General features: G+C 33.3%; 5 protein-coding genes and 2 non-coding genes across 9 annotated transcripts in view; 3 read left to right on the forward strand and 4 right to left on the reverse strand.

Annotated features, from left to right (window-relative positions):
- LOC123898877 (signal peptide peptidase-like) overlaps window positions 1-1322 on the reverse strand; it is a 5944-nt gene extending 4622 nt beyond the window's left edge. Inside the window, exons 1-4 of one of the 3 annotated variants that reach the window (XM_045949898.1) lie at window positions 1197-1322; window positions 823-935; window positions 438-553; window positions 1-114 (exon numbers count right to left, since the gene is read on the reverse strand). The exon at window positions 1-114 is cut by the window's left edge and continues 38 nt beyond it. In XM_045949898.1, the coding sequence (XP_045805854.1) occupies window positions 1-114; window positions 438-553; window positions 823-862 (270 nt within the window). In that variant the 5' untranslated portion in view covers window positions 863-935; window positions 1197-1322. Of the gene's footprint in view, window positions 115-437; window positions 554-822; window positions 936-1030 lie in introns of all 3 variants that reach the window. The other 2 variants (XM_045949899.1, XM_045949900.1) reach the window with 2 other exon arrangements.
- A 4479-nt stretch (window positions 1323-5801) lies between these two features.
- Window positions 5802-7843, reverse strand: LOC123898113 (T-complex protein 1 subunit delta). Its single transcript, XM_045948994.1, has one exon. It carries the CDS (start codon window positions 7653-7655, stop codon window positions 6054-6056), a length of 1602 nt encoding a protein of 533 aa, XP_045804950.1. The 5' UTR covers window positions 7656-7843; the 3' UTR covers window positions 5802-6053.
- A 1557-nt stretch (window positions 7844-9400) lies between these two features.
- LOC123895389 (beta-adaptin-like protein A) lies at window positions 9401-18762 on the reverse strand. Its single transcript, XM_045945665.1, has 12 exons — window positions 18686-18762; window positions 18402-18587; window positions 17431-17947; window positions 16473-16597; window positions 15817-16015; window positions 14075-14303; window positions 13747-13913; window positions 13376-13585; window positions 12250-12360; window positions 11959-12135; window positions 10401-10853; window positions 9401-10125 (listed from the first exon to the last, which is right to left on the reverse strand). Exons 2-12 carry the CDS (start codon window positions 18455-18457, stop codon window positions 9835-9837), a joined length of 2535 nt encoding a protein of 844 aa, XP_045801621.1. The 5' UTR covers window positions 18458-18587; window positions 18686-18762; the 3' UTR covers window positions 9401-9834.
- A 3230-nt stretch (window positions 18763-21992) lies between these two features.
- On the forward strand, window positions 21993-24941 carry LOC123899171 (GTP-binding protein At2g22870). Its single transcript, XM_045950241.1, has 4 exons — window positions 21993-22540; window positions 22627-22696; window positions 23242-23404; window positions 24433-24941. The coding sequence occupies exons 1-4, from the start codon at window positions 22099-22101 to the stop codon at window positions 24661-24663; spliced, it is 906 nt and encodes a 301-aa protein (XP_045806197.1). The 5' UTR covers window positions 21993-22098; the 3' UTR covers window positions 24664-24941.
- A 1131-nt stretch (window positions 24942-26072) lies between these two features.
- Window positions 26073-26145, forward strand: TRNAF-GAA. Its single transcript has one exon. It is a non-coding gene; the product is annotated as a tRNA-Phe (tRNA).
- A 2090-nt stretch (window positions 26146-28235) lies between these two features.
- Window positions 28236-28308, forward strand: TRNAF-GAA. The gene has a single exon. It is a non-coding gene; the product is annotated as a tRNA-Phe (tRNA).
- A 23867-nt stretch (window positions 28309-52175) lies between these two features.
- Window positions 52176-57104, reverse strand: LOC123899121 (indole-3-pyruvate monooxygenase YUCCA6-like). The gene is made up of 4 exons (XM_045950189.1): window positions 55900-57104; window positions 54560-54808; window positions 53699-53821; window positions 52176-53230 (listed from the first exon to the last, which is right to left on the reverse strand). The coding sequence occupies exons 1-4, from the start codon at window positions 56641-56643 to the stop codon at window positions 53054-53056; spliced, it is 1293 nt and encodes a 430-aa protein (XP_045806145.1). The 5' UTR covers window positions 56644-57104; the 3' UTR covers window positions 52176-53053.
- Window positions 57105-72089: the final 14985 nt, after the last annotated feature.

Raw genomic sequence — 72089 nt, forward strand, 5'->3', positions numbered from 1 at the left:
CAACACAGTGTTCACCAAGTCCTTAGATAGAAACTTAAAGAGTAAGAAAAGTGATAATAGCATAGCACTCCCAACAAAAGGAAAACGCATAGCATGTTCATTAGACATTGTCTCCTGCATAATTCAATGCAACATAATTGACATAAATCAGATCTTAAGATAAAAAAAGTGCAATATACATAACTAAGGCCCCGTTTGGATTTGGCTTATTTTTTAGCTTATGAAAATAGCTTATGCAAATAAATAAATTTTTCTGTTGATTCATAAGTTTTTACTATCAAAAATTGTATTGTTATAACTTGTTTTCTCATAATATACTTTGAAAAGCTTATAATAATAATACATAAAAGCTTATTTATTTGCATAAGTTGTTTCGCATAAGTTCAAAAATAAGTCAATCCAAACGGGCCCTAAATAATAATCAGGCTATAACTTACTGTTGGTGGGGTTGGTTTTACAGATCGATAACAGCCCACAAACACAGTGATGCAAGCAGTCAAAACAACATTTAAATTTGGATCAACTTTCACAACGAGCGGTGCTAAGGTTAAACCTGCCGCAACATACAAAATGCCGTTAATACAAAATTCTACAAACCAGATAAAATCTATGAAAGCTTCTACAAAATTTCAGAACCAAATTTCAAAAACACTATCCATTTCCTGTTTAAGCGTATAGTTTAAGCACATCATTACTATTACATTGTAGATTAGTAAACTCTAAAATGCATAAATAAACGAACTTTAATCATAAATTAAGAGTATCAACTGAAGCAAAAAAGCTTAATAAACAAAATAAAATTCAGCAAAAAGAGAATCAAACCTAGTAAAGCCAAATTCGCAATTCGCTCCGTGTTCTTCATTTTCCTAAATTTTTCGAAATGCGGTACAAAAATTATAGATCTAATAAGTTAATCACTGTGATAATGGCCCCCGCTGCAATGAAAATCACAGAAATTAGAAATCGCACAATCGATCGATCAATCCAAAACACAATTCACCGAAAAAGTAACAATGGAGATTGAAGAAACCTCCAATCGTAAGAGAAAAATTGGAGCAGATCGGAGAAAGAAAGAAATGAAGAGAAATTGATTTGGGGAAAAATGATTTTATTAGGGTTTAAAGTTTTACCGAGAGAGTCAACGGTCAAAGAGAACTGTAAACGGAAACTGTTTAAAAAAGTGCGTCATAACTTACCAATGAGATGAGAAGAGAGAACCGTTTATGCCAACGTGGCAGGTTTTGAATTGGTAAGTGACGAAATAGATCGGTTATTTACCATGATGATGATAAATATGAACCGACCCACGTAGATTTAGGTCGGTTAACCAATCAAAAACTTGCCATTCGTCACGTAGGATTAAGGTTTATGGCACTCATCTTCCACTTGCTTGAGTGACGTGGAATGGAGAAGTGAGCAACAGGATAATACAACATTTTCCCTTTGTTTATTTTCTTTGCCAAATTTAGCAAACAAAATTTGATTTTTATTTAATTTGGTTGACATCAAATGATTTCACACCCTCTCGATCACAGTTGCGGTGGATCGAACCGTGTTCTCTCCACCTATTAGTATCTATCTAATACTAGCGGGCCAGGCAGGCGCGTTTCGCGCCTGCCTGTGTCTAACTTATGTACCCAAAAAAAAAGATACGCTTATGTTATGGTGAGTTTGTTAATAAAAGATTTTTGTTGCTACTAAAGAAAAGCAAGGGTAATGTTGGTATTATGAAAATTCTACCCCAAAACTCATGTATTCTTTTTATATATTATAGTATAGAATAGATATAGATGAAAAAACCATAAAAAAAAAGAAGAGAGGAAGTTAAGGGCAATTATGGAATAATTAAAAAATCATAAAGGAAGTTAAGGGCAAAATGGACCCAAAAAAATTCAGCCCAAACTCCCTTATTCCCTTTATATATTGTTATAGATTCCGCGCCTGCCTGTGTCTAACTTATGTACCAAAAAAAAAGATACGCTTATGTTATGGTGAGTTTGTTAATAAAAGATTTTTGTTGCTACTAAAGAAAAGCAAGGGTAATGTTGGTATTATGAAAATTCTACCCCAAAACTCATGTATTCTTTTTATATTATAGTATAGAATAGATATAGATGAAAAAACCATAAAAAAAAAGAAGAGAGGAAGTTAAGGGCAATTATGGAATAATTAAAAAATCATAAAGGAAGTTAAGGGCAAAATGGACCCAAAAAAATTCAGCCCAAACTCCCTTATTCCCTTTATATATTGTTATAGATTACTTATAGTAAAGGACATTATTACTTTTGTGATAATTTTTTCTACTCAGAAGCATAACAGTGGTATTTTAATTTTTTAATGGGTGATAACGTCTGAAGCATATTTATTTTATATTATAGTATCTCTCCTATTTGATATTGCAGATACACAAGACACACATCCTTTCTTTTCTCAAATACGCTTTCAACAATGTCATCTTCATCCAAAAAAAGCATTTCTTTTCATTTTCCTTTTGTGTTCTTCGCTGCAATGTCTTCAAATGAAGTGAAAATAACGATACTTTATGATGATCAGTTAAGGGTTTCTATATAAGAGACATTTATCTTATACAGAAACAATATTATATTTAATGTTAACACTGATGTCAACCTTTCTTGGAGTTCTTCCATTGCAACTTATGAAATGTCTCTTATCGAATTTGAGATGTTCTCAGCTTTCTGAGACATTCAAGTATTTGGTTGGTGAGTTATATACATAGAATGTGTTGAGTTTTAGTTTTTTTTGGGTTTTATTTAAATATCAAATACATGGTGTGTTGGTGAAATCTTTTGACCATTTTTTGTAAAAAAAATTCATACATCATTAGAGTGATTACTTACATTTGACACAACAAGAAATATTTTGATGACGGCGCGACCTCAACTACTGTTTCTTTCAAGCTCACATATCGCAAGTTGGTAATTATTTGATGATGTCAATGTTAAAATAAGGTTTTGTTGATTTGTCCCTGTTTCTAACATGCGAATACAATCCTTAGTTCTATTTTGTATTTTAGCAATTTCTAAGTGATTTATTGAACGTGGAAACTCATATGATTGTGAGCTTTGTGGAGAGTATGTTGATCTTTTTCGTGTTTTGATGGAAAACCAACCGTTGGGAATGCCCGTTGTTGTACTCCGGTTTGCTAGAATTACAATCCAACAAGGTTTGTGTTTTTCAAAATTAGTTTGAATGTGTATTTAAATATTTGATTAATGTTGTATATTTGCATATGTTATTGACTGATTCATGTGATATACTAATAGGTTCTATTGTTGTTCAAATGATATGGTTTATATTTGTTTTTGTTTAACTAGATAAAGAGTTTGGAGAATCAACTTAATCACGTTAATTTTTTTTGTTTTGTAAAAGCTAAAAATATATTAAAACGATTATGTAACACAAGACGCGCTAATATAACATATAACGGAAACATTATAAGATAAAAATTATTCAACTATAAAAATTTTGTTCAATGATTCTCTTATATAGAAATTATGTTCAGTGGATTAGTTTCCACGTATCCGCTTCACTCACAATAAGAACAACTAAATTATTGGGTATTTATTTCTAAAAAAAAAATTAGGTAAGCAGTTTTGAATGTAAGTGAAATCAATACCAAAACTATTGTCATATGAAGGAAAAGAACTCAATCGAAGAATGAAGGAAAAGAAAATGAAAGGTCGTTGCATAACTTAAAGAAGGGGTGGTTAAAGTCAATGTCATAAGAGAAATTTTAGAGATAGAAGCAAAGCTAAAGGTTATCGATGAAAACGAGGTCAAAGAAGAGATTGAGGCCGAGAATGCAAAAAAGATGGAGGAGTTCCTCCATGTGCACCATAGTGTTCACCAAATCTTCATTGTGCTGTCAAATCCGTTCACCACTATCATTATAGGATCTTGTCGTTGGATCACTAACGACTGGTTGTGAAGGGGGTTGTCGAAGTCATTTGGTGGAGACAAACCTACTGTTGCCACATTCTGTTTATGGACCAAAAATACCACCCAAAATATAGTATATAACCCGGACAGAAATTATCACGTTTCACGCCTTGCACTATGTACCTCTACATCCGAGGATTATAATAAATAGGAAGGTTGTAGGAAAGTGAGGGGTCATTCCAGTATTCGGAAAAAAATGATTGGTAGGAAAACTCTCAAATTCTTGTAAGGAAGAGACTCAAAACTCTCAATTTTCTTAAAAATTCATTGTGTAATCCTATTCTATAAGGCAAGTAATATTACTATTAAATTTCTCTATTACGTACTAGTTTCTATCATAATCGTGCCATTTTTATAAATACTAGACAGATATAAGGGGCAGAACATGCTGATTTTGTCATGGTAAAATGTACTCAAGCCGCGAAAGTGTAGACTAGTAGTAAAGAGTCGGGACGTTGAAAGAGTTAAGAAGGAAGTCCAGGGTTTAATATCCTTGGCTACCAACATTTCTCCCTCCCCTCTAAATATGTACCAAAAACTAACATTTGCCTATTAAAAAAATAGACTACTGCCAAATCAATGGATCCTCCAAAACAAAGAAGCCGAGATTCACACATCATAGAGAATTAAAATATCAAATATCACTTAATGAATATTGCATGATTCAATGAACAATACTAATACAATAAGTCATGTGATGCTTCCATTAATAACCTGAGACTATACATACTGGTGTTGTGGATGGCAGTGAGCCAAAAAACCACAATAAACATGGTGGATGATGTAGTAGCGCAAATGGCAGAAGCATGGCGGACAAATTATAAAACTTACCATAGAAAATGGCAAAAATAAAGAAAACACCAAACTATTATCAATATTATGCCACAAACCGTAGACTTTAAAAAAACAGATATTCACCATCATCAACAAAAAATGATATAAAGTTGATGGAAAACAAGTTTAAAAAAAAAGGATAATATACAAAATAGATGGAAAAAATAAAGTCTGGAGCAGATATACAAAATGGAGAAAGAATAACAACCAAAAAGAATAAAAACATATAAACAAACAAAAATAGACAAAGAAACAAAAGAATTAGATAAGAATAGGGAAACAATAATTCAGAAAACAAAAAAACTAATAAATAAAAAAGAAACAGAAGAAAAAAGACAAAACAAAACAGAAGACAAACAAAAAATGTAAAAACCGAATAGGAGAGTGGCCAGGAGATAAAATAGATGAAGGGTTGTCGCTCCAGGCCAAATGCAGATGGGTATTGCCGTGCCAGGCCATGCACAGATGGGTATTGCCGCGCCAGGCCATGCGCAGATGGGTATTGTACTATTGCTGCACCAGGCCACACGCAGAAAGGGGTGATCATCGCACCAGACCACATGCAGAAGGGAGTGGTTCTCACAGAAGGGGTTGCAAGCAGCAAGAGGGAGAGAAAAGGCTAAAGTAGCCGTTTTTAGGGTTTTAACCCATTTGGTCTCGGGTTTGGTCGCAATACCTTATTCTCATTTTCAAATTTTATTTTCTCCACTGCACCGCCATCGCCATGACTGTCACACTTGTGGCGCCTGCCATGGCTCCATCATAAGAAATCTGACACGCCACCACCGTTGTAATTCTGCCACTGATATCCGCCATGGCGGATATTTGATATCACTGGACTATACTTAATCCACACAATTCCTAAAAGATATTAAATGTTTTACCTTATTTTAATATAAGCACCTATGTAACTCCAAGTCACAATCAGTAATAATTAATACAAGCATGGGATGGCTATAGATACTCCAAGTCACAAGTAATAGTTAACACAAACAAAACAACTAAGGTGCTCAGAAAAATGATCAACTATAGAGAAACTCCCAATACAGATTAACAAGTGTTTCAGAATCAGATGAATGCAGCAAATATCACAAAACCACAAGGACATCCAAATTTTGTAAATAAAAATAGTAGCCAAAATCAAAATCAATTAACCAAAACCAGTAAAATGAACATAAACTACCAACTTAAAATTAAAAAGGACCTAATATGATGATTCAGTAGTTTTTCTCCAAAATTCAGTCACTGTCTAATAAACTCTACCTCACAGTTACAATATCATCAATCTTCAAAATCATGCGCACACACTCTGTTGCCAAAGTGATAGCACTTGTGCTTACTAGCAGTGGCTGCACCACATTCTCCTCGAGGATGTTTGTAATTTGACCTTTCCTGACATTGATTCCAGTATTGATCTCACCTTTGGCATGACGATTCCTCAGCTCAGTAACAATTGCAATTGGGTTCAAACCTGCATTCTCAGCAAGAGTATAAGGAACAACTTCAAGTGCCTCAGCAAATGCACGGATACAGTAACCTTCCATCCCATGCAACACCTTAGCCCAAGCACCCAATTGCCTCGAAAGTTCTATCTCAGGAGCACCACCACCTGCAATCAAAAACCTCTTGGCAACCAAACACCTAACAACACACAAAGCATCATGCAAACTTCGCTCAGCTTCATCAAGCACAAGCAAATTAGATCCACGAACGAGCACAGTTGTGGTCTTTCCCATATCCTTGATACCAGAAATCTTTACAATCTTCCCATCCCCAAGAGAAACCTCTTCCACAAGATCAGCAAAACCCAATTTCTCAGCACGGAAATGCTCTATATTAGCAATAGGCAAACAATTAAGAGTCTTGGTAATAAACTCAATCTCATCTCTCTCCACATCTTTAATCACCAAAATCTTAGCTTTAGCAAGATAATGCAAAGACAAATCAGTAACAGCATCTCTCAAAATACTCTTCTGAATCAACAACACATTACAACCTGTTGCCTTAATCTTCTTAATCATTCCTAGAATATAACTCCTCTCTTCCTTCAAAATCCTATCCATTTGAGAGTAATCACTTACCACAATACTCTGTTCGATATCCGTCTTAGGAGGCGAAATCTGAAACTGAATCACAGCAATCTTAGCATTCTCCATCCGAGTAGGTCCACCAGCAGCATGACTAACCTTCTTATCAAAAACCAAACCCTTAACAAGCTCAGTATCATCGACAGTTCCACCGAGCTTCTTAACGATCTTAACATCACGGAGATCAACCATTTCCGGTTTCGCGGGATCAATAACAGAGAGAACAGAGTCCACAGCCATAGGAGCGAGGAGAGATGAGTATTGACTAACAACCTTGCTATTCAATGACGTGCTAGCGGATTTGACAAGAGAATCACGATCGGTGAGTTCAACAGGAACAGCCATGGCAGTGAGAACATCAACGGCTTTAACAGAAGCTTTATGGAGTGAATCGGAGATAACAGTAGGGTGAATACCGTGAGAGAGAAGAAGGAGACATTTCTCGAGAAGTGCACCGGCGATAACAACAACGGTGGTTGTTCCATCACCAGCGGCGGAGTCTTGAGATTTGGAAAGTTCAACGAGCATTTTTGCGGCGGGTTGAAGAACCTGCATCTTGTGAAGGATTGTTGCGCCATCGTTGGTGATGATAACTTCGTTATTGGAAGTTGAAATCATTTTGTCCATTCCCTTAGGGCCGAGACTGGTGCGAACGGCGTTGGCGACTGAACGTGCGGCGATGATGTTGGCTTGACGGACATCTTCTTTGCGTTTGTTGTCTGTGTATGATTCCGTCTTAGAAGATCGGTGTTGTGGAGCTGCGATCGCTGCCATTGATGATTTGTGAGAGAATGAGAAACCCTAATCTGAGAGAAATGTGAAAACTGAAAACCCTAGATTTTGGAAATGAGTGTGTTAGTGTGAGTGAGAAGGAAGAAGGACTTGTTTGTAAATTGAAAAATTGCGTTTTGTTATTTGGCGGTGTTTAATTTTTTGTTTTCGGCATTTCCATTATTTTATGCGTAAGTGTAGAAGGGCTTTGGGCTTTATTGGCCATTTTGTACTAATATTTTTTATTTATTTATTTTTTGTTCTTTTTTTTGGGTGCATTTGTATTTTTTATAGAACTTCTTTTAAGAATTTGAATTAAATCAGACAAATTTTACAAAATATAATGGATTTTTAAACCGATAAACCAAAGATATCTTCTATCTACATAGAATAATCCCCATGAGGTAACTGAGATTCATTTAAAGGATTGACTTATCTCATTTTATTTAGTGCCGGTATTTAGTGTCCTTTAATCTCCTCTATAGAAAAAACCCTCATTTTATTTAATAATTTTTCTAAGTAAGGATAAAATAAATAAAACTAAAATTTTAATTTTCAAACCCATAAAAAATGGTTAAAATTTATATGAAAAAATAATTTAAAACGAATTAAAATAGGAGTCTAATCATTTTGAAATAAGTCTTGTGTGTAAAGTACTATAAACATAAGCCCCATAAATTTTACTAAATATTTCAAATTTTACTAAATATTTCAAATTGAGTAATCAGTCAATTTAGTCCCTAAACTATCACTCTCTCACCAACTTAATCCCTAAACTATTAAAAATAACTAAAAGGTCCCTAATCTATTTTTCATCTGTCAATTTAGTCCCTAAACTATCAATCTCTCACCAACATAGTCCCTAAACTATTAAAAACAACTAAAAGGTCCCTAATCTATTTTTCATCCGTCAATTTAGTCCCTAAACTATTAAAAACAACTAAAAGGTCCCTAATCTATTTTTCATCCGTCAATTTAGTCATCGGTTAACTTGTCTATAAAACCCTAAAATATTATCACCCTTTCTTCTTCCACGTGCTTCGACGAAAACAACCACCCTGCTCGCCGCCAACCACTCCACTCTCCGGCAACAACCGTTTTGCTCGCAACGCAAACATAACCTCTAGTCGCCAAACTCAATTCATTCTTTCAGAATAATCATTTAGAACGAAAGAGATCTTTAGTATGAAAAAAGTGGCAATTGTCGGTTTCTTTTTTTCTTTAACACAGAATATTTTTTTTTATTCAACTTTTTGACTGAAAGATTAAAAAAAAATGATATGATTCAACCGCTTTTGGTTTTATAGCTTGTTGTTTTGTTTGGTTTAATAATACTGCTTATCCTAGTGAGTTTTATGGTCCCACTGGACCGGAAGCTTCTCAAGCTCAAGCATTTACTTTTCATCCATGCTAGTGTGTTAAGAAGTGCCTTGGAGATATTATAACAGGTTTGTTAGGAATCATAAAATGATGTTTAGGGGGGACTAAATTGAAGGATGTGAATATAGTTTAGGGACTTTTTAGTTGTTTTTAATAGTTTAGGGACTAAGTTGGTGAGAGAGTGATAGTTTAGGGACTAAATTGACGGATGAAAATAGATTAGGGACCTTTTAGTTGTTTTTAATAGTTTAAGGACTAAATTGGTGAGAGAATGATAGTTTAGGGACTAAATTGACTGATTACTCATTTCAAATTCAAGCACTAAATTATCATCACAATTCACAACTACTAATGTTGCCAAACAGCGCTTAACAGAGGACAACATTGCAGGCAGGCACCTAGCATCATTGTAGATAGAAAAGGGCCCAATTTTACAATTCAGCATCAACGACGCACCAAATTTAATCACCATTCAATCAATGCCATACACAATAGGCGCTTGAATAAACGTCACAACATCTACAGAAAGAAAGCCTCTACACAGAACCCATACTCGTGTGTTTTCTACAACTGAATATCTCCCTAGTGAATCACCATGTTGGATTGGATACAAAAAAAAAACTACAAAAACTTAGTAATGAAATCCCCCTGCATTTTCTGTTATACACTGATCTGATCTGTATTGGGGGAGGGGGATGAGCGTGGAGCTCATATCGATCTCCATTTCTTTATATATATTCAAGCTAGGATTCCAAAATTTCATTAGTCTACTCCACAGCTCAAAAGTATGCACCATTAATTTTCAGGGCAAACCAAATTTGGACAAGGCTGATTGGAATAAAGTTGAGAATGCCTGTGATGAGCTTTGGTCATCAGCTTTTATTTTGATCTGTGACTTGGCTGATGAAGTGTTGATTATGCACTCTACAAGATATATTGATGCTTCTTCCGCTTTTTGAGCAAAGAAAAAGAACTTGAAATTAGGAGACTGACCACCAGATGCAATGCACTGTATCGAATGACTTTGCATGTGCCGTAGGAGTGCATTGGGAGTTACCAACGATGCAATTCCAAGAGGACTTAAAGAATATTCCTGCATCATATTTTTAAATGTTACATTTTTTGGTGGTGGAGCAGTAGTCAAAGAAAAAGAGAAAAGATACAGTAAAATTTAAAATATTTCTAGGCTTCAATTTTGTTTGATACATTGCTTTTGTTAAGTAAAATTACATTTGTACCCTTATCCATTAATCTGATGTTGAATTATTTAATGAGCTTGACAGTGACTACTCTCATGACTTGAGATTCAAAATAATTAGGTCAATTATGTTGTATTAACAAAACTGAGATTATAATTTCAAAGCAAACCTCTGATAAGGATATTGGTAGTTGACGCCATTTCTGCTGAAATGTGCCAGGATCCAGTACAGCTTTTGGGTTGAGGGTCAATGGCGGGGGTGACGGTGTGGTTGCAGTCCCAACTGAAAAATCTAAACCAAGCAGATCATCGATTGCTAAGCCAGGTGCTGGAGCTTGGCCAGTGGCGCCGGTACTTGAAAATGCCAAATCTGCAAGCGGTTGTGAAGTCGCAGAAGGGGCAGACCCGTTATATGAAGGAGCATTATAGGCAGAACCATTGCTACCAGGATCTCTAACATCATCTTTTTCTGTGGTACTTAGAAGCAGATCCTTGTCATTTTCCTCCACTCTCTGAGCAGGAACAACAGAATCTCCAGTTTCTGCATTAATAGATAGATTTCCAAGTTCATCTGAAAACTCCAATGTCCCTCGGTGTTCCTTATCGGTGAACATGTAAGAAGGCTGGATGAATTTGATATCGTTAGTTTGACAGAATTCAGTATACTAAGAGAGGTGGAGGAAGATAGACAAGATTCACTGTAATATAAACATATTTCAAATATAGATAATAAAAGACAAGGTGCTAGCATGTCAGTGTAAGGTGCAACCCTCAAGCCAAGGCATTGAAGCACAAGTTTAGATGAACGAGGTTTCATATTATTGAAATATTAAAAATAATGATCACATGAGCCATTTTTCATATTTTCCCTCATTTTAACGTTATAAAATTATGCACGTTGAGAATAGGGGGGAAAAAACATCTAAAAGTTGAGCAATTTGTTTTTCATTACTAAAAAAACAAAAAAACAAAACTAATACAAAATATGTCAGTCTTTCACCTTTATCAATCTCCTACCAAAAAACCAAAAATAATGTAATCAAATTTAGGATCTTTAACCTCCTCATTGATCATCATCCTTGAATATTGTAGAAGATGTGTGTATGTAAAAAGACGTGCATATGTGAGATTTATTAGAGAGTAAACCTCCAAATTCGCCATGACTTTGTAGGGCACTTTCCAATAGGTCCCAAAAAATTTGAATATTTCAAAAAGGTCTCTAACTCGGTCAAATTTTACTCATATTAGTCCTTCTAAAAGTTAGGGACCAAATTTGATAATAAAGTTAGGGACTTAATTGATAGTGAGTAGTTAAATATAAGGTTCGTCCACCTTGATAGTAAATGGTTAAAATATAGGGACCAAGTTGATGGTTTAATAGAGCTGGGGACCTATTTGAGATTGCCCTACAAAGTCAAGACTAAAATGATGGTTTACTCATTTTTTAGATGGCTAACTAAATATTGTTATATAACTTTTCAAAGTTTTCTTTGTTAGAACAGGTATCCATTATATGAGTCTATGTTGTGTCTAATAAATGTCCAAGGTGTGTCGAATAAGAAAAATAGGGACACTTGTCTAAGTAGTCCAACATTAATAAAAAACAGGTAAACGCCTAACCCCAGGAGTGGCTGTGCTCCATATTTAAAACTTAAAATGGCAAATACTATCACAATAAATTGTTTCAATATAAACCAACCACTTGGGGGAAGTCAGTAGATTAGTTACCTTTTGGTATACAACAGACAAACTGTTAAATTCATCAAATATGCGATCTTTAACTTCGCTGCTCTGAGTATCAGCAAATACTGAAACTGCTTGTTTTGGAGGGTTCACCACACTCTCTGCCACTGATACATTATATTGTAGAAGCCTGTAATAAAATAAGGCCCTATCATGAACATCCTGCAATCAACAAAAGCTCATGTAACATAATGCTGCGACCCAAAAAATATATAATTGAATATTTGCATTGTTTCAACAATTCAAATAGTAAATACTAATAGTAACAGCTCAAACCTGGTGAAAGTCAGCAAGACCAGCGGCCAGTGCAGCTCCTAATGCTTTCTGAGTCTCAGGGGGTCTCTTAAAGAAACACTTCATTACTGCAGTAAGAAGATGTAAGCGGACCTGCGCATCAAGAGACATAAATTAATCAAATTTCAATCAAGTATAAGATAAAAACATGAAATATCTTCTTTTATTTATCAAATAACAAGTAAATTGGTGATTGACATGCAACCACAAGGGGGTATCAATTATGTATGCATATTTTATATTCAATACAACCAGAGAATTATAGGACAATCAAATTATATTCTCATCCTGATCCAAACCCAACATGATCCCATGGCAGATGTGACTGTGAGGTTCGCACGGTCTGACTTAGGGGGGTGCTGAGACTAGTCAATCCCACCTCTATTCTCCATGAATATATGATGAATTTAAAATGATACATAATGTTTGTACTGTTCATGTTTTTGCTGGGGCGGGAAGCAATTATTGAAGCAAGGGGGTCCTCAAGTGTGAAAAGAACAAGAGGATAATGCTTATGCCTACGCCATCCCAATTGTTATGCCCCATGAGACTTAACACCTACTGTCTAGCTATGACCCATGGGACTTGACATCTAATGTCTAGCCACAATCGTGTCCTACACTGTACAGGGGGACTGCTTCTGGCACTAGAGCTGACTAATGTGGGACCTCCTGATATCAACAGACGGGATCAACCTTAGGTTTTAAGTGCTTTCCTCTTCAAATTTCAAAATCACACAAGAATAAGATAATCGGATAAGAAATAAGTAATTGTAGTGAATATTTGAATTGTTGTTTCACAAGAATTCTGCTGGTACACATTTTCATTAGCTCAATACTGTAGTGATGTTCTAAATTGCCATACCCTTTAAACTAAATTATCGATTGAATTTTGAAAAATGTCCATGCTTTGCAGGTTAATTTTAATAAGAGTATATTATTGACTCTTCAAGGCCAATGATCCGGTTAGAGATATAATATAAAACCATTCATGTGTGTTCACTTAACAGCTTAAAATTTTGTGATAGTTGGATCATGACGGCATCGAATATGGAAATCTAAATCTCAAATGCAGACATCTGCAAACCATAAAAAGTTATGAATAATACCTCAGCAGAATGCTCCTCATCCCAATTCTCAACCAGACTTTCCAAGACATATGGAGCATCATGCATGTCCTGAGAATATTCTCCCAACATCCATATTAGAGCTGCCTTAGCCTTAGGTTCTTGGACATTGTTGCTACTGATATTCCCAACAACAGCAATACAATCCTGACTCCATTGAGGATATTTTCTTAGAAGATCTTTCACAAGGACCTGCATAAAATAAACTTTCGAATTTGTTAGTCTATTCTACCATTACCAGGTCAAATCAAAATATCATGATTTTTATATGTGTTCATATATCAACGGGAAGCAATGCAATATTACTTAGGCAAAATATTCCAGGGTATCTAGCAGGTATTTGTCATGTTTACCAGAGCTTCAGATGTAACATAGTCCTTTTCCATCTCCAGAAACTGTAGAAGTCGATCAACAATAGCATTGACATCATACTGCTGCAATGCTATCTTTCCAACAGCCCGAATTGATTCCCTTGCAATTGGAATGTCAACATTTGCCGCATATTCACATAATTCTGTCACTGAAGTGGGACACAAAAGGTTCTTGTATAAGCATCTCCAAAAAGAATGGGAGTGAATCAAACTGGATCAAAACATCAAAGTGCAAAATGAAATTATCACAACTTCTCCCTCTCCTGACCTACCCCCCTTTTTTCTCTAGCACATTAGGGGAGTTACTTACCTATCTCATAAGTGTTACTTTCATTTGCAACTGCAGTTAGCATTTCAAGCTTCAACTTTTTGACATATGATGGCTCATTATACTGGCAATAGAAGTGTTTGTAGTCTGAGGAAAATATATAAGGTGCACGCATCACCAAGAGATGCAGGTGGCTTAGAATTGCGTAAGATTGTTCCGGACTTCCTGAGCTCACTTGAGTTAAGAGAGGAGCTTTGATACGCTCATAGACCTAAACAATAAAAAGTTGCATCAGAAATCACATTGTTTCTAGCAAGCAACCGAAGCTGAAAAGATACAGTCAAAATAAATAAATGGTCAAACCAAAAGGTTTAAATAATGAAAATGATAATTTAAATCAGTTTCTAATTAATCAAGCTGAACCGAGCTTGGCTGAGCCTATGCAAATGATGAAACATAAGTTTGAGGCTGATCATGTGTTGAGGTAAAATATCCCCCTTGTTTATTAAACAGTTTAGGCCCTAATGATATTCACATGTGATATAATAAAATTGCCCATATTTGTCCACATACAGACAAACAAATATTAATGTATTCTTTTTGCTAGAATGAAGCATACAATTCTTATGTTTCTTGTGTACATTGTGGATCTTTAATTTTCTCCTAGTTGCTAAATATTGTAGTCTGAAACATATATGGTGTTTGTAATAATTGTTGTATGTGCCGACTCAAATACTAATCATGTATATAAATAAGATCAATTATGTAAACAAATATACAAATCCTTAATATGCTGCCTAAAAATTGAGGGTGCATAAACATTACAAGATATCAACATATCTAACTGATACAGCATTCCAAAAACATAAGACACAACATGATGGATATAAAGAAATAGCAAGGAATTTAAAACAGAAATAATTAAACTAAGTTATACCTTTTTCTTAGAGGCACGTGTACATATTTTTTAGGAATGTCTGGAAGAGTTTATTTGAACTTATATTATGATATGAACATTTTAATAAGTGTATGAATGAATTTATAAAAATAGTTTGTGATATGTCTATTAGCTATTTTAAACTTATAACCGTAAATAAGTTCCACAAGATGGCTCATAGAAACAGCTTTTACATACTACTCTCATTTCCTCTTCTCTTGTAAACAATTTAGACATAATCTCTTACATGATCAGCACTTACTGAATAAGTATTTAATAAAGCTATTTACCCAAACACTCTGTTAACTATTGGCAGGTTAGGATGTAAAAAAAAAAAGTAATACAAACCCCACAAAAATAAGATTTAAAAAAACACAAAGAAATGGAGTCAGGTGAAAATGTTTAATTGAGCTGCTTGTGAGCTGGATGAGCCAAGCATCATAGTTGAATTGACTAGATGAACATTAGTATACTGCTAAAGCTTATTTGCACAATACAGAATCTATTGTGAACTGAACCTAACTAGTTTCAACCATAGGAACTCACAGATACCTTAGTTTACTTGCATCGCTAAGTTTAAGGTCATAACACTACCCAATTAAGTGTCCATGTATGATGTATGAATACAACAAACATTGACTTACAGAACCTTAATGTCAAATGCATGTCCTCCATGTATGATTCAGTTAGCTCCTACTGAAACGTAAAGTCATTACAAGATACAATTCTAATTCAATCTAGGCCAGAGAATGTAATGTATGGAAAAATAACCACGCAAGAATTCTGTTGTAAACAAAAAAGGTAGTATAAATGATGTTTTAACGTATACACACAAATCAATCCATACCTGCTGATGTACATCGGCCATAGATAAAGTCAAGTGCAGAAATACTTTTGTAGTTGCCAAGACAACAGCGCCATTTGCATGCTGCAGTCTATCTTCAAGGAGATTCATTATATCAAATATTTCACTGTTATCTGATGGAATGTACTTGGCCACCAATTCCATCACAAGACATTGTGCCCATTCACTAAATTCCTTGATGCTGCACGTTGCAAAAAAACAAAAACTGATAAGTTGTTGAAAAATGAATATATTCGCAAGATACTACAGCTGCTTTTATCTCTGATGCCTGCCACAATGAGAAACACATTTTATTGTCAAAAACAAACAATTAGCATTTAAGGTAATTAAAAATTTGTATCCACGTTTGTAAAGTAATTATTCATTCAACCATTTACTCCCACAATCATACCAAGTATAATTGATTTATAACTGTATACATGGACAAAGAAGCTAATAAACTGGCAGATTATACAATAGCTATAGCATTTGTCAAAATGAGAAATAGAAAGATACAAAACAATCTTTAAATGAGAATCCCAGGGGGGGTTGAGAAGCTTCAGTATACTTGGTATGTGGCAATAAATGTAAAACACAAATTAAGCACTGCAGCTTTCTGAAAATATTGGAAAGCAAGAAACTACTTGTGAAAAGATTACCGATTCAGAAAGTAATAAACATATGGCTTGCTATGCAGATTTTCTCTCTCCCTTGCTGCTTCCTCTGAGGTGGTTGACTCTAAGGTCCAAATTTCTTGTAAAGCAGACAAACAGTTTGCAACTACCTGATGAAACAAACAAGATCATGTTTATAAGTAAAGTGCAACTCATTGGCAAATGCTGTCATTTCCAAAAAAAAATTAAATAGGAAGACTTTTACCATCCTGATATATGCGTGAACAACAAACGAAAAACAATAGAAAGAACAAAAAGAAAGGAATGTTTTCTTTTAAGGAATGTAAAAAAAGAAAACAGACTAAACTCACAAGTGAAAAAAGAAAAATGAAAAAGAAAATGAGAACAGCTCCAATCCTTTACATCGTATCTTCGTTTTTAACAGGATTTTATATTGCATCTTAATTAAGGTTAAGGAAATCAAATATCTCAAATGAAGAAAATAAAAAATTCACAGAACATGTTGCAGGGCCTGATAATAACAATGCTTACTTACAGCTTAGAAGGTAGACATTCCCATCCAAATAATGTTAAGGAAAAAAAAAAACTAAAAATGAGACAATTTATACTATAAGTGGTGGGAGCAATCAGTCCCTGTCCAGTAGAGGGTGATCGTACTATAATGTAAACTGAAGTGTTATTACCAAAGAAAATAAGAGACAAAAGCTGCCAACTATGGAGGTAACTCCTAGCCCAAAGCACAAGGCAAAACATAAATGTAACATACCCCCCATTAACTACCCCCTCAATTTACATTCCTTTTCCCTTTTCTCTCTCCAGTAACTAACTCTGCCTACAAACTGATTTACATTAATCATTGGACTATGTAGAATAACTTGGTTCTAAGGGAATGTCATAACTCTTTACAAAATTGAACAGAACTGGTGTGGTTTATCATAGGTTGATGTTGATAATGAAGCCACCATAAAAACATAATCCTCACCTGAGTATCCTGGTCATTGAGCATCAAATGCTTCAGTGTTTCTGGAAAATCTGCATCAATACACGTGGTTGCTGATATATGATACAGTTTCAAAACCCCAATAACTGCCACCGTCCTGACATAACTATTATTATCCTTCAACCCTGACCCTAAAGGCCCAACCAAATACTCCACCAAATTCGCCACTCGAAGTGAACACAAACTCCTCAATGCTAGTCCCCGAATCATTGGATCCTGATCCTTGCAATCCCTTTGTAGAAAATTAATCGTCAACAGAGCAAGATCCGGATTGACCTTGGCATAGTTTCCAACATATAAGTAACACATTTTTTTCAGAACAATATCCGACGTCGCCGAGCACATTACCATCTCACCAAAGAGAGACGAAACATCAATACCTATAGTCATGTTTGATATCACCTTCTTAAAAAGATCCCTCTTAGAATCATCAGTACCCGGAGCTCGACTCCCAGCAAGCTGCCGGAGCTGTAATTTAAGATCAGAGACTTCACTCTTCCTGATTAAAATTAAATGTTAGGTCAGTACTTAATATAATTGTGATAAATATGAATAATGGAGAACACATTTGAGATATAAATAAACATAGTTGAAAAATAGGTAATGCACCAACTCGTTAAAGTTAACATATCCACGATCGTCATTCATGAAACTAAGTTTTCTGAAATTGAAAAGATAACACAGCGTTGATGAATCTGGAACACTATATTAATCTATTCTATGATTAACTCATAACATATAAATACAAACAAATAGGACAAAATTCAACGGCATTGGATCTTCAATGTTGATGATAACCTAGAATATGCATATACGAAATTTCGTGTTTGCTAGGATCCAAAAAGCGTCAATTGCTATGCAATGGATTCGATCGATGAGTCCAAAACGAAATTGAAATTGTAGATAATTAAAATAGAAGAGAAGTGAATGAAGAGTTGAGTGTGGGAACGGACCCGGACGGTTGAGACGGAGAGGGAGATCGATTAGATTGCGGTGGTGGTGGAGCCATGGCCACTGGAAGTTGACTTGGAAAAGCCGCACCGGCAATTCGCGCCGTCTTTGAAGAAAGTGAGATCTAAACAAAGATAGATGATGAAGAAGAAGACCGGTATAGTAGATTGCAGTGACGATGATTCACCCTGTATTATTTTATTTTTTTATCAAAAATGGAGTCGATATTATTGGGAAAAAAACTAGTATAACAAAAAAAATTGAAAACGAAAACGAAAATTATTACTCTTATACGGTTTCGACGTAGTATCAGCTGAAATGGCAAAATCTGATTGCTTTTTATCTCTATGTTATTAAGTGGTTTGTTTTCACCAGATAATAATAATAATAATAATAATAATAATAAAAATAATAATAATAATAATAATAATTAAGAGTTAAAGGATATATATTGTCAGTACGGTAAAAATGATTCAATTTTCCATTTAATATCAAAAGAGTGGCAACAAAATAATTTATGTGATTCAATTTTACTCTTCGCTTTGAGTTGTTTACAATTCAATATACTACTGTCAAAATTATATAAAGAAATAATCAATTACGAGTATATACACATGTTGGCGCAATAACCAAAAAAAAAATGAAAGACGAGTGTTTTCTTTGGAGTGTCTTGATTGGAGTATTCGTAGTTGTGAAAATGAATTTTCGTTTTCTATTCATTGACATCCTCTTATGTCATTCATTGATTTTACTTTATTATTTATTTTTCATTCTCATGTTATTCACATCTAATAGAATCTCTTGGGCTAATGGGCGTAACATACCATTTTTATTTAAATGGTAGCTAAAAACACACAAATATTAATTTAAACAAAAATCAAATTTAATCAAAAGTTATTGTTTATAATTTATATATGTTAGCATAACAGAAAAAAGGGACATCATCGGTCCACATAATAGTTTTTATAAAATAAATATAAAAGGGATAGCTCAGTTGGTACAGTGTCATTCACTTTCCAAAATCATTCTTATCTTTCCTCATGCTTGTAATCGATATCAATTTGTCATTTCATCTGGGCTTTAATTAATGCGGCTAGAGATGGAGTGAAAGTGCTGATGTTCAGTTTGATTGCATGTTTTCCGATCTTTTTTCCTTCCTTTTTGTGCTAGCATGTTTGTTAGTTTTGTAGGACTAGGAACTCTACTAGGCTTGATAATGGGAAAATTAACTTATTCTTGCTCAAGTCAAATGGAATCGGTTTAAATTGCCTTTAGAGTACCATTCCAACGAGAACAATTTGACACATATATTTTATATAAAAGCTTGGTTTTCTTTGAGTTGAACATATTCATAAGTCTGTTTTTGCTTTTATGGATGTGAATGTGATCCTTATTGTAATTTTTGAACAATGATCCTTATTGTAATTAATATCAAATGAACAATTTTGTTTTTGTTTTAACCCTCCAAAATTTATTAATTAAAAAAAATTACTTGTAATATTAAAACATTTGATTTAATCCAAGTCACTTAAAACAAAAACTAAACCAAAAATTACAAGAATCAATTTCGATATGATGAAATTTGTAGGACTTAACGGTGCTCGTGGAACGATGGTTAAAGAAATAAAAGTAAATGTTTTATGTAGAAAACATTATTTTGTTATTTGATTTTCAAAATACATGAAATTAATTTAAAGCCTATTAGATACTTGAATTTTAATTATTTTGTTATTTGATTTTCAAAATATATGGCATTATTTACCAATCTATTTTTTTTCATCAAATCAAAGATATTTTAATATTTTATATTGGTAAAGCCTATTAGATACTTGAATTTTAATTTCACTTATAAAAAGGTGAAATAGTGGGAGTATCGGAGTTCGAATCTCGATCCCTGTATTTTACATGTAATTAAAATAGTTGGTATTTTTTTATAATACAATATATAGTTTTTCATAACAAAATTTAGGATTCGGAAAATATAGACAAACTTGTGTATTTTTTACTAGTCTTGTGTTGTTCGATGATTAACGCGTATTTATATGTGATAAATATTTAGAGATGTTAAGGAGATGAGTACGTTGAAAGTTTTGATACATTATCTTTTAGTAAATACATTTGAAAATTGTGATAAATATTGTGAAATAATTAATTAAAAGTTTTAGAATTTTATTTTTGTAAAAGACAAAATGACTTTTACTGCACAAGAAATGCTGCGAAAACCATGAATCAACAACAAAGCTTACAAAGATCAAGAACAACACCCAAAAACCAACTGTGACAAATATTTATAACAAATTGTATTATAACTAATTAAATTGTATGATCATATACTTCATGGCGTATTCATGATTATACAAGTCATGCAATTGTTTCACATAAGTGTGCATATATATTTTTTATAACAAACAAAACTATACACTTATGATCAAGCAACAGTTTCATTATGGTGATCATACAATTTCAATACAATTTAATTCATGCAATAATTATGTACTTTTTTTTTTTTTTACAGAATGTATCTAAAAATGCTTAATTGTACGATCATATGGTTGTATTATAAATAATTTAATTATATGATCATATGCTTATAATTGTAAAAAGTGAAATTTTCTTATAATTGAGGTCCGAGAAAGTATGACATAACATGCGCTCATATAAGTACAAACAAGTATCTAAACACCATGTGAACATGTATAGAACAAATATCCCCTTTATAAATATAAGTAAATAATGTCTATCCAACACACCAATCTCCAACATAAACAACGGTCAAAATTAGGAACCAAAACAACAACAATAATAAACACTATGTTGCCCATTATAGCTTAATCGAAACCAAAACAACAAAAACGCCGGTCGATGCAACTAAAAAAGAGCACGGCCTCTTCCTAGAATACATATCAATCTAGGGATAACAATGGTAGGGAATGGGTAGGGTACTATAGTACCCATCCCCATACTCGCAGTTTAAAAAAATACTCGTACCTATCCTCATATTCGCCTGGGTAATGACCTTTGTATCCGTCCTCATACCCTATAGGAGAAATGATATTTGAACCAAATTAAGTGGTCCAATAAACATAAATTTAAAGCTTTATCTAGCAAAATGTAGCAATTAGCTGATAAGTTAACCTATTATGTGTATGTTTGGTTTCAATTCTGGAGCGGCCAGAATTGATTCTGGACATGTAGAATGGATTCTGACTTGTTTGGTTCCTCAAAAGTAAAATTGATTTTGTCTCTAGAATGGATTCTACTTGAAGCTAGAAATTGTAGCTTCTCATTCTAGAATTAATTTTTACACTCAAATTCTTTGTTCAACTCACTTTTGTATGAATATATCCAAACATAAATCAATTCTATCAAACTCAATTCTATCAAAATCAATTTTGTCAAACTCAATTCTGTCAAAATCAATTCTGTTCACCGCAGAACCAAACACATACTATGAATATATTTGTAGTTTATATATTATGAGTTAGCTTATAACTTACTTGCTGTATATTTGATAAAATTAGTATTTAAATTAATTTATAGATATAAAATGACATAAAAAATACATATTTAATTTTTTTTAACTTGAACAAAATGATTAAACCACCAAATTATTTTGCGTCCATCCGTGAACATTTTGTTTGAGTCATTCATTGCTCACAACTTGGTGTGTGTCTTCTGAACAGAGAAACAAACAGGGATATGGTTGTTCTTCATCTCCCAAGGCTATTATCCTTTTCCCTTTCTCGTCAAACCTATTCCATTTCAAAACGCACCTTAACCACTCTCTTACATCCACCAAAATCCACTCTCACAACTTCAGAACCAAACCTAGAACTAATATCCACAACAATAACCCCTAAACCCCAAACCTTATCTCTCGAAAATATCTTCATTCCTCCAAACACTAATGTCACTGAAAACGCAAGAATATTAAACGGTTCAAATATATTACTCAGTAATTACGCTACCGATGCTCAAATTATACAAGCTGATTTTGTCAAAAGTAGTGTTAGATTCGAAGATTGTCCTTCTGATGGTCTTCCTGAATTCGCTCTTGTTGGTCGTTCCAATGTTGGCAAATCTTCACTTCTTAATTCTATTGTTCGCCGCAAGAAACTCGCTTTAACTTCAAAGAAACCTGGTTCGTCTCTTATATTATTGCAATTTAGTACTTCATTTTTGTGTAATTTAATGTTGATGTTGATTGTTTCAATTTTTTGTGTGTAGGGAAGACACAATTGATTAATCATTTTCGTATTAATGATAGTTGGTACCTCGTTGATTTGCCTGGATATGGGTATGTCTAATTTTATGTTATGTTGCATATTTGGGATTAAACTGGAATTAGTGACTAATGTATTTGATATGAACATATTAGTATGGCTTTCGAATATTGTTTATGAATTTTGAGTGTCTAACATCTTTAGTTTTTGAAGTTGAAATGTTCAAGTTCTGTTAATGATTCTGACATTTTATCTGTGTTTGGGTCGGATTTTATTTGATACATGCATCACCGACACTTCTGATAGAAAACGTGTCTGGTGTCCGACACTCGTGTCGGAGTCTAACATTTGTGATTACATTCAATTAAATGACTTATTCCAAAAAAATTCCGGCGTCGATGTGTCAGTGTCAATATCTCATCCTGTGTTTGTATTACTGATCCGAAGTTATCCTGAAGAAAGAAAAAAAACTAATCATACGTGTATCATTTGAGAATTATATTTGGTCTTGTTCAATATTATGGAAACCTAATGAGAATTATATTTCTTTGTATCATTTTGATTAGATATGCTTCTATACTGATGACAATTATATATGCCATTTTGTTAATTTCATTAGGTATGCATCTGCACCGCAAGAACTTAGAAAGGATTGGGATAAATTCACCAAAGACTATTTTCTTAACCGGTCAACATTGGTTTCAGTTTTCCTTCTAATAGATGGTAGCATTCCCGCTAAAAAAATTGATCTTGAGTATGCACGCTGGTTGGGTGAGAATCAGGTAATGTATCAAAAGTTTCTTTATTAAAAATAACATGTTTTGTGTTTCTTATTCGTGCACTTTCTATCTGATGGTCATGGTGTGACTCGTGTGGAAGCCTGGTTCCGTCTTTGGCTTGCTGATGATAAGGGCTGACTTACTTCCTTTTTATCTATACGCCATGTAGGCAATGTGCACATGAGAAATATGATACTGAGAATATTACTTTATAATATAGTTCCTGCAACTCAAATTATTTTAATTTGATGGCATCTGTAAATGGGCTCGTTTTGGTCAGCTAGAAACCTAGAGCTCATCTATACAGAAGAAAAACAAAATACTTTTATAACTTATATCAGGAATCAATCTTTCTTAAGTGAGTGAGTTTGTAGAAAATGATTAATTTTAAGAGTATTATAACAACATAGATTGGGTTTAAAGAATTTATCTAAGCCCTCCAAAACCTTCCAAGATCATCCTCCAGTAAGTTTCCCCAAATTAGGGGGATTTTGTATTAGGAAGAAAAATGAAACCCCCAAAGCCTTTCTTCCCTTCCAAAGTTCCATATCCTCCTTCCTTTTTCAACCAAGCCCTCCCTTCCCCTCCTAAACTCCCAACATGCCCTAAGTGTTATGTACTCAGGTTAGTGTGCCCAACATCAAACCTAGGCCGCTCATGTTGTGTTGAAAAGAGTAGTCCATCTACACTAGGTTCAACAGCCAGACTCAAATAGCCTATAAAGCACTGAGACGGACACCAAACACGATACTAGTAATAAAAAAATGAAAGTAATTGAATGTAACAGTAATTACATGTGTCAGCACCGTGTCGGATACCGGACACACTTTCAGTCCGAGGTGTCGGTGCTACATTAATAATACTTGATGTACTCTAAAGGTCAGGTCATACGGGAGGAGAACCTCTAGCCCTCTACTTTAAGGGGGAGCTTCCTAAAGTGTTTCTCATGCATAGGCAATATGGTATCTGCACTTTAGAGTTGACAGTTTATTTTGGTAATGAAAGCTTGATTAATATAGCTTTTCTTTCAGATCCCAATGACAATAATCTTCACCAAATGTGACAAACGGAAGAAGAAAAAGAATGGAGAAAAGAACGGAGGCAAAAAGCCTGAGGATAATGTCAATGATTTTCAGGAGTTGATACGTGGCTACTTCGAAACCGTGCCTCCATGGATCATGACCAGTAATGTCACCCATGAAGGTCGTGACGAGGTACTCCTCCATATGGCTCAACTTCGAAACTACTGGCTCAAGCACTAGTGCGTGGAAACCTGTTGTGTTAGGGTTGCATCGTCCATCTTGAATACTTAAGGGACTGTATATCGGAGTTACTATATCTTTTTCTTATAGTAAGTTGTAGGGTAGACTAAATGTTTTCAGCTGATTATTCAAGTTCTAAATTCATCTAATTTCTCATGTTTATAGTAATAGAAAAATGCCTTTAAATTGGCTTACACTTTATGTTGTAAAGACTCTAAACTAAATGGCAACTGCGTGTATTAGCAAAAGAAATGGAGGTGCAAATAATTTGTTAAGCAGACTCTTGAACAACTTGGTCTACAGGCGAAGATCACAGGCCACAATAAGGGAATCACTTTTTACACCATCGTTAGTCATCAACAAGCTATTTAAATTATTTTAACTCGAGGTAATATATAGGGGCTGAAATTTAAATCTCAAATATTCCACTTATTTACTTTAAAATGAAATTTTACTCATTAAACTATTTGAGAAAAAAAACAATATAGACTACTATATGCAAAAAAAATCCAGAACATTTTTTAATGCGCTCCATATTTGTTTATAACAAATCCTATATAGGGGGGTAAAACAAAAAATCTAAGCATGGAATGGGATGTCAATTTTTAAAATAAATCATCATTTCTTTTTGTTTTTTTTTCTTCCTGACAAATCCCATTTTTTGAACTTATGTTACAATTGTTCGTAATTAGTGATGCTACTAAGAGCATCCTCAAATGTGTTGGAACTTAATTAAAGCAAGAACATACACACATAATTGAGAGAGAATTAAGAGAGAAAGAAGTTATTGTTATTGATCTCACTTATCACAATGTCACTTTACACCACTATTTATAATGTGTTGCTTACAGGTTAAGTTACTAACAAACTAGTAACTACCCCTAACTAACTCCCTAAGATCAAGTAACTAACATAACAGAAAAACTAACAAACACACAACTCATCACATAAAATCACCTAACAAACTCTTTTACTTGTGTTACAAGTAACCAACATTGGTTACAATGAATTACCCTCAACAAAATGCATGTTCTAAGTATAATTCTTAAATATAAAAATAAATTTTATGTTAAAGTATGTGTCACAATGTAAAGATTAATATCCAGACTAGAACAAAATAATAATGTCATTAGAGTGAAGTGTTCTTATACAATGTGACAAGATATAACTCATATGTTTAGTGCTCTTAATTTTTTGCATCAAAGTATCGTTAAGAATATTAATGTTTCGCGGAATGAAATCATCACCATAGCATGTTGAACTACAATTTGAAGAATATGTGGTGGCTGATGCTACTAGATGCATATAATTTTTCATACTTTATATGTTTTAAGCCTTTGAATTGAACCACTTATTTAACATTATGTATTATCCGTTAAATACAGTGTGATTAGTTACATTAACATCAAGCGGGGATAGCTCAGTTGGGAGAGCGTTAGACTGAAGATCTGAAGGTCGCGTGTTCGATCCACGCTCACCGCAAAAAGGAATTATTTTTGATTTATTTGACCGTGTATTTGTTCTTTATTTCGCTGGCCTTCTATTAAATCGGTTACTTACTCTACTCGTGTAGAAACTTACTAGAATCGGCACGCTGATGAAACTGAATCATTTTTAGTCGTACATTATTTTTGGTTATAAAAGTATATATTTGGTGAATAAACTCACAAACATAAAAATGACTGTCACCATTTTATAATTTATAGTCTCGTAGGCTATGCATGTTTGGAGGTTGGGAGGGGATATGAGAGGAATTTTAGTATATGTTAGAAAGTTTGAAGGGATGAAAGGGGGCTTTGAGGGAAGAAGAAATGTTTTATCTTTTTAAGATAGTGTTTTAATATTTTTTTTGACACAAGATAGTGTTTTAGTAGAGAATGATAAATAAACATCAATTATTAATATTTTAATATATATATTAAAGATCATATGTAATATCTTATAAAATTAAATTAGGTCTTTAGTAAGCCCGCACGAATAGATTCCTTGTTAAAAAATTATAGAAACTTTTTAAATCTTATAAATTTATAAAGTATTTTGAAATTAGAAAACATGTGCGTTAACATTCCATTAAAATTCAAACTTAAAAGTCTTGATTATAAAAGATCTTATAAATGCTCATGTCTAATATGAAAGAGTGGTTCAAAATGGTGCATAATGCGCAAGTTATTAATAACATTATAATGAATACTAATTTTACAAAATTTATCATTTGATTGAAAAGTTATATCATATAGATCATCCATAAATCTTTTCAGAGAAATGGAGGTGCAAATAATTTGTTAAGCAGACTCTTGAACAACTTGGTCTACAGGAGAAGTTCACCACACGCCACAATAAGGGAATTACTTTTTACACCATTTTTTCTAAACATAGTACTCTCCTTTTCTTTTTTCTTCAGAATATTCCTCTTTTCTACATAATTTCAGAATTAGTCTTTTCATGATATTCCTCTCATTTATTTCTCCTCCAACTAAACATCGTGTAATTTATTTTTTATTGGTGAAAATAAAAAATACATGTTGACTCAATAAGAGGGACTAAAATAACGCATAGAAAAAATGTGTAGGACTAAAAAAACAATAAAAGTTAAGTAAGAATTTAAGCTTACAAGGTTCTTATTTCGCAGGAACGCATAACAGCTAACCCAATTTATTTTTGTTACATACTTAACCCAATTAAATATCATTTTTATCGTTATTATTCAACAACAAGTTATTTAAATTGCACATAAAAAAAAACAAGTTATTTAAATTATTTTAACTCAAGGTAATAACATAGACTACTATATATAGGCCATGGAATTCGAATCTTAAAGCCACTATGTTTGGTCGAGTTGTGATGGATTTTGATGGTATACTAGAATATTTGACCTTAAAGATGAAATTTTAGTCATTAAATCGTCATTTCTTTTTGTTTTTCTTGACAAATCCCATTTTTTGAACTTATTTTACAATTGTTCTTAATTAGTGACGCTACAAAGAGCATCCTCAAATGCCTGTTCTAAGTATAATTCTTAAATATAAGAATAATTTTATGTTAGGATTAATATCCAGACTAGAACAAAATAATAATGTCATTAGAGTGAAGTTTTCTTATACAATGTGACAAGATAGAACTCATGTTTAGTGCTCTTAATTTTTTGCATCAGGATCTTTGAGCATATTAATGTTTCGCGGAATGAAATCATCACCATAGCATGTTGAACTACAATTTGAAGAATATATATATATGTGGTGGCTGATACTTCTATATATTCATACTTTATATGTTCTGAGCCTTTGAATTGAACCACTTATTTCATTAAGTTTCTCCAAACACGTAAATTTGTTAGTTGTTGTTGTTGAGTGTATTTGGTTTGTCTCGTCCCAATAATCGAGTTGAATTCAAAGTTACTTTATTCCAAAATAATTGTCTTTTAATGAAATTAAACATCTAATCCCAATATAATTTGATACTAAAACTAATAAACCATGATACTACTATGATATTCACCACTAGATATCTTTATTTCCGATTTCACATAAGTTATCACACGTTAAATATAGTTTGGTTAGTCATATAAATACAAAGCGGGGATAGCTCAGTTGGGAGAGCGTCAGACTGAAGATCTGAAGGTCGCGTGTTCGATCCACGCTCACCGCAAAATCGAATTATTTTTTTGATTTATTTGACCTTGCATGTGTGTTCTCTCTATTTCGCTGGCCTTCTACTAAATCGGTTACTTACTCTACTCGTGTAGAAAACTTTCACATTGGTTAGTGTACTCATGTTGAAACTTTATACTAGAACTAGAATAAGAGAGATGGCACGCTGCTGAATCATTTTTAGACATACATTATTTTTGGTCATAGAAGTATATTTGGTCTAGAATATATTATTATAAAACTCACAAACATAAAAATTTAGTGTATGTTAGAAAGTTTGAAAGGGATGAAAGGGCTTTGAGGAAGAAAAAATGTTTTATCTTTTTAAGATATTTTTGACGCAAGACATATAGTGTTTTTTTTTGTCAAGACGCAAGACATTGTTTCAGTAGAAAATGATAAATAAATATCAATTATTAATATTTTTAATTTGAGAGTTTTATAATAATATATGCTAGATATGCATCTAAAAAAAATAATATTTTTTTATATTAAAGATCGGATGTGGTATCTGATAAAATTAAATTTGGTCTTCATACAATATATTATAACTAAGTAAAGAATCTTACAATATCAACATATCAAACCATCAATGACATCTTAAGTTTTCATATCATACATGTCACTCTTAAAAAAATTGATACATTGGAAATTATAATTTTGCATTATTTTGCACTTCATACATCATAACATATTGCTTATTTTCCACTATAAAACATCATGTTCATGACAAAAACATTACAACTTATCAAATCCTTTTTATCTTTCCAAATGGAAATTATTGATGGAAATAACATTAGAGAAATACTTGCAACCACACGAAAAACCACTTTTCATATCATTCATTATGGAAATCAAGTTATAATCCAACTATTCTAATGCAAATTAGTTCATAATTTTCTTCATTATTCAGTATTATTTCAATAAAAAAAATCTCACATCAAAATTCTCGATACTTCATGTCATGTTAACATATATTTGAATTTTCTATTTCTGATACATTTTTTTTAGTGCTATGCGGAGGTAGATCCAAAATTTGTTCTTCAATATAACAACAACTTCGATCATCCTCTTATAATTGGTGGTTGGAATGCATTAACTAATTTTCTTGAATTAGATAACAATGTTGATGTTAAACTTGCATACTATGATTATCGATGCTTCCGCATTATTTCTAAACATGTCATTGAATCTTCAAATCAATTACGACCATTCCATAGTAGAAGCATTTTTCCACGGTGTACTATATGGTTTGATACCATATTAACACAAGAAATGGTTACAAAAACGACATTAGTTGAGTAATACTTTCAATTTCTATTTATTATTATTTTAATATTCAATTTTGTTAACTACAACTTACAATTTTTTTAAAAATTTTTGTAGGATTTACAAAAACCATTTAGCCAATTCATCAGAATATTATATTCATTCGATGAATTAAAAATCTGTACTGATGATGGTCGACATAACAAATTTTATGTTATTAAGAAGAATTATCCAAGGAAGATAGCAAAATTAGGATACCAATGGAATGATGTTTGTACCAGAAACAATTTTCTCCCAGGAATTACTATACGCTTTAAATTTTGTAACCTATATAGATGTCATCTTTTTCAAATTTCATTGTAATTTATGACATTTATATATTTGCATCTGATGATAAATTATCCAACATTATATATTTATATATTTCTATATTTTGTAACTTTATTTCTTATATATATCTAAAAAATATTTCCGTTTTGTTTATTAAATAGATTTGATTTTTTCATAATTTTATTGAATAATTTTAATGTAATTAACTACTTTTTTTCTTACTTTTTATATATAATTTTCAAATTAAAACCAAGAAATGCAGCCGACGACTTAAATAACACGCCGCAGGCGCGACCCGTGCAGAGGCACGGGTACTATCCTAGTTGTTTCAGTAGAAAATAATAAATAAATATCAATTATTAATATTTTTAATTTGAGTTTTATAATAATATATGCTAGATATGCATCTAAAAAAAATATTTTTTTTATATTAAAGATTGGATGTGGTATGTGATAAAATTAAATTAGGTCTTCACAAATCTATAAAGTACTTTGAAATTAGAAAAACATCTGCGTTAACAGTCCATTAAAATTCAAACTTAAAAGTCTTGATTATAAACGGTCTTATAAATGGGCATGTCTAACATGAAAGAGTGGTTCAAGTGGTGCATGATGCACAAATCATAATAACATTATAACGAATACTAATTTTACAAAATTTACCATTTGATTGAAAAATTATATCATATAGATCATCCATAAATTCTTTTAGATAAATTGAAAATTATTTGATAATGTTATTAAGTTACATCAAAATTAACGGTTTATGGGTTTTCATTGAATACCATTAATTTTGATGAGTCTTAATAACATATCAAATATTTTTTAATTTTTCTAAAAAGATTTATGGATGATCTATAATTCTATATGATATAAATTTTCAATCAAACTGTAGATTTGGTAAAATTTATATTCGTTATAATATTATTCATGACTTGTACACCATGCACCACCTGAATCACTCTTTTATAATTAGACAAACCCCTTATAAAGAAATACTTAAAACTCAATACATGCAAATTTCAACTCTTGATTTGATAAAATAATTTCTTAAAATCAATAAAAATTATATTGATCACTTTTATCTAGTCAATATGAGATTCATAACATCAAATCTATGGAAGTTAAAAAAATGTACAAAATGTTTGCAAAGTACAAGGATATGACTGGACTAAGTTTTGTGAAAAATTCGTTTTGTCAATTAGTATTTAGTAGTCTATCCATTAAATGGTTTTGCATGTGTTCCTTTCAAAAAAGAATATCCGGTGGCTTTTTGTAAGCTGGTGATTTTTCCTTGACAAACATTCTAGGGTATACCAATCATTTGATCTATACCCTAATCGCATAATTTGGATTAGTTAGATTAGACGAGTGACCATCTAACTTAGCTTGATGTTGACTCTTCTCAGCCTCCATTAAATTCAGTCTATGTATAATGTATATAATTATAATTATTTATTTATTTATAAATAATGCATATATTTAAGCTCATAGAAAAAAAATCTATATATTTAAACTGTGAACAACTTATACCGGAAAATAAATATATGAGAACCACCAATTGAATTTTAAAGTCAAATAATTACAATATTGGAAGTAAAATTGGATTCGAATGTCGCTTTCTTTAAATAAGGTCTTAAGTTTAAATCTTTTGACCTTTTATGTGAAAATTAATATGAACAAAGTTGATATAGATATTTCGCTAAAATAATAATATGATTGAAAAATAGATGTTACGATGAGTGACGACCAAACCTAACTTAATTGATAATACGTACAGTACTGATATTATTAGACTTGAGATCCAAATTTGAACCTAAATTTTGCAATTATGTGTGTGAATTTTGATTAATGTTTATCACTTTGTCGACGGACAAAAAGAAAAAAAAACAAGTCCTCAGAATATTGTGATGGTCCATTCCATTTGGTGAAATTCACCTCAAGACGTATTGATCAAAACCGTTAGGAAAATAAATGATTTGAAGTTTTGGACCACATAAATTAAATGGCTTTTAACCCCATAAAACCACGATGGTCCTGAATCTTTGATATTAAACTGATTAGCTTCCATGTGCAGATTGTGTACGTACCTTATGAATTGCCTTGTGAAGCTTGTGGATCTTATATATATATATATATATATATATATATATATATATATATATATATATATATATATATATATATATATATATATATATATATACGTGACAGGACCACCTTAGTTGTATGTTTTCCTAAGTGCAACAATTTGGGATGCAATTTTTTGCTTAAATTAATTGCCATTTAAAACAGCTGCTTTAACTCAAATTAGCTATTTTTTTTTTATTTTAAATTTTTAAGATTGTATCCCATGACAATTTTTGTGTGTGCCTGCATGCCCAAATTAAATATCAAATCCGAAACTTTAATTAAGTTTGAAAAAACACATTTAAACGCAATTGACTAATTCAAATGAACTACCAAGTACTTGATTGTGCACTTAAAAATATCATTGCTAATGGAGGTAAAATGTTCACACAAATATCATGGTAAAAATATAATAGATAAAAATTAATACATGTGTTATTAATTAGATGCGATACTTATTGTACAACATACTGATATATCTATCTATAATTTATATGCATTCTTTTCAAAAAATAAAAGATCCCAACAAGACTTCCATGTATAGCCATAAAAGAAATATATATTCATTGTCAAAGTGGAACATTCTGCTACATGATAGATAGGTACGCATCATATAATATATCTATATCTACACTATGGTTTTTTCTAATTTACCCTCACATAAATTGAGGGTAGGTGCCCTTTGATGATGTGACACCAATGAAATTCATCCACATTTATTTAAGTCAAACATAATTAACTTTTTACCACAAAGTAGTTTAGACTACTTTTATTTTCATTTAATTATATTTTATGTATTATATTCTATGAATTTATATTTTGGACCTAATTGCTTCTGATTTATTTGCTTCTTCTTCAAATTGTTTTACGTCTCAAACAACTTTCTTCTTCGCGTAAAAAAAAAACTTTCTTCTTATCGTCAAAAAACTTTCTTCTTCTTCTTAAACATTTCAATCTCTGCCGCAACCTCCACCACTGTCATGTTAGCATTCTACAGCTCCTCCGCTTTTGTGTTATCCGATGTCAATCTTTACTGCAGCCTTCGCCACCGATCTACCGGATTTCTTCAAGATTCTAAAACTTGTGATTTTCAATTTCTTACATGTTATGTTTTTTAGCATATTTTTCCTGTTTTTTTTTCTCCTTATTTTTTCCTATTATGTCATAGAATGTGATTCCTATTCATCGTCATTTTATTTTTGTTTTCTTTGGTTGTCCATATCTGGAAAAAATTGCAAACAAAATAGTTTAGAGAAGACAAAATGAAATTAGGAGAATGTAATCAAGAAAATTGATCCACTTGATTGGTCACTGAGTTAAGAAGAATTTGATTTATGATTGTTGACCAATAAGGAATATGATTCAATATTTATTACCATATTATTGAAAATTCAAAACTCAAATGAATCGAATTAATTGCACCAAGTAATTAGTTACAATGAGTAAACCGTCAAATACCCCATTGAAATTTTAAAATTCGTCAAATATCCCCGTGATATTTTGAAATGAGCAAATACCCCCCTAAAATTTTAAAAAGTCAATCAAATTGCCCTCTTGCACTACCAGTCAGAGTCCACACCAGGGAGCAAATAATTTGAAACGGAGGGAGTATTTACACCGGAATAGCATGAATTATTTGATTTTATTTTATTTTTTTGAAGCATTATTTGATTTCATTTAATAAATGTACAAGTGGAATTGTATATTTAAATTAAAGATATTAGGTTTTTTTTTTCCTTTGTTGTTTTTGTTCTCTTATTATTTTTATTTAAACTAACATTGATATATATTTATTTTATTTTATTTTCCTTTGTTGTTATAACATTGATTTTTTTTACTAATAACATTGATATTTTAGAATCAATATATAACGTTTAGAAACAAGCAATCAATGACCAAATTAATTCTAATTATATTTACACATAGTCTAAAATATAATTAAAGAAAACTAGTAACATAAAATATAATTAATTAAAAATAAAAGTAGTCAAAATTACTTTATGGTAAAAAATTAATTATGTTTGACTTAAATACACGTGGATGAATTTTATTGGTACCACATCAGCATAGGGCAACTACCCTCAATTTATGCGAGGGTAGAGAAGTAGTCACCTATCTCCTTTTGAGTAACAAGTGTGGTAACGTTTTTTTTTTTTAACGTAAAATATCTACTTCATTTTATTCATAATAATATCAGGAATACAAAGGGGAACATCAATGAAAATGTGGAAACTAACTAAGGATGTGGTCTCTCTTGCTAATACATGAGTGACCTCATTGACTTGTCTCCTAATAAGTGAGGTAACGTACTAACGTTTATAAGTTAGGATTAACCGATTAAATATGTTTTTTTATCCCTATAAATTTAAGTTCTATAAAATTTTTAAGCAACTTTTGGTCCCTAAAGTATTTCATATATTGATGACAGTCAATTATATGATGTTTTTAGTAGTAATTTAGGGTTGTTTTTGGACTGGGCAATGGGCTTAAAGGCAAAATCAAACTAGCCCAATTAATATGAGAAAGGAAACAGGCCCAAAACAATTAAATTCTAAGTGTCCATTTGGCGATATAAGGCCTGGGCGAGGTAGACAATGAAGGATACCGCCCATAGGATGGATTTACACACGATAACAAAATATCTTCATGCTCCTCTGCCTTAGCGATTACTTAGGAATGAAGAAACCAACTCCTTGAAACTGCCATGGCTTGGAGACCAAGGTTTTATTCCTACTTTCACGCTGCATCACCGGAAAAGGCGCTGAAGACCGGATTTTTAGGAGCCCTTGCTTGGAGAAGAAGACTAGAAGCTCTATAAATAGCTCCTTACTTTCATTTGTAAAGGGATCGATTTCTGACTTATCAAACTCCCAGGGTTGTTGGGATTGAACTGAGTGTAATCACACCATTTGATCAATAATACAAACCCCCTCGTTTTTTACCAGAACATTTTGGCGCCCACCGTGGGGCTGCGGTAAAATCATTTGATCCCAGCCTATCACAGCAACTAGACGAAAAATCAAACATCTTCACATGGCTGGAGAACACGAAAACCACGACAACTCTAACGTTAACACCCTGCAAGCCGCCGTCGTAGAGATTCGGCGCTTACAAACTCAGATTGCGGCCATAGAAGCCGAAAGAACTAATGAGAAAGAGAAAGCGAAATTGACTTTGGAGGAGGAGGAGGGAGAGGGCGTCATGGACGTACAACCCTTAGCACAGCACCTGTGGGATGCCCAAGTGGTGGAAACAATCAAGGTTCCTCACCTTCCTACCTTCGACGGAAAGACGGATCCAAGGGAGCACCTGATGGCAATTGGGACACAAACTGCCATAATCAATGCTCCGGAACATCTAAAGTGTAAATTACTAGCCGGCACCTTCAAGGATGTCGCCCTGCGTTGGTACATGAACCTTCCAAGAAACTCAATTGAGAGTTATGCTGACTTTCATAAAAAATTTATTCACCAGTTCGCTGGATCGAAACACGTGAAAGTCACATCAACCAGTCTTTTCTCCATCCGCCAAAACCCTGGCGAGTCATTGCGTAACTTCCTCGCCAGATTTAGCGAAGCCACCATCAAAGTCTCAAATCCAAATCAGGAGATGTTTGTGGCAGCCTTCCACAATGGGCTAAGAGCGGGACATTTCAATGAGTCCTTAGCCCAAAAGCCAGCCTCGTCGATGCAAGAGGTGAACAAGAGGGCGGAGTGTTATATCAAGGGCGAAGAAAGTAACGCCGAGAAAAGGCAAAGAGACGTTAAGGAGAAGGAATACGTGGGCCGTGCCACTAGAGCGCCCGAACACCCACGACCAAAATCGGGGGGCCACCAAGGAGACCCATGGCAGAGGCACCATGGGAAACCCTACCGCCAACCGCCCAGAAGAGAATTCAGGAATCATCCCGCCAATGAAGACTTCACGCCATTAAACGCCTCAAAGGTTTACGTCTTAAATGAGATTCTGGCCACTGGTTTGGCAAACCTCCCCCCAAGGAGAACCAGTAACATCCCCATGGGGCTGGACGATAACGCCTGGTGCGCATATCACAGGTGTAGAGGTCACTCCTCGGAGAAATGCTTCCGCCTAAGAGATTTGATCGAAGAACTAATCAAAAGCGGACACCTTCGCAAATTTATTGACGACGCCGCCCAAGGGCGGGTTGTCGTGCCAAAAGTTCCCCGGCAGGAGCCACGAGACCCTCCTGGGCCAAACAGAGAGCCTCCCAAGGGGAGAATCTCCGTGAATACAATAGCGGGGGGATTCTCAGGCGGGGGCGAATCAAGCTCAGCAAGGAAAAGGTATGTACGCCGAGCCATCTCGGAGATATACCTCATAAGTCAACCTCAGCCATTAGACGTACCAGATTTGGCATTCACAGCAAAGGATGGTTTGGAGGTAGCACCCCATGACGATGATCCCTTAGTGATACAAGTCCAAATTTTGAACTGTGATGTAAAAAGAGTACTGATAGATTCGGGGAGTTCAGCGGACATTATGTACTGGGAAGCTTTCAAGGCCATGCAATTAGCAGAAGAGCAATTGCAACCATACTCCGGAACCCTGGTTGGGTTCTCTGGCGAACAAGTGGACGTAATGGGTTACGCCTCCCTTCTTACCACGTTTGGAGAAGGCAGCAACGCCAAAACTATCAAAGTGCGATATCTGGTAGTTAAAACTCCTTTTACCTCCTATAATATTATTATAGGAAGACCCGCCTTTAACGCATTAGGGGCGGCCATGTCCACTTTATACCTAGCAATAAAATACCCCCTCGAGAATGGGGGAGTAGGAACAGTACGGGGCGATCAGATTCTCGCCAAGAAGTGCTACGAGTCCAGCTTAAAGATACGACACCGAACTTCCAGCGCAAGCGGAAAATTCGAAAGAAGACAAGCCGCAATTCCAGGCGGCATAAACATGATAGAGAGCGCAGATATGGATCCAAGGGAGGAATTCCAAGATCGAAGGGTAAGCCCTATAGAAGACCTGGAGCAGGTTCAAATTGGCGATTACCCTCACCAGACAACTAGCTTGGGAACAGCGTTGCCCAGCGAGGAGAGGAGACGAATCATCAAAATCTTGAAGGATAACGCTGACCTATTCGCATGGAAACCTTCAGATATGCCAGGGATTGACGAAGGGGTGATAACACATAAACTCTCAATATCACCCAGCACAAAACCAGTTTCCCAAAGAAAAAGGAAGGTGGGAGAAGAAAGGCGAGTCGCTATAGCAGAGGAAGTAGAGAAACTAAAGGAAGCAGGATTCATCGAAGAAATAAAATATCCCTCATGGTTGGCAAATGTCGTCATGGTGAAAAAGGCCAACGGGAAGTGGAGAATGTGCGTGGACTTCACAGACTTAAACAAGGCGTGTCCCAAAGATCCATATCCCCTACCTAACATAGACAGGTTAATTGATGGCGCCTCGGGGTGTAGGATGCTGAGTTTTATGGACGCCTACTCCGGATACAATCAAATAAAGATGAACCCCTCCGACGCCCGCCATACAGCCTTTATGTCGAATACCTGCAACTATTTTTACAACGTCATGCCTTTTGGACTGAAGAATGCGGGAGCAACATACCAAAGGTTGATGGACAGGGTTTTTGCTGAGCAAATAGGGAAGAATTTAGAGGTATATATCGACGACATGGTAGTAAAAACTTCCGAGGGAAGTCGCCATGATGATGATCTGTTGGACATCATGGGATCAGTAAGAAAGTACAACATGAGACTAAACCCAGCAAAGTGTTCCTTTGGGGTACAAGCCGGAAAATTCTTAGGGTTTATGCTCACCAGCAGAGGAATAGAGGCTAACCCCGAAAAATGCCAAGCCATCATAGACATGAGGAGCCCTACATCCGTGAAAGAAGTACAGACCTTGACAGGCAGAATAGCCGCACTATCCAGATTCCTATCATGTGCGGGCGAAAAGGGTTTCCACTTCTTCGCATCTCTTAGGAAAAATGAGAGATTTTCCTGGACGCCAGAATGCGAAGAAGCCTTCAAACAACTAAAAGAGTTCCTGGCATCACCGCCCATCTTGACACGCCCATTACCAGGTAACACCCTTTACCTATATCTCGCAATCTCGGATAGAGCTTTGAGTTCAGCTCTAGTTCAAGAAATAGAGGGCGAAGAAAAACCTATATATTTTGTAAGTAGAACCTTAAGGGGAGCAGAAACAAGGTATCAAAGAATAGAGAGGTTATCTCTCGCGGTAGTTGTCACAGCCAGAAAGTTAAGGCAGTATTTTCAAAGCCACCAGGTAATTGTTAAAACAGATTACCCTATCAAGAATGTCCTCCGAAAGCCAGACTTGGCAGGAAGAATGGTGGCGTGGTCCGTGGAATTATCGGAATTTGACATCACCTTCTCACCTAGAGGGGCCATTAAGTCACAAAGACTAGCTGATTTTGTATTGGAGATGTCTACTCCGCCAACAACAGAGAAAACGGCGTTTTGGACACTCTCAGTTGACGGGGCCTCCAATGTGCGAGGAAGTGGAGCCGGAATAGTACTGGAAGGACCGGATGGCGTGATGATAGAACAATCGCTACGTTTCGCCTTCAAAGCTAGCAACAACCAAGCGGAATACGAGGCTTTGATAGCAGGAATGAAGTTGGCAAGCGATATGGAGGTAAAAGAGCTAAAGGCCATGAGTGATTCCCAGCTGGTAACCAACCAAGTATCAGGGAAGTTTCAAACGAAAGAGCCGCAGTTAATCAAATACGTGGAGAAGGTGCAAAACCTAGCTAAGCATTTCGATTCGTTCGAATTGATTTACGTTCCCCGCGAACAAAACATGAGAGCAGATCTATTGTCAAAATTGGCGAGCACCAAAAAACCAGGAAGCCATAGAACCGTTATCCAAGAAACCATAAAAACTCCCAGCATCGACGGGGAAGAGGTAATGATGGTAATAGAAGAAGAAGACTGGAGATCGCCCATTATCCGGTACCTCCAAAAGGATGAGCTCCCGAAAGAAAGGGAAAAGGCTTTTAAATTGAGGAAAATGGCGGCATGGTATTCAATGGTAGGGGATAAGCTATATAAGAGAGGATTCGCGTCCCCCCTCCTTTTATGCGTCAGTACTGAAGAAGCCAAGCGCATCATGAATGAAGTACACGAAGGATCATGTGGTAGTCATATCGGTTCAAGAGCATTAGCAGGAAAGATATTGAGAGCAGGATTTTATTGGCCAGATATACATGATGATACCGCCATGTATGTAAGAAACTGTGACAAATGCCAAAGACACGCCAACCTGCATCACGTTCCGGGGGAGCCACTGAAGTCAGTGTTATCCCCTTGGCCCTTTTTCATGTGGGGTGTAGATATCGTTGGTCCATTTCCGGTTGGCTATAAACAAGCGCGATGGATCATCGTCGCCGTAGACTACTTTACAAAATGGATTGAAGCAGAGCCGGTATCCAGCATCTCGGCGGAACAGGTAAAAATCTTTTATTGGAAGAAAATCATCTGCAGATTTGGATTGCCCAAATACATCGTATCCGACAACGGTACACAGTTCGCCAGCGAAAAGGTCGTTGAATTCTGTCAAAGCAAAGGAATAAAAAACACCTTTATATCAGTGGAGCATCCACAAGCTAACGGACAAGCAGAGTCAGCAAATAAGGTGATACTAAGAGCCTTAAAAAGAAGGCTAGATAGTAAAGGCGAAGCTTGGGTAGCCCACATCTCACCCATCCTCTGGTCGTATCACACCACTCCCCAATCCTCGACAGGAGAAGCGCCATTTACAATGGTCTATGGTTCGGACGCGATGATCCCGGTGGAAATAAATCCTCCTAGTTGGCGCAGAAAAACCACGACGCAGGAAGAGAACGACAGAGCTCTGGAAGAGAACCTAGACATGATCGAGGAAAGAAGAGAAAGAGCGCATTTCAGGGAATTCGCCATAAAGCAAAGAGCCGCTAGGCGTTATAATACGAGAGTCAAACAAAGGAGTTTTCAAGAAGGCGACCTGGTGCTGAAAAGACCTATGGGAAAGGATAAAGGAGGAAAGTTCGCAGCAAACTGGGAAGGCCCCTTTCGGGTGCAAGAAGCTTTCGAAGGAGGAGCATATCGCCTAGAGACCATGGAAGGAAAAATCCTCCCAAGGACATGGAACGTAGCAAACCTAAAGTTCTACTATAGCTAATCACGGAGCATCACTTTATCGGTGGAAGAATAAGTAAAACCATTCTCTTCTTTCAGCAATATTTTTAAATGATGTATAAGAACCATTGTCATAAATGAATAAAAAACAATGAGACACTCTTTTCCCCTGTTTCAACGGGGGTTTTTATCGAGGCTCATTGAATTTCAAAATTCTAGTAGTTTATATCTTCCTGCATATCCCAAAATATTTGCGTCAATAAAGGTCAACCTGATTAAGTTACGGGCTCTGAACCAACAAAAATGGTTATCTCAAACTTGAGCTCTGAATCTTTATTTAAAGATCAACTCAGATGTGAGCGCTGAACCAAAAACAAGGGTTACAGTGCCTTGGCGTCACCTACGAGTTGGGTACGTCAGAAAAAAAAAATAATAAATAAACAAGGGTTACAGTGCCTTGGCGTCACCTACGAGTTGGGTACGTCAGAAAAAAAAAATAATAAATAAACAAGGGTTACAGTGCCTTGGCGTCACCTACGAGTTGGGTACGTCAGAAAAAAAAAAAATAAATATTATTAAACAAGGGTTACAGTGCCTTGGCGTCACCTACGAGTTGGGTACGTCAGAAAAAGCAAAATTAAAAAAAGGTTGAAAGGCCTTGGCGTTACCTGTAAGTCTTACGAGTTGGGTACGTCAGAAAAAGCAAAATTAAAAAAAAGGTTGAAAGGCCTTGGCGCTACCTGTAAGTCTTACGAGTTGGGTACGTCAGAAAAAGCAAAATTAAAAAAAGGTTGAAAGGCCTTGGCGTTACCTGTAAGTCTTACGAGTTGGGTACGTCAGAAAAAGCAAAATTAAAAAAGGTTGCAAGGCCTTGGCGTTACCTGTAAGTCTTACGAGTTGGGTACGTCAGAAAAAGCAAAATTAAAAAAGGTTGAAAGGCCTTGGCGTTACCTGTAAGTCTTACGAGTTGGGTACGTCAGAAAAAGCAAAATTAAAAAAGGTTGAAAGGCCTTGGCGTTACCTGTAAGTCTTACGAGTTGGGTACGTCAGAAAAAAAAAATTTTAAAAAAGGGTTGCAAAGCCTTGGCGTTACCTGTAAGTCTTACGAGTTGGGTACGTCAGAAAAAGAAAAATTAAAAAGGCGAGATTATCAACACCGCCAGAAGAAGCTTATACACAACCAAAGCAGGCGATTCATTATAACGCCAAAAGACAACAGGTATAACGTTATTTGTATCAATTTACAATTATTATAGAAAGTAGAAAATGTCACAGGTGCAAGGACAAAGTTTCCTAGACGAGAACAACAGAAGGCGTTACCTCACAACGTAATGCAAAAATAATCCATAAAGTTATAAAGAGAAGAAATCAGGCGAATAAAGAAATTTATAAAGGACCCAGCCAAGGGGCAAATTGTTCAAAGCCACAACAGGGCATACAAAATAGTTACAAAAAGCCACAGAAGGGCAAGAACAAAAATCATTACAAACAAGATCATATCATTCACTGGGAGGTACATAGGGAACAAGCTTTCCTTCAATAATCTGGTTCATTGCATCAGCTTCAGCTAGGCGCGGGGCGTCGAGGTCTGGGAAAAGAAGCTTGACCTGCTCAAGGGCATAGGCGAAACCTTCCTCGTACTGATTGGCAGCGTACAATTGAAGCTCCCTCACGTCAGTTTCCAACCTCTCCTTCTCTTCGCCCAAGGTCCCCACGGAGAACACCGCTGCATCTTTCTCTTTAGAAAGCTTAGAAATCACCTCATCTTGCGCAGCAGCATTCTCTTTCAGCTTGGTCTCGGAGGCGGCATAACTTTCCTTCACCTTCGCCAGCTTATCCTCATATTCCTTCTTCAACCTCTCCGCCTCGCCTTCCTGTTCTTCCTTCAGCTTCTTAATATCATCCTCCAGCTTCGCCTTAGTTTCAGAATACTTCTTCTCAATATCAGCGAGGTTGTCATCAACCATCTTCACTTTTTGCCTCGCCTCCATAACCTCTTGCTCCTGGCGGTTTGTCAACAGATAATTGAGGAGAGTACCCTTGACTTCATACTCTAAGGCTTTCTTCCTCAGGTCTTCCGTCGAAGTGTTGGTGAAGCGAGTCATATCACCCACCATGGTTACTCCTCTCTCAATAAACTCCAGAGGATCGAAGGAGCTCCAGGAAAGGGGCGCAGCATTTTCAGCGTCTTGAGCGGGAGGCTGAGAAGAACTGGAAGCCGCGCCTTTGCCCTTGTCAGCGCCCCCAGCCTTCTGAGTAATCTTCTCAACTTTTTGCTTTTTAGGAGGAGGAGGAGCAACACCCTCGTTCTCCTCTGCTCCAGAAGCCGTCTTTCCCGGGATCTCAACACGGATACGCCCCTCATGCTTCTTCTTGCTCCGCCCTTCCTTCATAGCAGCTTCCTCCACTTGCAGCTTCTTCAGGGGATCAGTCACGGCGACAACAGGATTGGCTCTTTGCTGGCGAGCTTTAGCCAAGAATGCCAGTCTCTCCTCATTAGAAATAGTCCTCATTCTCTCTGCAAAAGTAAAAAGAGACAAAAAAAAAACACAAGAGTTAATAACGAGGCGAGATCAACATTAAACAGAAGTAGAAAAATACCAAATGCGTTACTTACGTAAATACTCTGTCAGGGCTTCACTATTACCCTCACACCTAAGAATATCGGCAGTATCCATAAGAGCATATGAGTCAAGGAAGCTGACGGTATCTTGTTCAAAATCACTCAAGGCCTCAAAGACGGCCCCCTTGATAAGCCTAGGGTTATTGGTCCAGTAGAAGGGAAATAAAGGATCTTCTACCTCATCATACATCAAATCCGGGAATTGATCGCCACAGCGAACCCGGAAGAAAGAGTTCTTAAAATTCTTGAAGTTGGAAGCGTACAAACTCAGGAGGCGGCGGTTAGGTTGACTACTAAGGGAGACTAAAGCTTGGGGTTTCAAATTTTTAATGTGGTAGAAGGAGAAAAAGACGCCAATTGAGGGCTCCAGTTCGAAACCTAAGCACATCACCTCGAAGGCTTTGACAAAGGCCCAACTGTTGGGATGAAGTTGGGTAGGGGCGACGTTAAGAACCTTCAACATCTCCGCCTCAAAGGGGGTAAAGGGCAGCCAAATATTGAGGGGTTGGATCACGCCAGTATAAAGGTAGAAATAATGCGGAGGTTTGTCATTCTTAGAAAATACAAACTCATCCTCTCTGACAGGCTCGGTAATAATAGAATCTTCATGTCGAGAGTCGGAAAGTTTGACGGCTTTCCTAAAGCTCCTCACCATCTCCACACTAGTATACTTCGAAGGAACTTCCATGGTGACTGGAGTATAATCAGCAACGACCAGATCTCGACAAGGATTCTTCCGCTTTCCTGTGAAAGAGGAAGGGGAGATTATGACACAATCACTGTCATTACCGCTATCACTACTGCTATCACTATCACTACTACTACTCCCCACATCAAAACCCCATAATTCCGAGTAAAACCCTCGGCTATTAAGGACGCCGTTAGCCCTAGTATAGTGGGCGCGAACCTGTTGCGCCCATTCGAAATAACTAGGAGAAGAAATAGGAACCCTCTCCTCATTATCATCTAACTCCCTCAAAATAACCATTTATCCAAACCTAATCAGAAAACTAGGGTTCCTACTCAAGACAGACCAAATCGGCAAAAAGGAGTAAGGTATAAAAGAAAGAATACCTCAAAGGAATTGACAAAGCTTGAAGAAATAAACTGGAAGCGTCCTAATCGTTGAACAAAGGCTTGCTGGATCGAAGAAGGATATGCGAAAGAGAATACTGATTCGCGAGAAGAAATAAGTAAAGGGAAAGAAGAAACGGAGATACTACTTATAAAGAGGGAAATCTTTTCGTTTTGGTTGAAGTCCAGAAGTCGAAGTAATAAGTACCAAGTGCGCCGTCGGATTAAACACGCGTCAAAAAGCGTGTATCCCGAGAATAAATTTCGGAAGATTTATCGTCAAATAGTTATCACCCTAAAAGGCGAACATGAAGTCGCCTCGAAACACAATGCGCCTCTGGAATCACCACGCCAAAAGTACAAGCCTCGCCTTTTTTTTTGAGCATAACATAAATTAACAGGAAAAACGCTCAAAAAGAGGAAAAATTCAAGATTAAGGAGAAAGCAAAACACAAGAACAATGAATTCAGCCCTAGACCAAAAGTCTTTATTAATTTTGAAAGATAAAGGTACAACGGCAGAAAGCAAAATTACAAAGAAAAACTAATCTTGAAAGTCCTATCACTCGGACTCGGAATCTTTTGGCGCAGGCTCAGGGAAAGTCATCTTGGACTCCACGGTGACCCGAGACCCCTCTTCTTCACTGGACGAAGAAGCACGAAGCTCAGGAGGAACGTAGGTCTCCAGAAACGAAACGTAATCCTCATCGCCACTACCAGAATCGGAGGTATCCGAGGAAAGGACGATAACCTCCACCTTTTTGACATCCTTTGACCTTCGGGAGCGAGTGGAGTTGGAAGTAGACACCTCTCCCCTTTTTTTTTTCCGCTGAGGCGGAGCGCTTCCGGCAACAGGTTTTTTCGCATTATTATTTTCCATCATAAAGATTCAAAACAAGATTGATGAAAATTCGAGTTTTAACAGGGGATATTTATAGTCAATATTCAACCTTAACATCGTTATTAACGGCAACAATAAGTGCATGGACGGTCGTAACCATCAAGTTTTGACTGTCTCGATAAATACCACTTTATGTTTCCAAGGAGTCAAAACTTGACCCATTTTAGTTATCGAAGATCGCAAAGGAAGGCGGTACTAAAGGGAACAGAAGAGCAACACGTAAGGGAAAGAAATTGCTTAATATCCAAATTCGTCGCAAAGAAAATACAACGGAAGCAAAGAAACAGAATGAAAATAACAAAGATCCCAAAATACATAAGCAAACTACAAATACTGGAAAGAAAAGTACAAAACGGAAAGATGAGCAAACAAAAAACTTCACGGCATAGTAGAGCTCCCCAATTCACCAGCATCGGCAACGGCGATACGGTGCATTTCCTCCAATGCCCGTTTCACCCTTTTCGCCTTCACCATGTTTTCTTCAATAGGCTTCAAATCCTCTCTCAGTTCGTTCTGCTTGTCCAATAGGTCCACCAGGGAGTGACGCCTAGAAATCAGCTTAACGACATCGTCCCTGATTTCGCCTTGAAGAGCCCTTTTCCTCTTCACAAGCGGCTTCATCTCCTTGTTCAGCAGCGCCAAACGATCGTCCACTCTCCGTTCCTCGTTGAAGCATATCCCTAGGATCTCCTCCTGCACACCCATGGTTTCTTTCGTGATCTCTATCTGACTGTCGACAGCTTCGGTAACTTCAGCATGGCACTCCTTCACATTTTCCACAGCAATCACAAAGGACGCATTATCCTTCAGTTCCTTCTCCAAACGTAACACGCTATCAAGAAAGCGTTTCTCCTCCTTGGTTAGCCTCCAGCAGTAATCGTTCAGCTCTTTGACGAACTCTGAGAACTCGCCAAAATCATCCATCAAGTCCTCCGTGCCTAGGGTCAACATACGCCGGAGCCGCTTAATGACGGGGGAAGCCGGGGATTGACCACATTCGAAAGAAGGATTTTTGGGAGACATAACGCTGAAAGGAAAGTTTAGAACTTTGCAGGTAAGAAGGGATGAACTGATTGTTTCATCAAAGTCCCACTTTTATAGACGAAGAATCTCATAGTGGCAGCATCAGGTGGGGAAACGGTTAATGAGAGTTGCCCAGGAACGTCAGAACGTGCACCAGAGAGTGGGAGAGAAACGCGGTATACCGCGCGCCAAGAATTATGGAGGGAAATTCGAATTGTACTTAAGCATTTCATTCCTACGGATCTCATGCTTGGGGGGCTGTGGACTGGGCAATGGGCTTAAAGGCAAAATCAAACTAGCCCAATTAATATGAGAAAGGAAACAGGCCCAAAACAATTAAATTCTAAGTGTCCATTTGGCGATATAAGGCCTGGGCGAGGTAGACAATGAAGGATACCGCCCATAGGATGGATTTACACACGATAACAAAATATCTTCATCCTCCTCTGCCTTAGCGATTACTTAGGAATGAAGAAACCAACTCCTTGAAACTGCCATGGCTTGGAGACCAAGGTTTTATTCCTACTTTCACGCTGCATCACCGGAAAAGGCGCTGAAGACCGGATTTTTAGGAGCCCTTGCTTGGAGAAGAAGACTAGAAGCTCTATAAATAGCTCCTTACTTTCATTTGTAAAGGGATCGATTTCTGACTTATCAAACTCCCAGGGTTGTTGGGATTGAACTGAGTGTAATCACACCATTTGATCAATAATACAAACCCCCTCGTTTTTTACCAGAACAGTTTTAATAGCAATTGAAGCCCAAAAGCAAGCAAATACCGGGAAAAGTGAAGTTATTTGGTCCAGAAGCAAGAAAAGTGAAAAAACAGCAAAAAAGGGCAAAAACGTAATAAACAGCGCGCACCATCGTACCTACGATGAGATCCAGCGCGGCGCGATGAGAAAACGGTTTAAATTGAAGAAAATCTGTAACAAATCTTTCCCATTGTACCACGATGACTTGTCATCGTGACACGATGAAAGGCGGTTGAAGAAAACAGAAAATCCTGATCAAATCTTCCATCGTACCACGATATGATCCATCGTGGCCACGATGAGGCAAAATTACACTCCATCGTGGCCACGATGGATACGATGGACGCGCAGAAAAAGCCCAAACCCAACTGAAAAACTATAAATAGAGTCTTCCTCCTCCACTATTATTCATTCCGAAATCACTCAACAATAGTGATATTCACTCTAGAGTTAGGAGAACTCTAAGGAGGAGGCAAGGAAGGCCACAGAACTCCAAGGCCAACAAAGTTCTTTTCTTTGTCTTTGTAATTTATTTTTCCTAGGTTAGGTGGTGTCGAAGAACTCCCTTACGAATGCTTGGTTTTGTATAATTTGGGTATAAATTCAATCGTTCCTACTTTCAAACTCTTTTATTGTCTGCTTTTATATTTATTTTAATACTGATCACATTAGAATAAAATCTACGGAGCTAGTGGATATCAGATTGGAAACGAAGCTAGTTATCCCGAACGAAGAACAGCGTGCTAGGGTCCAACATGAGACCATTAAATTCAGTATCTGAGGTCTTAGTATAGGATTAGAACGAATGATAATTTCTACCTGAGGCAGAGTTAGGGACTAGTTTGAGGCACACGTGACAGCTTGCGACACATTGAGCCTTAAATGTAATGATACCAAAGTTTAAACGAGTAAGTGGAACCGGCTGGGGCGAGGATATTTAAGCAGAGTAGGGTAACCTAAACTAGGCTCTGAACAGTTTATAACAGAAATAGGGAACGAGTGCTTCTGAACCTATTTTAAATAGTCTAATCCTGATAGAGGGGGACAAGGGAATAATCACCAAGCACGAGTAAGGGAGGGATTCGAAAACACTTAACCACCCCGCGTAGACACACACGCACCATTTACTTTTACAGTCATTTACTTTCCTGCAATTTACTTTTCTGCTTTTTAATTAGTGTTATTTACTTTTACCCGCACAACTATCTTTAAACAAAGCGAATGCAAAACTATTCATAAGCGAAACTAGTAATTTTGGCACAATCCATGTGGAGAACGATAACTTATCACATTATTACTTGGTTGCGATTCTGTGTACTTGCAGAGCCACTATCACATATCATAATTTTTGGTCCATACTTTCATTCAACTGGTGTATATTATTTGAAATTTTGAGTTTTTTTACGTGATAATGTTTAGTATATTATATGAATCTATCTTGCAAAAGTTTAAATTTTTTTTAATAAGAAATTTTTGCACATAAAAATTCATAAATAATTCATCTTATGTTAAAAAATTCTAAATTTTATAGGAGATGTTCTTATAAATATTATAAACATTAATACAAAAAACCATTCAAAATTGTGAAAAGTACACAAGAATTTGACTAGAAAAAGTTGCTTAAGAATTTAATTACGGATACTCTCTTTTTTCTACAAATTTAATTAATTTATATTCTCTATAACAATAAAAATTAATTAATAGAATTGTTTGTATATATTTATAGGTAAATGCTAACGAATGCTTCCTGGACACTCTTTAAAATCTTAAATATTAAAATTTTTATAGAATTTTTATAAGAATGCATTGAACAAATCAAAACCAAATCTTATTAACCATACTAAATTATTCTAAATATGACTAACTAGGTCAATATATAATAAGTTGAATTGAGATCCATGGTCAATTAACCATACAGTGAAACATGAACCTTTGATTTGAAAATAATAAATTTTAAAAAAGTAAAGATATATTCCGGGAAATGGTTAGCATGAGCTTAAAAAAATTCAAATAAAATAAAAAATCAAGCACAGTACACTAGTACAGTAGTACTAGTACGTGAGTAGCTAGAGTTTAATCAAGAATTCAATAAGTACGTACTGTATTTATTTTCCTCAAGTTGGTGATAATTAACAAGTGAAGTGGAGCCATATGACACACTTGTTTGCAGAGTGAGCACGGCAAAGGGATGATGAAATCGAGTTGGATCTTCATTTATTTGGTTTTTCTATTTCCTAAATTACTATATAATTTTGAAAATATAAATATAAAGTGTAATATTAAATGAGTTTAAATTTATTATATACTTCGAATTAATTAAAAATTATAATATTAAAAATATTGAAAATGTAGAGATCTTTAAATAAAATCATAGCTTGTGTACTCTATTACAGTAAGTGCTATTGAGATTTGTATCCTCTCAAATTTTTTCTCATGTTTTCTCTCATTTTGCTTAATTCAATGGTTGATTCTCTCTCTTCTTTTATTCTTTGTAATTTACGAACTCTTGAATTAAGAAAATGAGAGAAAACATGAGAAAAAATTGGAGAGAATCCAAATTCGTGCTATTGACATTACTCTAGTCACTGAAAATTAAATAGAAAAATGGATTCTTTCCATCAAAGTGGAGGATGACAATCGTTTGAACAAGCATCCACATTGATGCCCAGCTTGGTGAATTTTTTTGATTTAATTGTATATTTGGTGAATTTTTTTTATTTAATTGTAATATTTGGTCCTCACTCACGTTTATTTTTTTAGATTTTAATTTGGCCATTTATGTTTAAAAACTTTTAAATTGGTTCCTTATGTTTCTAATATCAACATATAAGTTTAGGGATGTCAATTTCATCCGTAAATGAAAATCTCCGTGGAGATTGCCCCGTTTGGAGACTTGAAAATGAGAAATTTTTCCCCGTAGGGATAAGGATGGAGGAGAAAGTTCTCCGAAAGAGGTTTGGGGATGAGGACGAGATTTTACCTTCCGGCCCGCATAGACTCCATTCCCGAATAATTTATTAAAATAACATTTATAAATATATATTTGTGTACTTTATAAATTATTTTTAATTATATTTTTCACACAATATGTTTATACATTTGTCTATATATGATGTTTATTATTGTCACAAGACTCACAATAATATTTTAATTTTTTTAATTTGTTTTATAATTAAACTTTACTATTTTTTTACATCTAGTTTGATTGAAAATAATAGAAACTTTTTTTTTTGAACAAGCCAAAATGAAATATATATATATATATATATACACTAAAGCAAATAGTCTACACAGCACAAGACGTGCCACGAGACTAAGAAATGTTACAATAGAGTCAAAACACAAGAACCAAAAGAAACTAAACAAGGCCCAAACAAGTCATAGGACTAGACCACCAACTATGACAGTTCAAAGCTAGCGTACTACTCGTCGCTTTCAACCACCTATAAGAAAAAGTCTTGATCTTGTCCAACATATGATGCACCGAACATGTTGAGCCTCTGAACAATCTGTGGTTTCTTTCGGTCCACACAACCCACACACAAGCAAGTCATATGAGCTGCATAAAAGAACGTCGTGCTCGAAGACCACCTGTTGAAGCTGTAAACTGAACAAAATGATCTGCAAGAGTCTGAGCAGTCACCAAAGAATAGAAACTTGATTTTTTTTTTTTATAAGTTGATGTGGGGATCCAGGGGGATGTGGATGAAGGAATAGTACCATCCGTTCAATCCCCGTTCCATTGACATCCCTACATAAGTTTGTCATTTTCGCCAAATTTTTAAAGTTAATTTTATCTAACTTTCTGTTAAATTTTGAGTTAATTTCCTCTAAAATTTTCACGTGCCACCCTCCTAAGTTGTTCACGTGTGAAAATCCATTAGCCACATGAACTATTTAAGCAAAATTTTGACAAAAGGCACTAATTCGAAACTTTTTAAACTTAAATAGCCAAATTAAAATCTAAAATAAACATAAAAAATAAATATGCAATTAAGCCAAAAATCTTTCTCCGCGAGTAACAGGACAAAGCATACAACCCTCTTGCTAATTAAATTGAACGTTAATTATATGGTTTATAAGTTAACTCATAGTAAATAATACCTCCGTCCCTAATTATAAGTCTATGTTTGACAAAAATATACTATTCATTTACCTTGTTTTGACCGTATTTTTTTAATAATATATAAATTTAAATATCAGCATATAAGATCTTGTTCAATTTGTTTTGATTAGTATTTTCAAAATATTAAATCTTTATAATTTTTACTAATAGACAATTAAAGATATTAGTGATCAAAATTGTGCATTGGCGTACGTGTAATGGTCAAACAGAGTCTTATAATTAGGAATGGAGGTAGTAATTGACATACTCCTAACCTCATCAATGTTTTAATTTGAATCCGAACTTCAACATAACGTAATTTAATAAAATCTTGCACTTAAAATCACAAAATTAGAGAAATTAGTCTTTCATCTGTTGCTCGTGAAAAATATTATTGGATTGTAAAGGGGGAGTTTCACTGAATTGGATCAATACATTGGTCCTTAAAATCTCACTACTCTAGCTTATAAAGTGTTAAACCTCAACACTTCTAACCGATGTAAGACTTAGCTCCGAAGATATTGTTGAGCTGGGGGAGGGGGGCTCACATTGGACTTTGTGCAATCATACACGTGATTTTGACTCCACATTTTTACCCAAAAATTTAAGACATCAGGTTTACATATCATCTCACTTATAAAATGTTCAACTTCAACTTTTTTAACCAATTAACCCACACTTCATAGATTCCAACCAATTAAAAGAAGTAAAACTTTCCAAGCGTTGAGGTTGAATATTTCTCACCACCAAAAACTATCCCTAGATTTCAACCAATATAAAACTTAATCCACGACTCAGCCAAATTTCTCCCCACCAAAGAAGCATACAGTGGTAACTGGTAAGTGGTACTAATCATAAAAGGCTGGTTACTGATGGCAAAGCGTACAATATGACTTGTCTTAGTCATTTCATGTTGCTTAAATTCGGATGAACGGTGTTAATATTTAATGAAGTTGGTGTGAATAGGAAAATATGTAATAAATGTCATAACAACAATTCCACTTCAATTCCTTGCAATTCAATGGTTTCTGGCTGCTGGCTATTTTATTTATTGGTTTTCACCACAATAAGTATTCGGCACACTGAATTGCTTAATATGATTTGGATATCAATCTGACATTTAGTGGTTTTAGCTTACTCTCGATTATAGTTGCGGGAATCGAACTGTGATCCTCCCTAATAAGTCTAGTGTCATCACCAATGGACCAACTAACGATTGATTTCTGACCGACTATTTATTTTATAAAAATAATTCAGCTGAAAATTAATATGGAGTGGTCCTGATGATTTCCTACTTGAAAAAAAAATCATTTCAACTTTCAAAATGAAATTGCATGGAATTGGTAATGAAAATTGGTACACAATCTATCTAGCATTTCATCACAAATTAAGAAATGTTTTTTTTTCCTCATTATTACAGTAACTTTTTTTTTTCACCTTCACAAAATAATGAAAAATGATACAAAATATATCCCGGGATTTGAATAGTATGTTAGAGGTAATTGATTCGACCATCGACTCCATTGTAAACCAAACAAAAAATAAATAATAAAAGGAAATATTAGATGTTATATACCACAATCACATACCATCCATATAGAACATCTTCCACAACCCACTCTGTCTCCCATCACTTCTCTTTAAGTCAAAAAACTAATTAGGTAAAAATAAATGCAATATGTACAAACGTACATATATATAGAGAGAAGAGTAAGTTCGGGCAAACTTTAAGAATTTTTCACATTCGTACGGTTAAGATTTCAACAAATGTTCGATCAAAATTAGACTTTTTAAATTCAAGTTCAATACTTCAAATTATAAAATTAAAATTAAATCTGCATTTTTAGAATGTCTGATCTTGATCATGAAACTATTAAACTCCTGAGTGCGTGAATGCAAAATCCATACCGCATGGAATTGGAATGTAAATTCAACGAGGTCCCCGCTTAGGAAAAAAAACTACAATTATTTTTCCTTGCTTCAACTTCAATTCAATATCTTCTGATCAACCCCAAACCAACCGATGAATATTACATTACATTACATATTGTCCTTTCACTTTTTGCCCATTTCTCCTCCATGCATATAGAATATTGGAGTACTCCTTCATCCAATTTGGTACAATGCCATTGTACACACATGTTTTATAGCAAAGTTAGCCCCTCCAAAAATATACATCTCACTTTCCATTCATTTATATACCAAACCAACTTCAAATCAATATATTCCTCAATGAATAAATGAATGAATGAATGTCTTTTGGGTTAGCCAAGACCAAACATCAATGATTATGATAAGTTGTTTTCATGATCAATGCCTTTCTTTTGTGTCTTGATCTCACTTAGCAAAAACCAAATTTATGTGGCAAAATTGAGGGAGCAAAAAATTGCTCTTTATATAATTTTTTATTTTTCAGCTTCTAAACACCTTTCAATGTCAATAGCTATTCTTTTAGCATCCATAGATGCACCTAATAATCCCCTTTTTGTAAAACCTACCGCATAGAGTCCATTTTTACCTTTCCATCCATTTGGAAATGGCTTCATAGGAAATCCATCTTTCTTAGAGAACATATCCTCTTCCTATATAATAAATATTATACAAAGTATATTAGTTAATTTGCTTTGTTCAATCCATTCCAATATGTAAAAAATAATAATTGTTTTCAAAATACTTCATTCATTCGATCTCAAATACAATTTTAAAAAAATTATATACTTAATATGACCTTAAATATAAAAGAAAGAATTATAAATGTATATTTAGTCTGAATTACACCGTTCAATTTTTGTTTATATTTAAGATAATGGAGTATTAAAAAAAGTAAAACGTCACTAATTAAAAAATATTCTTAGAATATTTTACTCTCTCTCCCATTTTAAATGGCCAGTTTTAACTAGGTACACTATTCACATAAATTGTGCATTTGCGCGTATACAGTGATCAATTGTATCATTTATTTTGAAACGAAAAGAATATTATTTAAGGAATAAATTTTTTTTGTAGAGTATAAAAAAAAGGGTAAAATGCATGGTGTTCATGTATCATACCTTGAGCCAATAGGGTACATTGCTTTTGTAACCAGTTGCCAATATGATACCATCAAAATTCTCTGACCTTCCATCTATGAATTCCACTGTATGACGTTTTAACCGCTTTATGCTTGGTCGTACCTACACATCAATCGATTTTTAGGTTTTTTTTATGAGTGTCAAATTGATTTTGAGTTTGACAACCAAATAATCTAATGGAAATAACTAATTAACCCCACCAAGCATGATTCAAATAATGATTAACCATATTGTTGTATTGATTAGCTTTTTGATTTAAAAATCTAAACTAAACAATGGTGCTTTCATCCATGATTTGATTGAAATCACATAATGATGAAAAATCTTGCTAACATTAAATAATAAAAAAGAAGTGGGAACTAATTAAGAAGCCATATCATAAATAAATTAATTATTAATATAGAAAAGAGAGATAGGAGGAGATGTAAGTTGCACTTGATAAAAAGCATAAAGGAAATAATTAGGTACCACCATTAATTTTTTTATTCTAACACCTAATAGAAAATATTTATAAAATAATTTAAAAAGTACAAAAAAAATCCCCAACCTATAATACTATAGCCACCATAACCCAAAACAAATTAATTGCTCTCAAGATCTACATTCACATTACATTTAATAATTTTTTAAAGTTTCATAATAACTTTCATGAATGTTTGAATTACGGGCATGTTTGTCAAAATTATATGAGCCGCTTTAATTTGACAAAAGTTGCATTCTGAATATTCAATAAAATCGTCGTCACCGGAAGTTTAACATTATTTTTTTATATTCACAATTAATTCAAACATATATATATTTGTAATTGATTACAAAGAATGTGATGAATTGGGAAAGTACCTTAATGTGTCCACCTTTAATCTTGGCAAGGGTACCCACATCTAGGACGGGAGTTTTACCGGAGAGGTTTTTGAGTTGAAGGGGACCCAAACTAGGACGATCCAAACCAAGTTGAGAAGTGTCACCAAGCATAAGCCATGACACTATGAGCAAAAACCTATCGACAAGTCTCAATGGAAACCATTTAAGTAACCACATGGACAACCCAAAAGTTGATTTTCCTAGCATCTCTCGTGGTAGAACGTGTACCTTCATTTATATAATTTACCATAGTAAGTTAAATAATAACAATATCATATCATATATAACATGAATACATTAATTGTAAAAAAACAAAGGAAAAAAAAAAAGTGGGCCAAAAGGTACGAGGACTTTGGCTACCTAATGTTGTTGCAGGCTTAGGCCATGCTCTATGTGGGGAAAACACTCAGAAGAATCATGAGGTGTGGTAAAAAAAAAAACAATGATAAGAAAATAATACTCCACTATTTACTATTCCATTTTGTCTTATATATAAGCAGCAAGAGCTCATTAATTATTAAATAAATCTAAAAAAATGAATTTTTGCTTTCGAGATATAAGATCAGAGGGAGTAAATAAATCAACACCATGCCCATGTTGCGCATGCTTGAGAATCCAAGAAAGTGCAAGAAATATCAAGTTTTGAAATATTGTGCTTTGTAAACAAATATTAATTAAAAATAAAAGGTTATTCTTTTAACAGTCCATTTTGGAACTTGAAACCTATGGGTGGTGCATGCAAAGGAAGAAACAATGAAACAAGGGTTTTTAATTTGTAATTCATGTGAGATTTGTTAGACTAAAAAGCTAAAAAACTTGGAGGATGTTAAGTTCAATTTTTCACTTTTCTAGCACCAAAGAAAACTTCCATTTTTCTGATTGGGAGATAGTGCTTAGTGAAAGAGCTTTAAACTTTATATTATTTTGGTGAAAAAATAAGGACAAAAAAAGGAAATTAATTAGACTAGGTTGTGTATATTATTATCATTATGCATAGAAATTTGTCAAATAGTAAAAATAAATAAATTAAAAACCAATTTAGGAAGTAGAAATCAAAAAGTGAGTATATCTTAATTAACTCTTTTTTTTAAGCAAAATCTTAATTAACTCTTATACTTAAGTTACTTTTTTCTACTTCATCAAATTGAATAAAAAAAGTTCCAAATAAGGACACAACTTTTGAAAAGAAGAAAATTTAACATAAAACTTCTATTCCTCTTCTCATTTATTTTTTTATTTTTGTAAAAACCATTATCAAAACACATAGAGAAAACAACAACAATAATAATAATAATAACAATAATAAGAAAGTTACTTACTGAATCTCTAACAACAAGAGAAGGAGTAGCATCATGGTTACAAAGATCCAAACAAACTTCCATACCAGAATTACCACAACCAACAACTAAAACTTTCTTCCCTCTAAACTCTTCACCACTTTTATACAAACTTGTATGTCTTATAATTCCATCAAATTCATCTACACCTTCAATATTAGGCACAACAGCCTCGGCATTCTCTCCGGTTGCAACGATCAACCACCGACAAACATATTCCGTCGTTAAATCCCCTTTACTACTAAAACTCTTCAACTTCCAACAGCCAATTTTACTATCAAATTCAGCATTTTTCACTGTCTCGTTAAACCGCGGCCTAATTCCAAACCTTTCCGCATAATCTTCTAAGTACTTTATGAATTGTTGCTTTGAAGGGTATGTTGGGAAATTTGAAGGAAATTCCATGAAGGGTAATTCACAAAATTGTTTCGGGAGATGAAGACGTAGTCGATCGTAGGTTTTGAGTTGCCATAATGATGCTATGCAATTAGATCTTTCTAAGATTATACATGGAATGTTTTTTTCTTTAAGACATGCTGCTGCCGCTAATCCTGATGGTCCGGCTCCAACAATCACAGGTCCATGAACAAACACGCGTTGTGTTTGTTCATGGACCTGTGAAGGCGTTGTTGATGACGATTTGTGGTTGTTATTGTTGTTCATTTTTTTCATGAACAAAGGATCATTAGCTTGTTTACCTTCTAATTCTCTTAAACAATAGTCCATCAAGAATTTTTTTTTTTCTTTCAAGAAAAGATGAAAGAAAAAAGGAAAAAAATGTTGAAGAATTGTGATGATATATCAAATTAGAGTGAGAGGAAGGGTTAGGATTAGGAAGAAACCGTGTGTGGGAGAGAAAAGAAACAAAGTTTTAGAAGTAGGATTAGGTTGAGTTTGGTGGTGAAAGGGGGTTAGGCTTAATATTTTTTGCTGAAAAATTGGAGAGGAATTAAAGAGGTTCTTATCTATCCACTTGTTTAAAATGAAGAAATGTGATTTGAATTGTGTTATGTGTTTCTTGTGGAGGAGGGTTAAGCGGAACAACTACGGGGCTAAATCAGCATTCATAGCTCAGAGAGAGACTGAGTGAGAAGGATGGTGATATTATGATATACATATCTATCAAATGTGTATATATTCTTATTGTCACATATACAATTTATTTATATCGACAAAATCTAAGTGGTAAAAACAGAGGTGGAGTCATCGTATTTATAGTGCCATTTGTTGAGTAAGTCCTAAACTAACTAGTCACATTATTTAATTATTAATTTTTTTAATTATTTTTTTTATTTGTGCGTGTTTAGATATTTTTTATTTGTGAGGAAATAATTATGCGGATTTCTTATACAAGTTTGAAGTCTTTTCAGATTTTGATCTCACATTTTACGCATCTCTTCCATAAAGTTTGGTTGATATTCTCTGGAGCGACGAAGCTGGAACTTTCTTCATAGAGAATAGTTCCCATTTCTTTTTTCTTTTTTTGGCTTTTTTGTTTTTGTTTTAATTAGCCTTGTAACAAAAAAAATAACACTCCGGTACACATTATGTGGATATATACTGTACACGACTTAGGTGGGTAATAGTAATTGGTCCAAAAATAGTATTTAATATAGAAAAATTAATAAATAATATTTGTAAACCCATCATAATCATCTACCTCAACAAATGTACTTATACATATCTACAGTGTACCAAAAAATTTAAAAAAATAAACTTATTTAAAATTGTGACTAAGTAAGTTTTTTTCAGTACTATTATCGTACATATCAGAATATTGGATAAACTAGAAGATATTTGTGTTATATCATCTAACTTTATACATTTGTTTGTAAGACTCATAAATAATTTAAATAATAGTCATGCTAACTAGTGTTTTTGAGACACTTTTTATTTTTATATCCGAGACACTATTTAGATAATTAAATGAAATAAATTTTATATTGAAAATAATATGTTTTATACTTTTAAAAAATAAACCACACAAATTTCAAAATTTTGTTTAATAACTTTAGTTCTTTATTTAGTAATCTAATGGTACTAATTAGTCTTTTTCTTTAAATAAAAAAAAAAATTGAAAGAAAAAAATTATAGTACAGTACTAGTAGTACTACTTAAAAACTTGATAGGCCGTTTAGATAGATATATGTGACATTCATTTGAACAGAATGCTAAATACACATAGAAAGCATATATAGAATCTAGTTGGGTAGTTAAAGTTAAGGTCTTTACATATTTAAAATCCACATGAAAACGTCACTGTGTTCGTCAATGTTTGGGGAGATTGGCAATATGATTAGGTATATCTTGCAGAAAATAATCATTCATTTTAAGTACTTTTTATTGGTTACAAATTAATCCAATAAGGTGTGAATTACAGTTAAAAAGAGTTGTTTTAACAGACAATGATCTGGAAGATAGCTGGTGATCATTTTCATTGGATTTTGGAATGACCCAACTTGGGCCTCATAGATTGTGAACTGTATCCATGTTTAAGATTATTTATTACAAGTAAGGCAGTGCTAGTATTTAAAAATACTCAATTCATTTCAAAACAAAGTCAAATATTATGCACTCAACAGAATCAAATATCACTCAACAAATAAGTTAATTTCTCAATTCCCATGTTTGATGTAATCTTCTTTTTATTTTTTTACTAGCTTGTAACATTCCATTCACAATAAAATCAATAAAAATGTCGGAGTTAGTTAAAGATAAAGTTATCCTTGCATGAGTATGAACTACTTTATTAGTTTATCTCTTACTGAACGAGATGAAGGAATGTATTAGAAGATTCAAAATAAAATTAGTTGGAGTTTGAAGGAAGAGACGCCACTTGCCATCAAGAGATCATAGCTACGATAACTATGACATTGCCACAATTTTAAAGTGAGTGATTTGTGGATCTGGATCCTCTCATGCTCTTTTGGTGTTGCCCTATCTTCTTTTCCTCATCTAAGGGCGATGATTCATAAAGAAGGAAAAAAACCGATCCATATGAGCATATAGGAGTACGACGAAAAAGAATCGATATCAATGAAGAACTGATGCCAAGGCGCTTTAGACTCATAACCACATAGGAGTACGACGGAAAGACCGATCCACATGAGCATCTCACATACTACAATGCTAGAATGCAACTTCAATGAGCATTAGATACCTTAAAATGCATAATTTTTCCATGCACCCTAAAGAGAACAGCTCTCTTTTCATTCTCCCGCCTCCCTAGGAGGTTTGTATAAACGTGAAAATAATAGAGAGTAAACTGTCAAATACCTCCCTGAAATTTTAAAAATCGTCAAATACCCCCCAGAAATTTGGGAATAGGCAAATAACTCCCTGAAATTATAAAAAGTCAATCAAATTGCCCCTGACACTACCAGACAGAGTCCACGTCAGGGGGTAATTTGATTGACATTTTATAATTTCAAGGGAGTATTTGCCTATTTCCAAATTTTGGAGGGTATTTGACAAATTTTGAAATTTCAGAGGAGTATTTGACAATTTACTCAAATAATAGAGGCCATTTGGTGACTCCTTGATGCGAAAACTCTCTGACACACTTGACAAATTGCGAAGAAGAGAAGTTGGTTAGATTTGCTATAGAGGAGATCACATTAACAAAGTGAATATATTGCAAGAGTTCCCTCAACCATGATTGAGGTTGAAACAAAGATTGGAAAAGAATACTAAATAAAAAAAATGAAGAACAATCACCTATGTACTCACAACAGAATCTAATTAAACATTGTCATGATACTATTATATTTTTTTAAAAAAAATTCAAACTCGAGACTTCTAATCAAGTTGAAAAATACTCAAATTATCTTATTCAAACATTCTTAAATAGTCTCTGTATGTTTTAACAATAACGTGATACTCCATCCATCCCAAAATTTTGATCATTTTAGAATTTTGAACATGAGAGACGGAAAAGTAGTCATTTGATAACATGTCATATTTCTATTAACTCGTCTTCAGTACAATAAAAATAACACAATTAAACTTTGAGGGGGTGAGGGGTAGATGATGATTAAGACTCTACATACTTATAAAAAAAATGGAATGATACATATAAGTATTAGAAAATTAGTAAACTACCAAATAAATTGATGAAAGTAGCCGAAAGCTACAACAAAGATTGTGATTGCACAATCGGATTAATATAAACAACCTTATTAAAAAGATAACACATTGACATTGAAAAAGTGATTTTTAGTAGTATAGTTAGTCCCTCTCACAGGATTTAGAAGCAACCCTAGGCTATATAGTTGCCTATACCCTAAAACACATTTTTCCTTTTCAATCTTTTAGCAGTATTTTTTTACTCCTTAGAAATAGTTTAGGGGCAACGGTGACGGGGATGTTCACTTCCAAGGTGGGCCCTTTGAAAAGTTACTCAAAAAAGCCAAAATAAACCAATGGCCGGCCCACTATTGTAGGTTTCAAATATTCTTTTACCGCAGCTGCAGAGAAAACAAGACTTTTTTTAATCAATATATAAAATTTTGTATTTATTAATGCAAAAAATTTTAAAAAATATTAACATGTGTCCTTAACATACTATTACGGCACATGTATCATGACCCAAATTTTTTAAATAGTAGTAATACAATTTTAGAAAAATATTAACATGCGCTCTTAGGATACTGGTTAAAGAAATAAATGTAAAAATATTTTATTGAAACTTGTGCATTCAATTTTTTAAATATTGAATTTTTATATTATTAGATGCAAAAATTTTATATTTAGAGGCCCATAATATAATACTATCATGTTTGTATCTTTCATTCAAAAAATGTTTGTGTCTTTATAACTAACTTGACATTGAAGATCCGTGTAGCTGAAAATTGTTTATATAAAAAGTTAGTTGAGTTTAATTTATTGGGTGTAAACAATTAAGTCGGATGCACTCTATTTAGACTCTTTAATATATTTTAAAGTCCCTCAACATGCTTTAAAAATTTAAAGGGCGTTAAAACATATTGAGGGACTAAAAAGAATCCATCGTTAAATTGATCGACATATGAAACTTGAGTTAGTTAATTTGTGAAAAAAATAGATTTGCTCAAGTTTAGCCATTTACTTAAATGAGTCAAACTATATATAAACTCGAGTTTGATTTTTTTTAATGGCAAATTGTTAGTATGTTAAATGTTATGTTAATTTTTTTTTTTCTTTTATACTTTGTCATGACTTATCCTAAACCTCAAACTCCTTTAACCCTTCGCTCAACTAGTTCAACCAGTTAAATTATTCATTAACATAAAAAATTAAACTTCTACAACATGATGAATCAAAATTTAAATTCCAACTAATTAAAGTACATTTATCTATATTTACTATTTAGTATTTCACACCTCTCAAATAAAATTAACTTAAGCAGAAAACCTAACTATGAGAAAACAAAAGTTAAAAATATCACTTCATCCTGTTTCTGAAAAAACTAATAAGCGAAGCTCAACTCATAATACCCTATCTATCTATTCAATTTCTAGAATACTCCTTCTAAGTAGGTCAACAAAAGTGAATGTATTTGATCCAAATCTTTAACTAAATATATTAAATTTCTTTGACCCATATTTACTTATATTTTGGGACGGACAGAGCATATAATATAATTAATACATCATGAAGGTGTGTAATAATTATATGTAGAAAGCTGATACCCCGCATGCGCCTATACCAATATACTTTGAGAGGGTCTAACGTCTAAGTAAATTTTAAATTGGTGTTGGGTTTGGGTTGACATTCTTAAGCATTTCACTTTGCTTATGCATTAATTAAACCGAAAGCATGAAGAAACTATCCAATAAATCATCATCTTAATACATTAACATTTTTTGTGTACTACAAGCTATAGCAAATCATTCCAATCAAATCATCATATAATTAATTTAGTGGGAATGTGAGCAAAAGGTTTATATTATATAGAGTAAAGTAAGTGGCTGTTGGAACTACATTCAAAAGGGTTTGAGCACTTGAATTATTTAATATATACTAGTACATTGTAAAATGTAACTTCTATAATAAAATCGGTAAATATTATAAGGCAAATGCTAATTAATACATTGAGCACACTAGTTAAAAGTATAAGAAAAATTTCTTGAAAGTTGTATAGTCAAACACCTTAAAAATTTAAATTTTAGTTTTCTCAACAATAAATATATTTTCTTTTATTTCTTTTATTAGTTTTTTAATTAGTGCATTTGGTGCAATAGTTAGCAAGACCCATATTATAATAATTTCTTTCTATTCTATTTAAATTAAAGTAATGATAAAAATGTCATCAGTTAAAGTCATTGAGTTTGGTCTAGTGGTGAGGGGTTTGTGTAGTATGTCATAGGTTCTGGGTTCGATTCTCAGCTCATTGTAAACAAAAAAAATGACATAACTTATCAATTTTTATATTTCTTAATATCCATATACAAAACTCTAAAATGATCAAAGTTTTGGGGTGGTGAAAATATGTATTTGATTCATTTGAATTAGAATACTTGTTGACGATCTATAAAAAAAGAACTTTAGATCCCCCTAATATTAGCATTTTCTTTTTATATTTAGGCTTAAATGTACTTTTGGTCCCCCTAATATTTATGAACTTTAGATCCCCTATTTAAAAACTCAATTTTTTGGTCCCCTATTTTAAAAAGAAGTATAACGTTTCCTACAAAATGGAGTCTTGCATGATAAGCATCTAAGGAAAGAATGTCCAGAGAACCTTGATTCTTTTTTTTTTGCTGGGAGAGAACCTTGATTCTTGTATAACTAGTCTTATATATTTTTGTTGTTTTCTTTTCTTTAAAGTTTTCTTATATATTATTTCATGCAGCCATACGAACTTTTTATATGAGAAAGTTAACAAGTATCTTAAAAGCACCCGTTAAGAAATTAGATATAAAAAATATATTTTAAAAATTGTGTATTCAATTTTTTAAAAGTTAAAATATTATTTTTTTTGAAATGTTAAACTTCTATTTTTGTACTCTTTAATATGTGCATTACACATATTAGCCAAACCCTTATGATATTCCAATGAGTATTTTATTTTCCAGAATATTCCAATGAATTAAGAAACATGACAAAAGTATAATATAATATGTATCTATCTCTATATATAACTCGTGGCTTTGGTATTAGGATATTTTAGGGCAGAAAGAAATCAGATATCGTACGTTTCTTCTTTATTTCCATGATTTTATATTTTCCCCATTTTTTATCCCTTTTTATTTTCAAATCATTTGATGAGATAAATTAAATTATTCGCATCTAATTGGGTGAGCAGCATTAATTTAATACGATTTCAATAAATAAATGAAAAAGTGGACAAATCATATTCTTTTTGAGCAACCATGATAAAATAATAAAAAATTATTCATTCCATTTCACAAAAATTGTTGTTACATTACATCATCTCACACATGCAAGTTAAAATTAAAATGAAAAAGTGGACTAATATGATCTTACCAAATATATTAATCTTATCAATCAGTGTTGTATTTGTAAGTTTAAATATTATTTAATTAATTATTTATGCATTGACAATAATTAATTATTAGATTAGAAATTGTTATTAATATAAAGTATGGTCTATTTGTTATATATTAAGAACTAATTTATCAATGAATTATTTGACAGAACTTTTGTTTCTGGATCAACCATGATGAATTAGACCATTCTGACAAGTCAAATGATAGGTCTTTATCCTCACAGTTGTCTCCGTAATCCTAAAAGACATGCCATTAATTTATGATTTCGCATTCTTTGATATTTGTAAATATGCTATAGCTTGTACTCCCTCTGTAAAACTATATAAACAAAAATCATGTTTCTAAATTCATTCTATAATTATAGACTAAATATATTAATTATGCAATAAATAATTTTTATATTTGTTTTCTTAATATTTTTTTGACAGGATTTGTTTTCTTAACATGCACCGTTAGGGCACACGTTAACATTCTCCTTACTTATATATGTAAAAATTCCAACAGTGTTCCTTTAAGGATTGGTATTCAACTCATTATGTGGGAAGATATCAAGCAATTATATGCTTTTGAAGACATACAATTAGGTTACTGTAAGATAAGTTTGAATTAGCTTATTTTTGAGTTTATACAAATAACTTATGTAATTTTTATGTATTATTATAAGTTTGTCAAGGTAGTTCATGATAAAATAGTTTATAAAAAATACAATTTTCACTAGTGTGAATTTATAAAATAGCATAAAACCTAATTTACATTGCATAAGTTGTTTGCATAAACTCAAAAATAAGCTGATTAATCCAAATGAGCCCTATATTTTTTTTACTAATTAAAAAATGCATTAGTTTCAACCATTTAAATTTGGTAGAATATAAAAAAACAACAATTTTTTTTTTACTAATTATGTAGTTCAATCATTCGCTAAAAACTCAAAAGATAGTTAAGCGAACAAATTTATCTTACTCAGGTTGATACTATAGTATATATATCTATTATACTATATATAAAGAGAGTACATAAGTTTTGATGTAGACTTTTCATAATACCAACAATATTCTTGATTTTTTTTAATAGCAACAAAATTTTTTTATTAACAAACTAACCATAACATAAGACACACCTTTTTTAGCATCAAAAATATTTTATTAACAAACTCATCATAATAAAACATTTTTTTTTTGGACATAAATTATTCCCGCGCCTACATGTGATGCTAGTGTTTATAAATTAAATATGATAAAATTAAAGAGACCAAATAACTAACCAAATAACCTATATTTATCTTTGAATTAATTTGTCCCAAATGATTGAGTGAAGAATTTGCAATGGAACGAAGTTTATTTATCGATCTAAATTAAATAACACTGCAATTAGAGATGCCACCACATTTTCAATGTCCGATACTCCTCCCCTAAAGATGAATCATATGATGGTAATGTGGTTGTGACTTAACAAGAAAAATCATTGTCTCCACTTATCTCTATATGGAGCAACTTACATAATATAATAGACACACTATCTGCATGCATAGGGTCATATTCGCCACTTTATTCTCATATATAGTATAATTTTTGGCAATACTTCTCATGGTTTTAAATGTTCCCAACTTTTTTGTCAAAAAAAAAAAAAAATGTTCCCAACTTTAATCATTACATAAATTAAGCTCCAAGGGATTGATTAGACAGTCATGGAAATATAATTTCTCCATGATTTAAAGCACATTCGTATAACACGATAATATATAATACTTCTTCCAGTTCTTTATTGTGTAAGTGACATTTTTACCCTTTTTGTTGTATTCCATTCCTTGTATTTGGTTGTAGACCTTATTTCTTATTTTTTAAAAAGGAATTTTGTATTTTGGTGTATTTATCGTCTTATTATTTCCCATGCATGACATGGTGACGGTAAATTTAAAACACTTAGTACGATGACATAAATTTTTGGAACTTCAATTAAAAACGATCGTGTCTAATATGAAAGAGTGGTTTAAGTGCTGTATAAGTATAAGTTTTTTTTTTTCATAAAAAAAAAAGCGCATAAGTTTTTTTTTTTGAAAGTGTATGAGGTATAAGTTATGAATAACATTATAACCAATAATACGAATTTTATAAAATTCATTTTTGAATTGAAAATTTATATCATATAAATTATCCATAAATTTTTTTAAAGAAGTAAAAAATTCACTTTTGTGTATTTTTACCCTTTTGAATCTGAAATTTTTGTAAAATTTTTATTTCAAAAAATAGCTTCCAAATAATTATAAAGGAAAAAAATTGAAAGGCTTTAGAGAAATATAGAGGTAAAGAGAAATTTTCAGAAAAATGTGATCAAACAATGCTGAAATATTGTCTCATAATCTACTACTAATATATTAAAATCGATTACCACAAAAATTCCTAATTTATTCTTATTACTTTTAACCACATTGCAAGTTTTATATCCTTTGATGTAATTTCACTAAAAATAAAATAAAATAAATGTATATAGAAAAATATAAGATAAATACAAATATGGGGCCCTACAAATATCTATCTATCTCTCTATATATATATATATATATATCTATATATATATATATATATATATATATATATATATATATATATATATATGGGGCTGCTAATTTAGACCCAGTTGGGTCTAAATTAGCAAAGTGCACCTTTTTAGTTGGACCAAAATACCCATTCTTTTTAATTAATTAACCAAATTACCATCAATGGACGCGGATCCAGTGTCTCGCGCGTACCGCAGGACCATGGTTACAGGCCGTTGATTTCCATTAGACAGCCAAGATCTGATCTCATCAAGACTGTCTGATCAATCAGACAGCCCAGATCATCCGAATCCATCAGATTCCAGCGCGTGCACCACACTGGATTACACCCTGGAGAGAGAAGAATCTACTTTTTAAAAGCAGGACACGTGTCGCTGTCTGATTGGCTGGGCGTGATTTTTTTCCATTTAATACTTTGAACTCAATTATTTCTTTGTAAATTAATTTTTTATTTTTTTTTTTATACCAAAATTCATAAAAAAAATTTCTCTACAAATAGAGACTTGGTTCGTTTGATTTGGACACAGAAAAAAAAACCCAATTTTTCACTACCTTAATCTCATTTTTCACTACCTTACATCAACTCACTGAAACCATTCTACCAGGAAAATGGTTTCAAAGTACAAATCTCTGAAACCATTCTACCAGCTAAATGGTTTCAGAAGCAAACACAATTAATAAATTACTCACTGAAACCATTCTACCAGTAAAATAGTTTCAGAGTACAACTATGTGCAACCATTCTACAAGCTAAATGGTTTCAGAAGCAAATAACTAATAATCAACTTACTGAAACCATTCTACCAGCAAAATGGTTTCAGATTACAACTCTCTGAAACCATTGTACCAGATAAATGGTTTCAGAAGCAAACACAATTAATAAATTAGTCATTGAAACCATTCTACCAGTAAAATGGTTTCAGAATACAACTATGTGCAACCATTCTACCAGTAAAATGGTTTCAGAAGCAAACATTAGTTTTTAATTACCGTTTTATCTCATTTAATTAACTAAAAATAGTTTCAGGTCTCCAAAAATTTCATAAAATATACCAAAAGTTCCAGAATATTATCTACTATTTTCCTGGTATAATGGTTTCAGTGAGTTGGTTGAGTGGTGCGTGTTAAATTACAACACACAAGTAACGTATTTAGTAGACAAAAAATGAGATTAAGGTAGTGAAAAATTGCATTTTTTTTTCGGTGTCCAAATCAAACGAACCAAGTCTCTATTTGTAGAAAAAAAAAATTATGAATTTTGGTATAAAAAAAAAAAATAAATAAATAAATTTACAACGAAATAATTGAGTTCAAAGTATTAAATGAACAAAAATCACGTCCAGCCAACCATTGTGTGACACGTGTCCTACTTTTAAAAAGTAAATTTTTCTCTCTCCCGGGTGTAATCCAGTGTGGCGCACGCGCTGGAATCTGATGGATCAGGATGATCTGGGCTGTCGGATTGATCAGACAGTCTTGATGAGATCAGATCTTGGCTGTCTGATGGAAATCAACGGTCTGTAACCATAGTCCTTCGGTACGCGCGCGACACTGGATCCGCGTCTATTAATGGGTATTTTGGTTAATTTATTAAAAAGAATGGGTATTTTGGTCCAATTGAAAAGGTGCACCTTGCTAACTTAGACCTAACTAGGGTCTAAGTTAGAAAACCCCTATATATATATATATATATATATATATAAGATAAATACGAAAAAACAATATGATATGCTTAAGTCTTAAAAAAAAGATGATATGTTTAAAAATAAGAATAAAATAAATTATAGATAGAAATAAAACAGAACAATCTATACGCATAAAAATAGTAAGAAAGAAAAACAATTAAAACATTATAGAAAGTTTAGTCAATAAAAAAAGTTATAGAAAGAATATAGAAAAAATAAGAAAAAATCGCATAAAAATAAGAATATAGAAATAATTAAAGAAAATTCTCTATAAAAAAGAAAGAAACATAAACAAAATTTTTCATAAAAAAAAGGAAAGAAATATAAACAACATTACTACCAAGTTTACTACTTAACCTCTTCACAAAAAAAATAATTTACAACTAACCACTAATAATAATAATATAATAAAGTTAATTAGTATCAAACTTACTTTAAATATTTCTAATAAAATTTATAATTTTTTATTAAAAATATACACGGGACCATTATTTATCACTGAAACATTAACAATCGAATAAATAAATTTACAAGAAAAAACACAATAATTCCCCTTATATTTTAACAATAATATATAACAATTTTTTACATATTTAATTTTAAATAAATTTTCTATCTTAATATCATGACAAACTTAGATATCGAATAAAATTCGCACGGGTCTTTAAACTAGTTAAATTTTTAAAAAAACAAATTGTCTAATAAAAGCGTTAAACAACTCATATTTACACAGTTGATGGGTTTGTAAGCTAATATTCATATTTACGATGGTTTCTCTTCTCACCCCCAAATTTCTCTTTTCGCGCAAAACATGCAGAAAACTTTGAAAAATGTTTTTTGTTAGTTTTTGTAGTGTAAATATTTACACTAACAACAAATTCAAAAAACGTTTTCTAAAATTTTCTGCGTGAAAAGAAAACTCTGGGTTGGAAAGATAAATCATCCATATCTATCACTAGCAAACTTTAAATAGATTTATGAGTTTCGAAAGAAAAAAAAATCATGAATAACTTTTAGTATACATATGTATATGTTAAAATATAAGTTGTTAGAATGACCAAAAAAAATATAAGTTGTTAGCATTTTTCATTAAGATATACAAAATATTGCTTCATTTCGTAAAGTTCCGATCGAGTTCGGATATAATCAAAGTGATGGATTATTATTAGACGTGTGTGTGAAGTTCTTTTACTAACTCCTATCAATATTGGAAGATGAATGGAGGTGCCAACAAGCCATAGGATAGGCATATTTACAGTAAGTTCTCCATATTGTTACTATTGGGTTCAATTCTTTTTTACAATATTCGATGGATTACTCTTATAGAGTCGTATATTCAATATTCGATGGATTACTCGTAAGAGAAACAAGAACATGAATAATATCGATTATATTTTGTTCATGTTCTTGTTTCTCTTTCTCGTGTATTATTCATAACTATATGACTCTATATATAAAATTACGTAAAAACAAATCATATATTTAAATAACAAACTCTTTTAACCATACAAGAATTATTCACCAAAATAAGGCCATCGAGGGAGGGTTATATTTTGAATAGGTAAATATGTACCCAAAAAAATTCACCAAAATAAGGCCATCGAGGGAGGGTTATATTGAATAGGTAAATATGTACCCCAAAAAACAATATTGAATAGGTAAACCGCCCCACCATTGTTAGGATGCCAAATGTAAGGATCAACAGTGCTAGAAATTTACTTTCTTAATGATTCACACCACAAAACTTGACTTGCTTTCACTACCAAATGACTTGCTTTTATGAACTAATTTAACTTGAAGTAATAACAATAGCAATTTGCTTCAACTAGTGGATTCTGCTTTTTCACCGCCAAAGATTATCAATCATCAATTCAAAAAAGAGAAGATTATCAATTAAAGGGGTTTTACAAAAACCTAACATGAAAGGATTACTAGTAGTTGTTGCAAGAAAAAAGAAGTCATATTAGTAGTGGACTAGAGCATTCTTTTTAACTAGGCTAGATAAATCTCTATTATTTCTTAGTTTTGAGTTGTGACCATGTGTTTAAATGTTAAACTAATTAAGTGGAAGAAATCTCACATTAAAGAAGTTTGACTAAGATCAAAATATACGAGTCTTTAAACTAGTAATACGTAATAATCATATAAAGATATCTTTGTCTTTTCGATAATTTCTCCATGAACAACTTTTTGTACTACAATTTTTTTTCTATCATATTGTTGTAGTTTTTTTTCTTTCTCTCATCATATGTTGCAGTTTTTTGCTCATCATATGATCATTTTCTCTCTAATAACCACTTTCAAAACATTCTTCTAGACACTCTTCAATTTTAATTTGGCTATTAAAATTCATCTCTCTATTTTTTTAGTTCTTACTCTATTTTTCTAGTGACTATAATTCTACTACATAGAAATGTCACAACAAAGAATCCTTTTTCTTCGGTTTTATCTCACCAAATTAAACCAAAATCAACATTTGGGGATTAACTAGAAACAACATAAACAACATTTGTTGTTTTATGTTATTAACATGAATGTTGTGAGTTTGTTCGCAAATTAATTCTTTTTATTTATAATAATTTTAAATTTATATTACATCGATTCACTCTATCAATTTGAAGAAAAGAGGAGAGGTGCTCATTACTAGTTTCTTTTTTTACAAAGTGCTGATTACTAGTTAGCACGTTATGGACGTGATTTTCTAAGTCCATGTTAAATGGGCTGCTAATTTAATTAAAGCCCAACAAGTTATCCTCTAAAAACTTTTTTATTTTAGCTATATTTTTTTTTTTATAAACTAAAATATTCCATGCACAATTGTATAAATTAGTTATGGAGATAATTGAGATTTTGGTCAATAGGTTGACACTTTTCAACAAATTATTTTTTATAAGCACCGACCATAGATCAAACTTTGAACTAAATGGTTATAGATTTCTCTTTGATCTATATTTTGATGTAATAAAAAATTACAATTAGTATTAATAATTTAATTTTTACTTGTTCTTGCTTGAGTTGGTTGAGTCATATCATGCTTGTACTATAAAAAAGAGCTCTCAAAAATATATATTAGCAAGTGTAAAAATAGTGAGAATAATGAGTATTATTTTTATAGAATTTAGATGTAAAAGATGATTGTTAAAAGATATATATCACAAGACACTTATTTATAGTGTGGCGTGGTGCATCTTTAAGAAAAATGGCCGTTGTAAATTAATACAAAAGCTAGCCGTTGCTCTTCAATGAGTATTAAATCATGCTTCATGATATTGGATGTTGATTTGACTCAAAAACTTAATTACGCAAGATAATAATATTCTTATAGGAATGAATCACAAGAAAATCGTTTATGCCAATTGCCAAATAGCCGTTGGTCCATTTCCATATATATCCATTATTGAATGTGCCTATTAAGAAGCAAATGCGGTTAAGCAGGATATATAATCCATTTTGGTCATGCTACATTCAATTCAATTATTTAAAAGAATATTTGGACAATGCTAAAAATGGCAGCAAAACTGATTATGCATTTTTTACTATTGAATTTGATTTAAGTGATGCAAAAAAATATGTTTAAGTTCAAAACCAATTATGCAATTTCCAAACTTAATTATGCCAAAATATTTTTATGCAAAATTATATTTAAATAAAAATTATTGTGAGTGTGTGATATATTTTCAAGAGAGCTTTTTCTACTACTCACATAAAGATCCTAAAAATATATGGATTATAACTTAAAAGGTCTATAACCCAAGTCTTGAAAGCTTGATCATCTTTTCCGCTTTTTGCATCCTTGTCATTCTTACACTTCTTTTGTCAATTATCAAAACCACAATGTTCCTGTCAATGCATATATTCACACTTAATTATTTTTAAAATTTTAAAGTTGAAGATACGAATACATCTTTCAATGTAGTTTATAAAAAAATATTTTGTAATATATCATAATTTATGTTGTATAAATATTTATTGTTAAACTAATGTTTAATGTTACTTGACTTTTTTCGTATACTTTTTAGTATTAAAATTCTAGGAAACTTTGTATGCTCTAATAATGTTCACTTTGTATTAATTATTAATTATCAGTATACATTTACTCTTCTCCTTTCATAAATTGTTCATAATTCCCTCGTCTCATGAGAATTTCACTAGAAATCATCCAATGAAAATCCCAAGTCCCCACCGGTCAATGTTTCGACATCATATTTAACTTATACTCTAGAGATAAATGAGTGACTTAGCATATTTACGTTATACTCTAGAGATAAATGAGTGACTTAGATTCTAAGATATCTTATGCATTCATGCGGTCTTTAGCTTAGCACTGGTCAATTAAGATTGAGTGACTAAGATTTTGAATGAATTTTTGAAACATTTTTAAACCTAGTTTTAACGAGTTTCAAATTGGACGGTACCGTGTGTCAAATTTTTTTTTTGGATGGT

Source organism: Trifolium pratense, linkage group LG7 (genome assembly GCF_020283565.1).
Source record: "Trifolium pratense cultivar HEN17-A07 linkage group LG7, ARS_RC_1.1, whole genome shotgun sequence".
Lineage (NCBI taxonomy): Eukaryota > Viridiplantae > Streptophyta > Magnoliopsida > Fabales > Fabaceae > Trifolium > Trifolium pratense.

What these genes read in the sequence shown, in the direction of transcription:
- LOC123898113 (XM_045948994.1), bottom strand. Translation starts at nt 7,655, where the DNA reads ATGGCAGCGATCGCAGCTCCACAACACCGATCTTCTAAGACGGAATCA.
- LOC123895389 (XM_045945665.1), bottom strand. Translation starts at nt 18,457, where the DNA reads ATGGCTCCACCACCACCGCAATCTAATCGATCTCCCTCTCCGTCTCAA. An exon ending in TCTCCGTCTCAACCGTCCGG is followed by an intron (nt 17,948 to 18,401) that starts GTCCGTTCCCAC and finishes AATTTTAATCAG; the next exon opens with GAAGAGTGAAGTCTCTGATC. An exon ending in TGGCCGATGTACATCAGCAG is followed by an intron (nt 14,304 to 15,816) that starts GTATGGATTGAT and finishes TTTATTGTTTAG; the next exon opens with GTCTATGAGCGTATCAAAGC.
- LOC123899171 (XM_045950241.1), top strand. Translation starts at nt 22,099, where the DNA reads ATGGTTGTTCTTCATCTCCCAAGGCTATTATCCTTTTCCCTTTCTCGT. An exon ending in GTTGATTTGCCTGGATATGG is followed by an intron (nt 22,697 to 23,241) that starts GTATGTCTAATT and finishes TAATTTCATTAG; the next exon opens with GTATGCATCTGCACCGCAAG. An exon ending in GCTGGTTGGGTGAGAATCAG is followed by an intron (nt 23,405 to 24,432) that starts GTAATGTATCAA and finishes CTTTTCTTTCAG; the next exon opens with ATCCCAATGACAATAATCTT.
- LOC123899121 (XM_045950189.1), bottom strand. Translation starts at nt 56,643, where the DNA reads ATGGACTATTGTTTAAGAGAATTAGAAGGTAAACAAGCTAATGATCCT. An exon ending in CTCTTGTTGTTAGAGATTCA is followed by an intron (nt 54,809 to 55,899) that starts GTAAGTAACTTT and finishes ATATAAATGAAG; the next exon opens with GTACACGTTCTACCACGAGA. An exon ending in TTAAAGGTGGACACATTAAG is followed by an intron (nt 53,822 to 54,559) that starts GTACTTTCCCAA and finishes ATTGATGTGTAG; the next exon opens with GTACGACCAAGCATAAAGCG.